This window comes from Drosophila navojoa, chromosome 4 (assembly GCF_054131105.1).
Source record: "Drosophila navojoa isolate 15081-1374.11 chromosome 4, UAZ_NAV_1.0, whole genome shotgun sequence".
In the NCBI taxonomy this organism is placed as follows: Eukaryota; Metazoa; Arthropoda; class Insecta; order Diptera; family Drosophilidae; genus Drosophila; species Drosophila navojoa.
Window position 1 is genome coordinate 20,170,114 of NC_142892.1, and position 61,944 is coordinate 20,232,057.

General features: G+C 37.6%; 6 protein-coding genes, 1 long non-coding RNA gene and 1 pseudogene across 7 annotated transcripts; 5 read left to right on the plus strand and 3 right to left on the minus strand.

The window, feature by feature from the left end:
* Window positions 1–2,344: 2,344 nt before the first annotated feature.
* LOC108657651 (peptidyl-prolyl cis-trans isomerase) lies at window positions 2,345–2,945 on the plus strand. Its single transcript, XM_018110306.3, has one exon. The coding sequence runs from the start codon at window positions 2,397–2,399 to the stop codon at window positions 2,895–2,897; it is 501 nt and encodes a 166-aa protein (XP_017965795.1). The 5' UTR covers window positions 2,345–2,396; the 3' UTR covers window positions 2,898–2,945.
* LOC115562088 (ketohexokinase) lies at window positions 2,841–4,404 on the minus strand. The gene has a single exon (XM_030382840.2). It carries the CDS (start codon window positions 4,237–4,239, stop codon window positions 2,965–2,967), a length of 1,275 nt encoding a protein of 424 aa, XP_030238700.1. The 5' UTR covers window positions 4,240–4,404; the 3' UTR covers window positions 2,841–2,964.
* Window positions 4,405–5,564: 1,160 nt separating this feature from the next.
* Window positions 5,565–6,941, minus strand: LOC108650288 (ketohexokinase). The gene has a single exon (XM_030382858.2). It carries the CDS (start codon window positions 6,805–6,807, stop codon window positions 5,650–5,652), a length of 1,158 nt encoding a protein of 385 aa, XP_030238718.1. The 5' UTR covers window positions 6,808–6,941; the 3' UTR covers window positions 5,565–5,649.
* A 616-nt stretch (window positions 6,942–7,557) lies between these two features.
* LOC108650529 (peptidyl-prolyl cis-trans isomerase) lies at window positions 7,558–8,468 on the plus strand. The gene is made up of 2 exons (XM_018099704.3): window positions 7,558–7,671; window positions 7,805–8,468. The coding sequence occupies exon 2, from the start codon at window positions 7,843–7,845 to the stop codon at window positions 8,338–8,340; it is 498 nt and encodes a 165-aa protein (XP_017955193.1). The 5' UTR covers window positions 7,558–7,671; window positions 7,805–7,842; the 3' UTR covers window positions 8,341–8,468.
* Window positions 8,469–9,253: 785 nt separating this feature from the next.
* Window positions 9,254–10,371, plus strand: LOC108650597 (ketohexokinase). The gene has a single exon (XM_018099785.3). It carries the CDS (start codon window positions 9,376–9,378, stop codon window positions 10,342–10,344), a length of 969 nt encoding a protein of 322 aa, XP_017955274.1. The 5' UTR covers window positions 9,254–9,375; the 3' UTR covers window positions 10,345–10,371.
* Window positions 10,372–16,777: 6,406 nt separating this feature from the next.
* Window positions 16,778–17,125, plus strand: LOC108650289 (large ribosomal subunit protein eL36 pseudogene; annotated as a pseudogene).
* A 15,868-nt stretch (window positions 17,126–32,993) lies between these two features.
* On the minus strand, window positions 32,994–34,545 carry LOC108650290 (uncharacterized). Its single transcript, XM_018099408.3, has one exon. The coding sequence runs from the start codon at window positions 34,285–34,287 to the stop codon at window positions 33,199–33,201; it is 1,089 nt and encodes a 362-aa protein (XP_017954897.1). The 5' UTR covers window positions 34,288–34,545; the 3' UTR covers window positions 32,994–33,198.
* Window positions 34,546–45,766: 11,221 nt separating this feature from the next.
* Window positions 45,767–46,776, plus strand: LOC149091486 (uncharacterized). Its single transcript, XR_016196725.1, has 2 exons — window positions 45,767–45,836; window positions 46,673–46,776. It is a non-coding gene; the product is annotated as an uncharacterized LOC149091486 (long non-coding RNA).
* The last annotated feature ends 15,168 nt before the right edge of the window (window positions 46,777–61,944 follow it).

A 61,944-nucleotide genomic window follows, 5' to 3' on the forward strand; every position in this document is an offset into this window, starting at 1 on the left:
AGTGTAGGAAGAAATGCTGAAAAACTTTTTGTATTGTTTCTTATAAGAATTTATGGGCATAAATCATATGATCGAAGAGAAGAGAAAAGAAGAGAAGATTTATATAGACGTAAAGCTGGAATATTCTTCGTAAATTTGTAGAAAAGCACAGCATAAGGAAGGCTTCAATACTTATTATAATATTCTAATTGTTTAATTTTAATAACTTTAATTAATTTTAATAATATTCTATTGATTCTATTTCCATGTCCATGTCTATGGCGAAGTTGCCTCGTTAAAAAACGGAAAGAAATCATGATTTCATACATATATCAATACAACATATATCGAAAATCCCTCACTCATACTCATCCAACATTCATAACAGGTAGTCAAATCAGACAGCCTACTTTTAAGCAGGGTATGGCATAGTCGATCATGCTGTAGGCTCAACTTGGGATTTATCTTTAGCTCTTGCTTGGAGGTGTGTTTATTGTGGCACACTTGTCTTCAGCAGCGTGACGGGAACCACCCTCTGAACCACCCCCTGGACTTGCCACTAAAATGAACTGCGTTGGAAATAAAAATTAATTGCGGACACTTGAGGGTGAGGTGAGGTTGAGGTGGTTGGAGGCTGGCAACTAGGGGATTGGGGCTGTAGGTTGGCTGCCGCTGGAGTAGGGGTGGGGGCATGTGGCACTTACATAAATCAAAATTCTGCACATTTAGGGCGTTTAGGCATTTGAAATTTTTTTCACATCCAGCCAAATGCAAATAAGATGATAAGGAATGTTCTTCATTTGGGGTCTGCATTGTCCACTCTGTTCAACTCACCCCATCACCCCCATTCCCTTGCCCTCATCATATAGAAAATTATGTGAGCCATTCACGGAGAATGCAAATAAATGAAGCGGGCCTCTTAATCTCTACGCCAAATATTTAATTTTATTTATGCGTGAGTATATGTAATTCGGAGAGTAAGAGTATTATAATGAATATATATGTATATAGAAATATTTATATTGTAGGAAATCTTTAGTTCACTTTTTTTTTTTTTTTTTTTTTTTAAATCAACCTAAACTTTCTTTTAGCATCTACTTAGCTCTGCCGATATTTCTCTTCTTCCCTCATTACTCATTGTGACACGCCTAGTATCCACCTCCTCGATATGGTTAATTATCAATTGATGTATGTCTATCTTGTACTGACCTGCTACAATATAAAAATATATATATTTTTTCATTATTATTGATTTATTTATTTGTTTCATTATTATCTATTATTATCTACTTATGAATATAATTACTTTTGAGGCAAGTTCAAAGTTGTATTTTCGATATGTATGTGTAAATTTACATATGTATGTATATATGAATGAAATTTATGCCTAAAGATATATACTCTTGCATATATAAATATAAATCTCTTGACTATTTACTTTCGTTAAGCGTTCTGTTGATACTATATAAATTGTGTGACTGCAGGAATATTAAGTCCTTAATCTGTTCGAGCTTCATCAGCTGGCCTGCAGCGATTGGGTGTCCGTAATCTCTACGCTGATATTGCAATTTATTTAAATAATCTAGCCATAATTCAAATAGCCCAAAAGCCCATGAAAAAGGCATTCCAAAAAGAAATGCTCCAAATGTTAACCCTTTTCAACACGAATATAAAACGGTGATGCAGCCATCTGCAATCAATTGAATTTGTATGTATATATGTATATCTCTCTCTCTATATATATATATATATATATATAGCTGATAATTTATTACCTTGACAGCAGTTGGGGCTGGACGGCAAGGTAATTATTATCGCTGACCAACGTGGCGCATACGTAATGAATGGCCGGTTTAAACGGTTTAAGGTTATGTGACATTTTTTTTTATTTCGCTCAGCATCGCTAGCCGAGACAACAATTTTCCATTTTCCGTTTTCCATTTTCATTTGCCATTTTTGCGACTTTTTACACCAATTTATGGCTTTGACCTTTGGGCGTCGTTGCAAGGGACAACATTTTTATTACGTATTATTTATTATTTTTCTTAAGCTCTTTAAAATACTGCCGAAGAAAATTAATTTGGAATTCAATTAGTAATTTATTAGCTGATTTCAAAAGGGTTGAAAAAAGGTATGGAATTAATAACCGGAAGATACGTTTTTTTCTGCATAAGGGTTCGGGTATGACCTAGTCAGACACACCGTTTGGAGCAATATAACTGATATATTCTAGTATTGAATTGCAGAATATAATCACATTTATCTCTTCTATAAATGTACACACATATCTATCTCTTAAAGGATTTGAAATCTGATTTTGCTCAGTATGGATTTTCTTAAGCTGGTAGGCGTTTGTTTTATATTTCTTTCATTATAGTTTAGGCTTTAAAAAGTTTTTTTTTTTCAGCTTGCCAAGCATGTCCTTTCCTCATGTTTTCTTTGACGTTACCGCGGATGGAGAGAAGCTGGGTCGCATTTCAATGGAACTGCGTACGGACGTAGTTCCAAAGACCGCCGAGAACTTTCGAGCTTTGTGCACCGGAGAGAAGGGCTACGGCTACAAGGGTTGTCCGTTCCATCGGGTTATACCAAATTTCATGTGTCAAGGCGGCGACTTTACCAATCAGAATGGCACTGGAGGACGCTCCATCTATGGCCACAAGTTCCCGGATGAAAACTTTGAGCTGAAGCACTCGGGTGCCGGCACCTTGTCGATGGCCAATGCCGGTCCCAATACAAATGGCTCGCAGTTCTTTATATGCATGGGCAAGACCTCGTGGCTGGACAATAAGCACGTTGTGTTTGGCAAGGTAATTGATGGTATGGAAGTAATACGAAAGATAGAATCGATGGGCTCGAACTCTGGCAAGACATCCAAGAGAATTATTATTGAGGACTGTGGCGACTTGGAAAGCTAAATTTTAGATCCATATTCAAATACAGACTGAATTATTTTTATTTCCCAATTATAGTTTTTTTCATAGTTTATTTTGATTGACTAACACTCCTCTTAGTTAGGGACACCCTTAATGCAACACTTTTTCTACGCCCGTGTGAAGTTCGACGTTTCGACAAACGCCGTGTAGTTTGCTGGCCCATCATCGACGCAGTTAGATCCTCAGGTTGGATTTCTAGTTCACTGTTCGCGTTCGAAACATTCTCCTCAGGCTCAATCACTTCGAATCTGTTCATTAATTTCGTAGATAGTATGCCATCGCTCGTCTCGAATTGGCGATTCCTGTACTTTCTGCAAATGTATTGCTCCGACTCATCCTCTGAATAACGTTCCGACTTCTTATCGTCATTATCTATGGTCACCGGATAGATCTGGAACTTGGCTATGTGATTGTAGCCCATTCGAGTTGTCTTAAACACCGCCACACGATTGCCATAGGCCACAGCCGCAGGCAGAGGCATCTTCCTCAAGTACAGCGCATAGATGACGCCAGCTGTGAAGCACTCGCCGACTCCGTAAGTATCGATCGGCTTCCTGCCAGCAGGGAGTGGCAGGTCGTAGTACTGGCCGTTAGTGTCCAGGCAGCCAGCACCGTACGGTCCCCAGGAGCAAAGGATATTTGGCCTGCGTACCTGAATGGAGTGTGGCAAGGGCAGAGTCTTATCCAATCCCAAGCAGGTCTCCTTCACTGTGCGCCAGCCCAGATCCAGGGCCAGCTGCCTCGAGAATATCAAGTAGTGACACATGTCGAAGAGATCCTTGTTCTCGTTGTAGCAGCCATCCACCTTGAGTGATATTTTGATGCGCTCTGTGCGTCCGCTGTTGTAGTTATGTATGGCCCGCATCATCGGAATGATGTCCAGCTTGTTGCGCGCCTCGAAGTGCACCCAGCCGTAGCGATCGAGGTCCAGCTTTTTGAACTCCTCGATGCCGATGTATGGAAACTTTCTGCTGCATTGCAGAATGGAGCGACAGCCAGTCTGGCGATCTATCACCACCGTGGTGAAAGCCGGGCTTTTGTCTGTTCTCGGGCAGTGGCTCAGGTCGATGTTGATGTGCTCCATCTCCGCCAGAATTTCTCGCAGCAGGCTGGACCGACTCAGCACGCCAAGGAACTCTACTTGGGCGCCCAGCAAGCGGAGCACGTAGCTCACATTGCTCGCATGGCCTCCTCGCAGCCAATGCGCCTCGACGGATAAATGATCCGACTTTCCCGCGGGCATTGAGTTGCATTGCTCCACGATGTCAACGCCCATGCCGCCCACACATAGCATGGGTTTGGTTATGCTTAGAGCGCAGTTCATAGTTGAGAAAAGTAAAAAATTTAAAAACTTAAATTTAAATTAAAATTTGAAATAATTTGTACAAAATGTGGGCCGTGAATGGGCTGTCAAGTATTAAATTATTCAGCACCTATTTAAATACAAAATAAGAAAATTTAAAATGCCCTTGTTGAGGGTGTTCCACTAAAAGTTAACCTACTCCGATTTCCGTGCACAGCTTTTATTTAAGCATTAATCCAGATCTACCAGATCTATTTGAAACAAGGGACAGTAATCTCTGTAGTCGACTGTGTTCAACTAAAAGATGACTTCAATACGGTGCAGAGCTGCCATTTGTTTGAGGCCATCTTCATTCTACTGTCCGTCCATCCATCCGTTCGACTGTCCGACAGTCCATTTCAATGCTATTGAAGCTAGACACTTGTCTTTGGAATATATGTATGTAAGCTCGGATATACTCTTTTCCTTTTATACCATAACTACAGCAGGATTAAAGGAAATATTAGCTCTGGTACCTCAGAAACCGTGTTAAGGAATTAAATGTTTGTATATAGACCAACAAAATTCGTATATTGTGGATATATTTGCGACTACAGGGGGCGTGATTAATCTCTAAAATATATCATCCGATACTTTCAGAGATAGACATTTGTAAATTCGATAATTATATTACAGCTGACCTTCGTTATCGATGAACCCGAAATTCAAGCCTTTTTGGGGGTGTGCAGAACTTCAACAGGTTTATACGTATAGTCTTACAGTGACGTTACTACAAACTTTTTGCTTAGGGATAGCCCAAAATTATTTCTTAGCCTACTTTGACCATGCTTCAGAGCAAATGCGATACTACTCATCTTTGTCTGATCTCTGTTGATTAAAAATTAAAGATATTTGCGTGTTGTAGGCGTGGTAAGAGAAAAATATACTAAATCCAATGCTAGTTCTTCCAAACGGAATCGTATAAACCCTTTTTTCCCTTTGCCTAGAAATATTACGGAAAAGTTTTATTTGTATATGCATTTTTGTAATTTATCTGAATTTCGTAATTCCAGAACAAGTAAGATATGTATATTGCGACTCGACTCTGTACATAATTATATAATATGATAATATATACACATTATATATATTAAAATATCTAGCGGGCTTGGCAGGGGGAAAAAGAGAGATCTTTTCCCCACTCCTTTGTCAAAAATTAGCTAGAATTGGTCTTATGACAGTGCTAGCTTTCAGATATTAAATCAAATTAGAGAATAAATGGCAAAGTTTCATCTATGTATTTTTGTATTTTATCTGAATATCGTAGTACCATAACTTATATAACTTAACCTTTAATATACATATGTAGTTCTTCCCATGGATTGCAATGATCGAATCAATCAATTTTACAGCTGCTAATGTCTCAGCTACTTGGGTTAAAGATTAGTTAGCTTAACCTTTACCGGAAATAGCGGAAATATTGACAGCCGTAAAATCAACTAATTGGAAGTTCTGCCATTGAATGTGTTCATTATTTTTGTTAAATAAATTAGCATCGCTCGACTTAGATCGGAAATTCGTGTAATTTGTGCAACTTAGTTGATTGGAGTCATCGTCCTCCGAATGATGTTCCCACATCTTATCGTCATTATCTATGGTCACCGGATAGATCTGGAACTTGGATATGTGATTGTAGCCCATTCGAGTTGTCTTAAACACCGCCACACGATTGCCATAGGCCACAGCCGCAGGCAGAGGCATCTTCCTCAAGTACAGCGCATAGATGACGCCAGCTGTGAAGCACTCGCCGACTCCGTAAGTATCGATCGGCTTCCTGCCAGCAGGGAGTGGCAGGTCGTAGTACTGGCCGTTAGTGTCCAGGCAGCCAGCACCGTACGGTCCCCAGGAGCAAAGGATATTTGGCCTGCGTACCTGAATCGAGTGTGGCAAGGGCAGAGTCTTATCCAATCCCAAGCAGGTCTCCTTCACTGTGCGCCAGCCCAGATCCAGGGCCAGCTGCCTTGAGAATATCAAGTAGTGACACATGTCGAAGAGATCCTTGTTTTCGTTGTAGCAGCCATCCACCTTGAGTGATATTTTGATGCGTTCTGTGCGTCCGCTGTTGTAGTTATGTATGGCCCGCATCATCGGAATGATGTCTAGCTTGTTGCGCGCCTCGAAGTGCACCCAGCCGTAGCGATCGAGGTCCAGCTTTTTGAACTCCTCGATGCCGATGTATGGAAACTTTCTGCTGCATTGCAGAATGGAGCGACAGCCAGTCTGGCGATCTATCACCACCGTGGTGAAAGCCGGGCTTTTGTCTGTTCTCGGGCAGTGGCTCAGGTCGATGTTGATGTGCTCCATCTCCGCCAGAATCTCTCGCAGCAGGCTGGACCGACTGAGCACGCCAAGGAACTCTACCTGGGCGCCCAGCAATCGGAGCACGTAGCTCACATTGCTCGCATGGCCACCTCGCAGCCAATGCGCCTCGACGGATAAATGATCCGACTTTCCCGCGGGCATTGAGTTGCATTGCTCCACGATGTCAACGCCTATGCATCCTACGCATAGCATGGGTTTGGTTATGCTGAGAGCGCAATTCGATTTCATTCCCAACAAATTTCCAATAACTAGGAAAGTAGCTCAAACTTTAAAATATATTTGAAAGAATTTTGGCAAAATATCCAACGAAATTGGGTTCCCAATCATTGATTGTGGATAAGTGCGTTCATCAATAAGTAAATGAAATCATTTTATTTTAATAATTATTGTATGTATGCTAGTAGTTAAATTTATTTAGCTCATTAAAGATTTATCTAAACTTATCAGAGAAAAATATTCGAAACATATAATTTTTAATATAACTTTATATACATCACATTTAATACAATAAAAAAAAATTTTACATCATATAAAAAAATCTAATATACACCATTATAATATAATTTACAAATATATACACATTATGTAAATATTTACTTCAAGTAACTGTATAAATACTATAATACAAGGAAATAGTCATATGAATAAGCAGTGGGGTATATTAATATACAAAAAAAAAAATAAATAAATAAATAAAAAACAGTGTTGGTAAATTATATTTTTGTGTAAATGCCTATTAATTTTTGGGGTACTTCAAAATATAAAATTTAATTAAATAAATAAGAATGATTGTATAATTTTAAAAATAAATTAAATATTCCTTAATTATAATGTATTATGCAAACGGTTTAAAAATTCTTAATTTATATAAATAAGATTTTGTTTCCATGATTTAAAATATCTGTTTGACCTCGATTATTGGTTTCACTTCACAAACATATTTCGCATGAAACTACAATTCTGTAACCTCTAGTAGGCTTCGACTTTTGCCTGCTGATATTTTAGATTATATATTCGATTCAGCATTCCTGCTCTGGTCACAGAACAGAACGGATCTGAAATTATTTCACATTTATTAGTTTTAATTTTCAAGTCGGTGAGAAATATATACATATATATTTTTTTTTTTTTGAGAATATTTTCTGGTTATAATTATTTTTATTATAATTTTTCATTTATTTATTTAGTTTTTTATTTTTTTATTTATTTATTTTTTTTTTCTTAGAGCTGGCTTTGTTGCGCACGTTTTGCAAGCAGGCCAAAATGTCGTCGTTGCCTCGTGTTTTCTTCGACATTAATGCAGGCGGGGAGAAGCTGGGTCGTATCGTAATGGAGTTGCGCTCGGACGTCGTTCCAAAGACCGCCGAGAACTTTCGCGCTTTGTGCACCGGAGAGAAGGGCTACGGCTACAAGGGCTCTCCTTTCCATCGGGTTATACCAAATTTCATGTGTCAAGGCGGAGACTTTACCAATCAGAATGGCACTGGAGGACGCTCCATCTATGGCCACAAATTCCCGGATGAAAACTTTCAGCTGAAGCACTCGGGCCCCGGCACCTTGTCGATGGCCAATGCCGGCCCCAATACAAATGGCTCGCAGTTCTTTATTTGCACTGAGAAAACCACCTGGTTGGATAACAAACACGTTGTCTTTGGCAAAGTGGTTGAGGGCATGGATGTCATTCGTAAGGTTGAATCGCTGGGCTCGAACTCTGGCGCCACAACCAAGAAAGTGTTAATTGAAGACTGTGGCAGCTTGTAAAGTCAAAAACTCAAGTGGTTCAATGTTATTTTTTCCAGTACGTAGATTATTAGAGGCAGCTGTAGTTCGATTTCATTGATTTTTAAGGCTATAAATAAACAATATTACTCATGGGTGTTACAAGAAAATTATAAGCGTAATTTTCATTACCACTTGATATTATGTTTCTATCGATGACTATCGCTTTTTTGTATAATTTAAATAATATTTATATACAGATTTGGGGGCACTTTATAGAATTTCGATTTTTGTCAGAATCGCTTTGACTTTCTTCAAGCATTCCCTCCAAGAATTTCTTTCAAGTATTTCCTAGTGTTCCTTGTAAATATTTACTGCTCTCCATGATTGACCTCCAACCAGGTCTGGGCGACTGAATAAATGCTGCAGCTGATGCCTTTATATAGGTGGACATTCTCTCAGGCACTAAATCGTGCTCAAATGCAGAGCCGGATCGTTGTAGTTGAGCTTCAAGTGATCAATCGAAACACTATGCTGCCGTAAGCATTCTAGCTTCCCATTCAACTACCCATTCAACTCAGACAAGTAGAGCAAACTTTTTCTACGCAGAAAAAAAAGAGCATACGCTTCGTAAGGGCTCGGGTTAGTAGTTTTATTTATAATTTCCAAGTTAATTTGTCGATCTCCGAGCCAAAGAGACATTATAATTTGCCTGTATATCTCAATATAATCTAGAAATTTACATTTAGTTTTTTTCAAATCATCGATATCTCTGGCCATTTTATTATATTCGCATATCGAACCTAAGGTATTGAATCATGCATCTTTGTTTTAAGATTTTTCGAATTTTGTATTTAGTTGATGCTTCATTTTCATATTATATATATATTTATTATATACACCACATACCGTCGAATATGGCAATATTGAACATTTTAATTTAAGCCACTTAGAAAATGTTGTAGAATAGCATTTAAAAGTCACTTCATTTTATTTATATATACATTTATTTTTTTCAAAATTATGAGTCTAAAAAAATCAATTCACAGAATTTAGTTTCCAGTTTGGCATTGTAGAATGGACGAAATGAATAGAGTTCTTAGCTTGGCCGCGGCCAAGAAGAGAGTGATGTGTGTGGGTAATGCGACCATGGATTGCATATCGATTGTCAAGCGATTTCCCAAACTCAGCAAGACGGAAAAGAGCGGCGTGGGCTATTGTCAGCGGGGCGGGAATGCAAGCAACATTTGTACAATCCTTCGAAACCTTGGTGTTGATGTGGAGTTCTTTGGAGTGCTGTGCTCGTCGCCCATGTGTGCGAGTATAAAGCGCGACATGACGGCGCGTGGCATCAAGTCGCATCATTGTCCGCAGTGCATGGAGGATCCGCCTTTCTCGTCAGTGGTTGTCAATCAGCGGACGCGCACCACCCATGTTGTCGCCTGCAATAAATCCTTTCCGTATCCCACTATGGAGGATTTCGAGAAGCTTGATCTGAGCACATACGGTTGGATACACTTCCGCGGCTGCCGTCCAGAGATTACCATTCAAATGATGAGAGCCGTCGATGCCTACAATCAAACCCAAAGCGATAAGATCATCATCTCGATGGACTTCGACATGGACTTGACTGCAAACTGGCCCCTGGTTGACTACTGCGACTACGTGTTCTTCTATAAGGCGCTGGCCGAGGAAACGGGCTGGAAGTCGGCGAGAGAAGGTTGCGTCGACATCGATCAGATGTTGCGCTTGCGATTCGGGATCAACATGAAACGTCCCTTTGTGGTATTCATATGGAGTATACAAAAGATCGGACTGATGGATCTCGATGGCAACTACATTCGTACGACCTCTTACAAGCCGACACGATTCGTCGACAATCTGGGCGCAATGGAGGTCGTCGTTTCTGGCTTCATCTATGGACTGTATGTGAGAGGTCGTAGTCCCCGCGTCGCAGCTGATTTCGCCAGCCTCATTGCTAACTACAAATGTACAAAATACGGCTTTGATCATATTCCGAATATACTAGAAGTACCAGACCTATGAATATTCAAAATATACATATATGTATATCTCTATGTACATACTCGTATATTTTATACAAATACATTGATTGGTTAAGTTTTAATAAAATTGATATTTAGATCTTAAATATATTATTATTTATGTAATTATTTTGACTCTGTCATTTTTAGAAGATCTTAAAGTGAACTTTAAAATGCAGCTGAAAGCTGAAGAAGAAACTGAAGCTGAAGCTGAAACTGAAGGCTGATGGCTGAAGCAGAAGCTGCAATAGCTCGTAAATTGCTCACAACTTGTGCAAGGGACTATGTGCTCGGCATAATTGTGGCATGATTAATTCCAGAGTCGGGCAGAAGTTGTTCAGACGCAAAATAAATGCACAAAGTTACAAGCTTGTAGAAAAATTGTACGTATTTATGTATATTTTGTGGATTAAGCGATGCGAGTTGAGAGAGACAAGCAGGCAGTCAGCCAGTCAAGCAGGCAGTCAAGCAGGCTGGCTGGCAGGCAGTTAGTGTAAATGTTATGCATGGCATCAAGCGACAGACACAAAACGAGAATGTTTGCTGGTCATTTATCATGGGCCCAACAACAGTGCCAGGGCCATGGACGAGAATAAGGAGAAGTGAAATTGCGAAAGCAGAAGGAAGCGACAGCAACAATTTCGTCAGGAATTTAAGTGACAATTTTCATACAATTTCCATGGCAAAGGACACGGCACAACGCGGCGTATGAGCGATGATGACGATAATTTCGGCCGGCCAAGAGAAATCGATAAATGTCCAGGCATTTGACATGCGACAAAGACAACCAAAACGGGAAATACTTCCGGTCATGGAACTGCCTGTCTTTTGTAGACGCTTTTTTATTGTTAATATTTCTTCTGTTCATTATTTTTGGGGGGGAGATACCCTGCAAAAAAGTGTGAAAATGGGAGGTAGAGTGAAAGAGAGAGATGATCAGACAACTTTGTTGTGTATAAGAAGCATATTTGATCAGTATATAATATGATGAGTATATAATATTCGTAATAGATATAATAGTGAATGAGAGATCAGAAAAATGAGAAGAAAATCAAGATTGCATATATTAAGCATGCCTTGACTTGTTTATATTACTATTTTATTGGTATTTTTTGGGTATTTTATAGTCATGATGTTAAAAAGAAACGAGAAATACAATAAAAAGACGATTCGGTCAAAGCTGACAAGCATGATCATTTGTCTTAGACATATTCTAGTAACTAATAGGCTTACAGTTTGTATTTATATTTGAATATGCTCACTAATGAGTATCAGTTATTCGTGATATATATAAAATATCAAAGCCATGATAAAAACTCCAAGAGATCTAAGAGATCTACATACTTAAGCATATGTACATACATATATCAGTATCGCTGTCCTCGCTAATGGGTATCTGCTAGTCGTGATAGCTCTATCTGTACTTTTTCGCTGACTATTGCAACGTCGAACAATGCAAAACCCAAAAATTATGCGTCGCAAATGCGACAAAGCCGAGGAAATGTGGAAAGGGAGGCGCCACTCCAGGCCAAGACGCAGACAGTCAGCAACGCTTCAAAGCGGCTTCCGGCTGGCTTGCACGAGCACACACCAACACACACACACATACACATACATGTATATATATACATATATATATATGTAGAGCAGGCCGCCATTTATGTAAATTAAAAATTATTTCGACTGTAAAAATTCAGTGGGAATTGTTTTTGGCAAGCGTCGTCGCTGCTGTCTCTGCAGCCCATTTGCAACAAAAACACCAACACACACACACACACACACACACAGCTGGCACATACACACACACACACACACACACACACACACACACACACACACACACACACAGCGCAACAAAAGCAACAAGGAACTTTGGCAATTGAGAAAAACATTTGGTTTTTAACTACATTGGCTGTTAAGCAGATCTAAAAAATAGTTATTGTTATTATTGGCGGTTGTTTTAAGCCACAGCCACACAACCACGCACCACATGCAATGCGCCAACCAAAAAAAAAAAAGTACAACAAAAGCAAAAAAAGAGAAAAAAATAGCAAGAAAAAAACTTTGGCTAAGACGATTCACATTTGAATTTGAATTCGGGATATGGCATTCAGGAAAGGATAAGTACGAACTTATGATTATGTGCTCAAGCATAAAGTTGCGGCTATATGGCTGGCCATAAATGTCAACAGTTTTCGAGTATAAATGCATATATTTCAAATAGTTTTCATTTTTGGAACGGCAGCCAGACTGAGAGATGGAAAGAGATGAGAAGAGATACAGGAAATGCTCTGCGAAATACGCCAAATATGTTTCATATTCGAGAGAGAAAGAGTGACAGGGGAGAGATAGAGAGAGAGAGAGAGAGAGAGAGAGAGAGAGAGAGAGAGAGAGAGAGAGAGAGAGAGAGAGAGAGGATGGAAACTATATAATACGGAACATATAGTTAAGAAAGCTGGAGAGAAGGTGGGAGTGAGAAAGAGAGGGGTCGATATGCAAATATATTTTGAGGAGGGATGATCATTAGAGAAACAATAGAAGATAATCGGAATCTTTTCATATCTTATTCTTCTTGGTACAAAGAAATCAAGAGCAAGAGAATGTGAGAATAATAAACAGAGAGTAATGAAGATAGAGAGAGAGAATGATTGAGGACGCGAGAGAAAGAGAGATAGAGATAGAGAAATAAATTGAGAGGTTACAAGTTCGATCTAAAAAGTAGAGATATGTTGAGAGAGAGTTTGAAAAAGCAAGGAAACGAGAGGAAATGTGAGAGTGTGAAGGAAAGAGTGAGAGAGTGAGCGAGAAAGAGAGGAAGCCGTGATTAATTTGATCTAAAATGATATAAAGTCAAGTTATATATCCAAATAAATAAATTATCTTATATTGATTAGCTTAATTAGAAAAACTACATTTTGTTAGCCTACGACATAATCTTTTATTTATCTCATTTAATATACTAAAATGTCCAAATCATTAAGAAGAAGTCAAAAATCTCAGAAACACATTTTCATAGGAAACCCAAGTCCATTGAGGCAAGTGCAATAAAAGGTGAATGCATTTTGTCCATTTGTTATTTATGAACCTTTAGAGTGAATAAATAAGAAATAAAAATATATTGCAATTTTCATGGAATCTATTCAATTGCATTGTCTCTTGGGTATTCGCATTTCCATTTGAAATACAAAATTTGTAGATATTTGCAAAATTCTTCTTCTTCTATGTGCTGTTACAGCTGTTGTCCCGGACATGCTTTACTAGCCAAGCTAATTTCTGTCGTCCTGCATATTCCAGGCTAGAAATTGTTCCCATTTTCAATTTCATGCAACGCCACTTTGCATTTAAGCCAAACGAACTTTAATATATTCCATTGGCGTTTCAAATGTATGTTGGTATGTGTGTTTGTGTGTGTGCGGGTGGCTGACTGTGTGTAGCCGTTTCTGCATGTGAAGTGCATAGATTATGCAGTTGGCTTCAGTTTATGATTGGCAAATCCAATATACGTCGTGCACTTTGGCATGCAGCCGGGTCGCAGATTGGCAAGCCGGGCGAGCACTTGGACCGCAGCGACTGCAATTTCGACAGAGCTGCCACTTTATGGCAGTCGCACGCATATTTTCCATACCATACCATACCACACCGTACATAGAGGCTGGCGCGGGAACACACACAGTCACAATCAGTTACACTCATACACTGGCGCAGAAACAAGATGGCGGCGCGCCCGTTTCCGGTTGATGGGCAACGGCGTGATTATCGGCAGGCGGCTGGCACCGTCAGTCGACCAGAGCTGAACAGGGCAGGGCAGGGCAAACCGCAGCTGCCGAAAAAAAAAATATAAAAACGAGCACACACAGTGTTAAAGCAGGCACACTGACTAATAGACACTCTGTTAAAAAATAGAGCACTGAATACATGATAAACATTTGTAGAAAATCTTAAAGTGAAAAGCTGAATGTGAACTGCTATAAACGATCGTCGAAATAGCGTAGACAATATACTTCTCCAGACGACTTTTATATGTGGAACCCAAATCTAATTTCATATCATCTAAGAGTCTCTAATCAATAACTAAAGCCAATTCTACTTTTCAGCTAAATTTTAAGTCTGTATGCTATGATTTTTTTCACATTAAGAAATCTTTTCTTTCGATTGGTTTCAACATATATTGGTCATTCAGTAATAATGGCCTACCGAAAAAGAAATATAAGTTAGATTTTTAAAAAACCCTTTACTCTTATTGCTGGTTAACAAAATAGATATATAGACAAAGAGAAAAACAGTGAAAGGGAGATCCGTTAGAGACAGATGGAAAGAAAGATATTAGAGAGTCATGGAGAGAGACAGAGATTGCAAAGTGGGACAGAGGAAAATAGAGACTTTATAATTTTTAAATACATTTTCTATTTACCAACAAAGGAATTTCTTAAAAAATGTATAAAACTTTTAAAATATGATTTATATTTTATATATTTATATTTCAAATGATGAAGTGATAAAAACAATTAAATAATTATGGAAAGTGAATATTTAATAAATAAGTAATATATGAATAAATAATAAATTTATATATGAATATATGTGTATTTATATTTTAAATAAAATTAATTTATTTTTGAAGGTAATTGTTTCTATTTTCATACAAATCACAGACTAAACTATATATAAGATTAATATAATTATATTCCTATTTTTTGTTTTTGTTTAATTTATTTTTTACTTTTCGGATATTTATATACTGTTCAATTTTTGTATAATTACTTTTTATTTTTCGCTACAAAGAAAAATGCATGTAGGGCAAGCTTTATGTATTCACGAATCTGAAACTGACAGGTGAGCCAAGATCTTAGCCCACAATGCTTAAAAAATAAGAAATGTGCGATGTTTAGTTTATAGAAGCAAATTTAAATATGTATTTTTCTAAATATGTATGTTGCTTAAAGAATCATCTATAAAGAGTTGCTAAAGCAATCGTACAGGGTATCAACAGACACACACGCGCATAGCAGTAGCCCACAAAATTGCTGCCGCAGCAGTAAGCTGCAAAATAAGCCAAAAATATGCGTTATCAAGCCGAGCCAATATAAAAAGAAAAAAACTCTATGGCAGGGACGAACACTCCCAGTCAAACACACACTCTCAGGCACACACACTCACACACACATGTGTGTGTATAATAGCAAGCAGCACAGCTGGAAAGACAACAACGTCAAAGGACATGGGCATGGCTAGGTGAAGGCGGGTCGGGTCGGCTGGGGGAGGGCAGCATTATAGGAAGGGGCTCCTGGCCGGGATAATGGGGTATACCAATTGCAGTTGCCGTTGCCATTTTGCATTACTTTGCATAACCAGCGTGGAATATCCCGCTGTGTGTCCTGGCCAGGAGCAGGCACATATGTAGATGGAAGCCAGCAGGCAGCAGGCAGTTGCCAACACATCGTGTCGCCTGTTCCTGTAGCTGCGAGCCTCCAATGCGAAATCCTGCAAGTCTGCTCTTTAACCATAAACTGCTCGTCCAGGGTCATTATAAGAGGCTACTCCAGCTCTCTCTCTCTTTCTTCCCCTCTTACCTCTCTCCATTCCCATTCTTTCTTTCGTTATTCCTTCTTTGCAGTTTCCACACATTACTCTTATTTATCGGTACTCAGCAGCCCACCCGGGTCCACAAGTGGCCAGAACGAATCGTTAGTTACGTTTAGGCCATAAACTGTTGCACATTATAAACAATTTTTTTATGATGGCCTGAAGTTTGTTGCCTATGTATATCTGCTTGTACCTATATGTATATATGATATATATAAAATTTAACTTTGCCAATTTTCTAGCACTCGATAAAACATCGACTTAGACCTTGGCTGCAGATTGCAGACTGAAAAAACGAGAAGAAATAAATAAATATTTATGCTGCTAGCTGAAACTGTCGAAGCTCTTGAACCTAAGGAAAGTTAGGAAGGATTCGTAGAGCAGTTATAGCAGAGAATTTAATAGCTTTTTAATGTAAAGCGTGGGATATGAAGAGCGAGAGAGATATGCAAAGCGTGAAGTAATAGAGGACGTATGAAGGAGATATATATAGAGAGAGATATATATGTATGTATATGTAGAGATATATATGTATGTATAAGTAGAAGGGCGAAGTCGAAATAACGCAAAGAATATAGTAAAAGAGAACATAGAAAGCTGTAGAAAGCACGTAAGTGAGAGATTGAGAGAGAAAAGGATAAGGACAAAGACAGATAATGAAGGAAATAATTATCTGAGAGCAGAGAGCCTTCAGTTTTCTCTGAACAGATCAACTAGGCAACTAGATTTATTATATTTATATTTTCATTTATAGAAATGCAGAGAAAAAGAGGAAGAGTTATTAGAAAGCAAGATAAAGATTAGGGACAGTGGGAACTTTAATCAAAATACAGCAATTAAAGTAAGTGCGCTATGAGATGCACGTTTGACTTAATCGGGTTTACAATACCACCTTGTTGAAAAATGTGAGCGGAAGGACAAGAGGGAGAGGAATCTTTAAACTAGCAGCACAAAGCCCACGCGCGAGATGGTGGGCCAAGCGTCCTATGAGCAGCGAGCCATGGAATTGCTAAAGGTCTCGATTTGCGACTCTCGAAGGACAAGCGCGTTCTCAAGTTCCTGAAGCGCCTTCTGGGCACCCACATCCGAAGAAGAAGCAGAAGCGTGTCGAACTCCCCGACATTCTCACGCAGCAGCGGAAGGCGCAGTCCCATGACAAGCGAAGGAGGAAAACGCTTCCGACCAACCAACCAACTTGATGTTTTATGTATATTTACAGAAAAAGGTCAAATAAATTGAACTTTTTCTACATATTTATACATATTTTATATAATTGTGGCCCTTTTGCTTTTCACTTTACTGTGCGTAGGATTGCTGTGGAAATCTTTTAAATAAATCCAAAGTTACTAAAGCCAACGTGTTGCTAAATTGACAATTGTATTTGGCGTTGTCCGTGAATTTTCTTTGGAATTCTGAATCGTGATTTTAATAGATTTTTGCAGTTTTTTTTGTATATACAAATATGGGTTTGTACATTTGTTTACCTTTTTGCTCGTTTTACATGAATATTGTAATTCGCATTAGAGAATTTTGTAATTTTTAATTAGGAAATTGTTTATACAAAAACAAAAAAATGCAGGAAATGAATCGAATAACTCCTGCAATCGGCCCTTAAATCTGACGGGAATAAATCGGATATGATATCAAACATCAATATGTACATAAGTAATAGAGCTGCGATATTATCGATGGTATTTTCCAATCAATATTAACATCGTTTGAGTGTTGAGAGATAATGGTATATTATGTATTCCGCGTGGATTGATAATGCAATTCCATGTAATATTCAGCAGAAGACATGGAAGACATACTCTTGATTAAGATGAATAGCTAAATTGATAAAGGTCTGTCCATCGTTAACCTATATCAACGTTTTGGATATATTTTCGATAATATATCTCAATATTTTCATTTTTAAAATGAAGTATTTTTGAGACTATTAAAGTTGAAGATCATAGAAAATTATAAACTTGATATTTTACTTGGAGCTGTCTGTGTTGCATATGGAAACTAAAAGTTTATTTTGTTTTGGGTACTTGCCCTTGTCCTTGGCTCTGCTTTGTCATTTCGCATAGTAGAGCCTAAGAACCCAGAATTCTTATTTGTTTTAAGTAGAAGATTTTTATATTTACGATGCGTAGCATATTATGCGGTCGTCGTGTGCCATGAGCTAGAATCTCATATTGTTGTTTGCGAGTAGCATATTTTTAGATTTGCATAAAATTGTATATATTATTAGCTGCCAACCATATTTACATATATGTGTACACATGTACATATGTATGTGTATATGTATTTCGACGTATGAATGTAATATACAGATGTAAGCTAAGCTATTTCTAGTCGGATGGTTACCTGAGAAGAGTTCCCATAATCACTCTACCGGCTCACGAAAGTCAAATGAGTATATTAGTTTTGGGTATTGTCTGTCGTCTGTGCCATTTTCCATATTATTGTTAACTTGGAATTCGGAACAAATTCTCGTGTTTCGAATTTACTCGATTCGCCTACCAAGGGTATAATTGTTGAATGGGTCTGACAGTGCCTGGGCCGTAGGAATGGGTATTCTGCAGTCGACAATGCCCGTTGCCTTTGCAAACTCTGCAATATATTATATAATTTATAAGAAACAAAAGAAATCTGACTTTGATGCAAAAAGCGAATCCTTTTTATATAGGTAAACAGCTGCAGGTATTTCTTAATTACCTATGTATACACACACACACACACACACACACACACACAGATATAAATATTTAAGTGTAATCTGCTTAAGGTATGCTCCATGACATTCTTCTCCATCAAGTATTTATGCTATGCATTTAAAGATTTTCAGCTCAAGGCTGCTCCGTTGCTCTGGCTATAAGCCGCTTTGCAATTTCAGATGAGTTTTCATTTACATATATAAAATAAATAAATAAATAATATAGACTCTCGCCTGCAGGCTCTTCAATATGACGACGTCTTTAAAATTTCCATTGAAGCTAAGAAAAAATCCTTGTAAATTCCTGTACAGCTTGTCAGTTGGTAATTTATGAAGTCAGCTTTTTGGACATTTCAATCAACTGCAATCCAATCTGCTCTTGACAACAACAACAACAACAGCAACATCAACAGAAGCAGGACTAGCAGCAGGAGCTGAAGCCGGAGCAGCAGCAGCAGGAGTAGCGGCGGCAGCTAAATCAGAAACGTTTCGCATGTTTTTCTGATTATTACGCTCATTACATCATCAAAAAGAGGGAAAAGCCAAAGGAAAACATTGCTCATTCTTTGCTTTCAATATATACGATATGCGCTGGGCTTGGCTCGATTTCCCTTCCACTCTCCCTCTCCCTCTCCCTATCTCTCGCTCACTCGTCTCTCTGTCTGTGAGGGTTTTGTTATTATTTTTGTGCTTCGCTGCGTTTTCACAGCTCGTCGGCACAAAAAAAAAAAAAAAAATTGAAAAGAAAAGAAAATGAGGGAGTTGGCAGAAAGTCGAGCCACGTGGTTGTGGAAAAACAGTCATTGTTTACCCTTTTACGCAGCATTTTCGACTTTCGTAAGTGTGTGTGTGTCTGTAGAAAGCAGGCGCAAACATTCGATTTTGTCGCCAAAATCTCAACCTCGCCTCACTTAGCCACGTCCTGGACTCCTGCCCCTCCCCCTTTCAGATGCGATGTGTTAAAATCTTTTCAAGTCTTTCCCTGACAGGGGCAGGGGATCATGGGGGCATAGGGCAGGGGGCATGGCAGCCACTGGCAATCGCGCGAAATTCATTTGTTAACCCGGAAGGGGCGCCGTCTAATCCACTGGCACTGCAATCGCGACCCGCCAAACCGGAGTCGAAGAGGATGCAGACCCAAAGTCCCCAGCGCGTGACACAAGTAATGATTGATGAAGGTATTGGCGAAAAAAAGTTGTGCCAAAAATAAGCAGAAGAAAAATGAAAGAAAAACGACTTAAAAAAAAAGAGAAAACGAAACGAAACTGAGACAAAGACCAAACTCAGATATGGGACGAACCATTTGAATGCATTAAAGCAAAAATATTTCAAGCCTTAAATTGAGCCAACAATGCGCAAGGAGGAGAGACAGAAGAAAGAGAGATTCCTGATTTAACAAAGCGTAATGTGGAATGTGGAATGCAAAATTAAATTGAACATTGAACTGGAATTAGAACAAGTAAGAAAGCTCTAGTCGAGACTGCTCGACTACGAGATCCCCTGAACCCTACAAGCAACTGATATTTCAATAATAATTAGCACCCACACACGCACTCATGCAAACAAATACACGCACACACACACACTCACATATACAGGCGATTGCGCTTGGGTTGCGCTGCAATGTTGGCAATATTAGGAGAACTTATTTGTTGAATAATTTAATTTCTAGACGTACGATCGTAATGAAACTTTCAGAACGTATTCATATTGTTTAAATGTATGTGTATACCGAAGCACAAGTCTCTAGTATTTGATATACGACTTTTACAAAGATTAGGGTGAGGGGTTGGATTTGGGGGTGGGGGGTAAATTTTAACAAAAACCGAAATTGTATGACATGCGTCTTAATATACATTTTAAATTTGGAGACTCTAGCTTGAAAGATGTAGGAGATACAATTTTTTTAGTGATCTTCGATAAGGTTTTTTATCGATAAAAAAGTATCGGAATGAGTTATCGTTTTTTAGTGATAAACTCGATATCCGCGTGATATATACGGACATTTAAAAAAAAAGTTGAAGTCTCTAGCTCTTGTATCTTCTGAAATCGACGCGTTCAAACATACGGACAGACGGACGGACGGACGGACGGACGGACGGACGGACAGACAGACGGACAGGGCTAAATCGACTCAGCTCGTCGCCCTGATCAAGAATATATATACTTTGTGGGGTCTGCCACGCCTCCTTCTGCCTGTTACATACATTTTAACAAAACCATTATACCCTGATTTCCCATTTTCAATGGGTTCAGGGTATAAAAAGTCAGTCGACGGGGCAGGGACAGAGAGACTGCAATAGAGAGAGAGAGAGAACGTGACAGGGAAAGAGAAGTAAAGCGACTCTGGTGTAAGTAAGTATGTGTAGATAGACAGATTGGTAAATATAGACAGATAAATGATGGATAAGGATGGTTATGGATGGATAAGGATATGAATATTTGCAGATCGATTAAAATATATACATATTTATAGATAGATAGAAAGACAGAGAAATAGAAAGAGTTAAAAAGAGAGAAAACAGATTAATAGCTAGATATGAATAATAAACTGATGACTGACTAGGAATATGAATATAGCTATGTTAACACATGTGCAGAATAGATAAACAAAAGAACATAGAGAAATATGCAAAAATATTTATGATACATAGATATTACTATAATATATTGCCAAAAAAATAAATAATATATATGTATACAGTGAGGGAAAATGTACGGTGAGAGAGGGATATATAGAAAGCAAGCGACAATGAGAAAGACGATAGAAGAGAAGGAAAATAGGATAGGAGATAGGGAGAGAAACAATGAGAAAAGATCTGAGAATGACAATGAGAATGAGAAAGAATATGAATGGAAAGGAAAAATAGAAACAGAACTAGAATATGAATGGGGAGGAAAATGATGAAAAGACAAGTATGACAAATGTAAAATAACAAGATAATGAGAATGAGAACAGAAAGAGATATTAATATGAACCAAAAGAATGATTTTATTAAATATATGAGAATTGCCTAGAAGAGCTCTTTCAACCTATACGCACATATGGGAATACATACCTGCATGCAAATACACACACACCCACCCATAAGAATGTATTACTGTCTTCAGTAAATCATCCACAACAAATTGCCTTAAATATTGCTCAAAGCTTTCAAAAATTTATATGAAACTAAGCAACACTGAAGGTCCAACAGCTGGCGCTACCAGCAGCGTCCATATACAGTCAAGCATCGAGTGGGCGTTTGGCTGGCAAGTGGGCATGGATAGATCGGCGCACATAAGTGTGCTACACTTAATTTGCTTTGAAAGTTTTATGTGCTAGTCGCTTTTAATGTGCACATAAAGTCATCCGTTGGCTCATTTATTGGCCCGCCTTTGTTGTTGACCACACTCCATGGCCATTTCCATCAAAAGTTGATGGCACATTGCTCTCGCCCTCTCACTCTGTTCATCTGCCACCCTCACGCTCTCCATGTCTCTCTCTCCCACTCCCACTCCCACTCCCTCTCGACCATTGGCCATTTTGCCGTGTGCAGCAAACAGTTCGCCTTTATAGTTAAACATTTAGTGCTTTTATGGCTGGTTACTCTTCTGTTTTGATGGCATTAACATAATTTATGTATGTGCACGAAGCAACTAAGCACAGGTTCAAAGCATCTCACACGCTGTCTCTCTCACTCACACACACTATGTGCCTCTCCCTCGCTCAGTCTCTAGCAGCTGTGTGTTCACTCGCTAATCAAGCAATCGAAGGCTCGTAATTGCGCTCGTTTGAGAATGCACTCAATTATTATATTAAAGCCCGAATCTATGTATATTAAATGTAAGTATATAAATATATATACACAAATATAAAGTATATATGTGATGAACATATATTCACCAACTTTCAATATATGTTATTGTATGCACATGCCAAACATTAATGTGATTTACCATGCAGAGTAAAATATATTTATAGCCCAGAATCAAACAAACAAAAACCTAATGAAACACAACAAGAACAAAAATCAAAATAAAAAAAAAATTATAATTAAATAAAAAAAAAAAAGGAACGTAAACATTTTTCGTTCATTTAATTTTATGATATGCAAAATAATCATAAAAAGCGCAACAGCAATAATGCTCGCAAATATTGTAATAATAAAAACACGAGCACCTAACAAACAGCAACAACAACAACAACAACAATGGGTAGCAACTTCCGCTTCCGCTCTGCGAGCAGCGCCGTCGCGCACAATTACAAAATTCGCACAATGGGCGCCATAAATTTGGAAACTTGTGGAAAAAGTAAAATCTGTGGGGACTCTAAAGGTTCATAGGATCACATTGAATCTGAAAATGGCTAAAAGGATTTCAAGTCCATTGAAAGCGCGCTTAACTGAAGCTAGTTATAAAATAGTTTATTATTTATTTGTATATATTTTCTTGGATATTTTTAAAAATATTTTGGTTAATGCATTTGAGGTAGAAATTGTTGTGAAAATCAAAGTATACAATTTATACTATAATATACCATATATATACAACATATCATAATAGAGGACGTTCAAAAGAATCCCAGGACTTCACAGAAGAGGTTTCTGGACACATTAGTCGCACATAGAAGGGCTTCAGATTTAAGGTTAATGTTCTGGTGTAAGGTGGGGGGTAGTTCAAGTGGAAAGAGGATTTTAGTCAATAAGCGTCGTGAACTGTCTGATATATAAACCTGACTGACCGTACAGAAAATATCTCTACATAAGTCAAGCATAGGAAAATCATATTACTTATTATCTTTACCATTAGCATTATTTTTGTCATAATGAACGCCTTACTGCACGACTTGTTTAAATAAATAAATATTCACATATAATTAAATGGATTACCCTAACCCTTGGTCAGCACGACTAAAGCTTTTTATATTACCCGGACTTTTTATTGCTGCAAGTTCTATATTTTCCCTGATTCAGACATCCATCCACTTCAGTCTATATCTATTTATAATTAAATTTTATCACACCATTCGTAAGTTCGCAAAGAAATTCTTAATAACCAAGTCGAAAGGGGAAAAAAAGGTTTTAGATTGAACTTTATTTTTTGACCACTGTACGCTGTCCACTTGGGTGGAGTGATGTCCATGCTGACATTTTATATACCCGTTCAAATTGGGCGCATGCATGTACCACATGACGTGCCACGCCCACCACGCACACACATCTTCATGCATATGTACATACATACATATAGAGAGACATACACATAACCATAAACATAAACAAGGAACGACAACGACGAGCGCGACATTTTATAGCTGGAGAGGCGGGTCCGGTGTTTGGGTTTTTGGATGCCGGGTCGAAGGGTTTCCGTGTTGACTTGGGCGCGAGGTGGTGGCTGGTGTGGGGGGTGCTCGACAGGGGTCGGCGGGATCGACGGTTTTCGTGCAACGCGCCTGGCGGCCAACTCTTGGGCACTTGGCATAAATTAAAGCGCCGTTAAGCATAAGCTCGTCCAATTACCAAAGTATCCTTTGCTGTTATATTTACGGATTTATTATAGTGTTGACTGTCGCTGGCGTCTTCGGCCTCCGCCATGTCCGTGTCCGTATCCGGACTCTCGTCCTCGACTTTGTCTAACTGCATCGGCTGTGGCCCTCATCTCTCCCTCTCCCCTCTCTGTCTCTCTCTCTCTCCCACTCGGCCACTCTCGCTGACCCGGCACATGCATGCATGTACTTTTATCGGCCCTTTGTCATTTGTCATGTTAATTTAATGATTTTTCCTTGGTTTTTTTATTTATTTCGGTTTATTTTTTGTTGGTCTACCTTTTCGCCTCGTTTGGATTTTATGCCTTAATGGCGACCCAGCTGAACATGTGTGTGGGTGTGCTTGTAATGTAACGGTAAATTTGTTTAGCTGAGTCGCGAGGTTGTCAACAAACGCCAAATTTGGCCCCAGCTCAAAACTGAATGAACAAACGCCCCAGCCATTTGGAGTTATGCGTGAGGCGACCAATTTGTAAAGAAACCTCCATAGACGGACGGAACTGCCCAATAGATCTAGACGAAATGATTGCATTATCAGTCACACAAGCGGGCGAAGTACAATATTCGGAGGCCAGGTTAGATATAATGAAAGACTGTGGAATATGATTAACGAGCTGAAGCTAAGATCTATTTGAATTTGATTTCGATTCGGAAAAATGGTATGGTAAACTCTATTTACTTTGAACAAAACTCGTTAAAATATATTTGATTTGGGCGAGGAGATAATTTGAGGGAAATTGATGAAAGGTATGAGGTATAATTATTAATATGTAGAAACTTTGGTTTATTTTATATTATTATTTTTTAATTTGCTAATATTAATCTAAGAATTTTATTATTCATTTTTCATTTCATGTAATTATATGTTATTTCAATCCAATGTGCCAATTTACAGAACAAAAAAAAAAAAAAAAAAAAAAAAAAAACATTGACAGAAATATTTAATTGCAAATATATATAAAATATAATTATTTTCATATGAAAACAGAATTTTTATTATGATTGATCTCATATATTGGCTATTTAAAACTGATTCATTTATTGCCATACAAATTCAAAAAGAAGCTATGTTTACAAAGAAAGCCGCACATTCAGACACCCTTGCATATTTAGGTATGCATGTATGCGATTGCAACGGCAACTTGAAGATCAAAAAGGAGTATATTTTACTATTCCTTGCACTCGTTCATTAATATACATATTTCGTTAGAAAAAATAACTTTTCGAACAAAATATGTGCATAAGAAGAGAGCAGCAGAATATGTTGTTATGCTTGTCTCTTTCAGGTATGCCTAATTGTAGGAAGGAATTTTTACGTGGAGCAGGGAATTTTTGCATTTTTTTCTTGTTCTGATCCGCAGAAATTCGAAATTGGAATTGAAGTTCGCCTTAGCCAAAGTTGCAAATCAGTTGAGATTTGCTTCCTTTTATAAAACGTCGCTGAAGGAGCCGCAAATCGTTTGATAGCTTCTTTTTTTTACATATTTGCTCAAAAAGAATGTAAATTCTAGTGAAGAATATTATAATTAGGAAAGTGAGTTGAGTAATTAATAAAAAAAATGTGAAAAATTCAATCAAATACAACACAAGGGATCGCGACGCGCCGGTTAAAGGCTAAAATTTGTAGATGCCGTTATTTGAAGCAGTTCTTTCCTTTAATTGTTGAATTTTGTATGTGAATTAGAGGGAAGAAATTTCAATATTGGAGTATTGCGGCATTGCCTTCAGTTATTTACATCTATTTATATGTGGGTTCCAGTATTATTAAAAAAATGCTTTTGGTGTAGTTTACAAAAGCTTTAATTATGAGGTTAATTTAAAGAAATCGTTATTAAATTTAAATCATTTCAACTGTAGTACGTGACGTCGCGACACGTCGGCTTAAGCATATCAACTTATTCCGTTTCGTTTGCTTGCCGTATGTGAGAGTGAGTGTATAAGTGTGTGGGCGTGCAGCTGAAGGAAAGTGCCAGAACGTTTGTCTGCTTCTGCTCTACAAATAATTGTTGCCTATTTATGCATATCCTCATTTTCGTCGATTCTTCGCTGTGAATCGTGAGAGCAATGGAAAAGAGAGCGGCCAGACGGAGAGCGGATAATGGAGCAAAGCTGGAATGCAAGCAATATTCCAGTGAAATTTTTGCTTTGCATATGTGTACATTATATTTGTGCGTGAGTGTGTTTAACGAAATATTGCAATGGAAGCGCGTTCGAAGTTGGAGTGAAGTGTGTGTAGGTAAGTACAGAGGGAGAGAGGGGGACAGAACTTATTTATGTTAATCGGATGAATATCAGAAAGAGAGGAATAGAATTCGAAGAGGAAATTTCTTTTCGGGACTAATGTTCAATATGGCGTATGAGAGGTACAGAACTTATTTAGATCAATTGGTAATTATTATTATCCGAAAAAGAAATTTCCTTTTAGAATATTTTCGAAATGGTGTCATATTAAAATATAAAATGATTACTGTACCAAATTCAATCATTAATATAATAATAATAATAATAATATGTAACTAAACATTACATATATGAACATACCAAAAATAATATTTTATGATATTATGCAATGCCGTCGCATATAAATGTAATTAATTTTCGCATCATTGTCAGACATCGAGTTAAGAAATTCAATATTTCATAACAAGATATATTTGTTATATGTTGAACTGCTTTGGAAACAAGCAACTAATTTCGATTGGACAAACGTCTTTTAATTAATGCGAGATCTAATTGAAAAACCGATACGCACGCCACTGTCTGCTGCAATAAATTCAACTGAGCGAGCGAGCGAGCCCAAGTATCTGCGGTGTTAATTGAAATTTAATCTAGGCAACACGAACGCATCGAATGCGAATGCCAATGGAAAATGTAAGTGAGTGTGTGTGTGTGTGTGTGTGTGTGTGTGTGGGAATGGGCACGGATTGTCCGTCTGTGTGTGTGTGTGTGTTATCGTCCAGTGGCAGTTGGCGGCACAGATTAGAAACATTTGTGCGTCTAAATAGCTAGATGGGACGCTAGTATCTCATGGATACGGATGCGAAAAGCTGGCAATCCAGCTTTCTTTCATACTCTTTTGCCAATCATTTTCCCAGCCATTGCCATCTCATTCTCTGTCTCTCTGTCTTCGTCAGCAGAACGGTTTGCTGTATATACGAGTAATGCGTAGCTATTGCTGATGTTGTTGTTGTTATTGTTGTTGTTTACTGACTATCTGCACTTGAATATCTATCTTGAGGCTTTGCTGAAACGTTGAATTCTGTTTGTCGCTGCTTTAAATCAATTGCCCAGTCGTGCCATTAATTTTTCAAAGTATCTGTTGCCTTTGCTTACAGCATTTTGCTGCCGTCGTTTGTTGCCGCTTTAATTTATTTTGTGTCCTCATGCGAGCTTCACCAAGAGCCGAAAGCCAAACCAAAAGCCAACTCAAAGCCAAACTCAAAGTGGGCTGCTTGCATTTCTTTTAATTTATTTGAGTTGCGATTGATTCGTCGTTGCCAGCGACTTCTGCACTTTCGTGGCTACAAAATGTCTCTTTGTCTGTGTTACATTTCTTCTCCTTTCCCTTCTTCATCTTCTTCTTTTGCTGCTGTTGCCTTGTTTGGCTGCTCATTAATGCCACAACTGTTGTGCAGCAGTTGCACAATTACCAACCTTAGCCGCATCACATAAATATTCCTGTCGAACGTTCTTTGACTTTGACAAACAGAATTTTTCGAGTACTTTAAATTAATTTCATAGAAAAATATCATTCTATGTGCTAAATTTATATGTAGGACTTGCGTACTACATATTGTATACTATATATTTTATACATATATTTTAGTTAGTATAGTCTCAATTTTCTACTCGATTTGAAGTAGTTTAAATTAATTTTGATACACAATATATATATAAAACTTGAATTATGTATTTCATTCATAATATAAAATAATTGTACTGTGAATAAATGGAATGGCTTTCTGTCATTTAGTTTTTTATAGTGTTATACAAGAATAATATGCTTTGTAAGCAAATGAAGGCTAATGGAGTAGAGTTTGTTCAGGACTAGAGATAATCTACTAATTGAATAGCTTTTTATCTCTTTATGTGCATTTTCACCTAGTATTCCCCAGCTGCACTTGCAGCACATTTACGTGTGTATGTGTGTGTGTGTGTGTGTGAAGTCAGCCCTGTGACTTTGTGGCCCTAAGCGAGATATAGTTATGTATGTGACATTTACTGTTTGCCGGGTCGTCGTAGCTGCGTTGCTGCATAGCAACCAATTTATTTCATTCATTTCAAATCATTCGACAAACTATGGCCCGGCCCGGGCAGCTTCCTTTCATTATTTATGGGATTTTGTGGACGCACTCAGCGTGTGATTGTTTATGCTGGCCATCCCCTCCAGTTCCATATGGAGTCTGCAGTTGCAGCAGCATCAGCAACATCAGCAGCAGCAGCAGCAGCAGTTGCAGTACCAGCAATCATAATAATATTTTTGCAAGTGCTTCGAATGGTCGCAATGGCTGGTCGCAATGGCTGTCGAGTAAACTGGAGACTGGCTGACTGGCTGACTGTGGATGGCTCTGTGTTGTCATCGCATTATTATTCCGCTTCGACGTTTTCTGCTCTTTTCCTTTGCTACTTTACTATTATGTGTTTCTTTGATTTCATTTCTTTTCTGCTTCTTTCTATTTTTTTTCTTTCTTTTTTTACTTGCCATAAATGGTTCATAAAATTTTATACGCTCGTCCATAAAGGAAACCGTTTGCTCCACTTTCCACTCGCAGCTAGCGAATGCAGCTTGCATTGAAAATAAGTTCCAAAGATCTGCAGCGACAACTAAGTAGATATTGAAAGGTCTCTGGAGACAAATAAATGGCAAAATCAACAATTGATGAATGCAAAACTTGTGCAACTTTGAGTTACATTTAATAAATTCTCTATTGTTCAATATGGAAAGGAAATGAAGGAACTTTTTATTAAATATTATATATGTATCAATATCAACCTCTACCGGCCATTGCCACTAAATTTATTATTGGTCTCAACCTCCATTAAATTTAATTTAATTATCGATATTATTTAAACGCTTTCATATATTATTTTTATTTTATTTATGTATAATAATATTATTACAAATACATATATTATTTTAAGCTTATTAGGCTTTTTCGTGTAATACTAATTTAGTTTCCCTGTGATAGTTTGGATAATATATTTGCCTCTATACAATTTCTGTGAGTTTCGCTTTAATATTCATATTTCGCCTCTTGAGGTTTATTCACTTGTCTATATTAGTTTCAGTTAATTGACAGCTGATTTGATCTAGGCATCAGTTTCCGCATGCAGCTCGGATTTTCATTTCCCTTTCGATTTTCATTTCCATTTGATGCTCAGAAGTGATCAAACGAGATGCAAGTAGCGATTGCAATTGTTTGACTTCAAAATGGGTTTCGGGCGAAATCGCTTAGATGCTTGGCTTCAGCCACATACGAGCATATCCATCCCTGTGGCTTGGTATCTTCCGCGTTGCCAAAATCAAATTCGTGGGGCTTATGCAACCCGGGGCCAGCAAACGGCGACAGCCCAAAAACAAAGCTGGCCAAATCGCTATTGGAATCGGTGCGGTGCTTACGTGACCAGCCGAACGACTCAATTTCAGCAGGCAGCAAACAAAAACCATACAAAACTAAAAAACTGAAAAACTAAAACAGAAAACACAGAGAAAAGTTACCGGTGCATGGTGCAAGCCGTTGCCATGCCTACAGTCCCCCAGCCGCAGCCGCAGCCCCAGCCCCAGCCACACAGTCCAAGCCCCAGACCCAACCTTAGCCCGCGCCTCTGTCGCTCGCCCACAGCTACAGATATTCGTTTTCGTATTCGTTTTTGTCTACTTTTTGAGTTGTTTTTTTCTCATACATTGTATGTGTATCTTATTATCAAGTCGCGCTGAGTTCGCTGGCCGTTCATGAACTACAAACGCCGCTGGCTGCGTTTTACGCTTTGCATTGCATCGCATTGCAATCCGCAATCGGCAATTGCCAATTGCCAATTGGCAACTGGCAGCCGCGCGGCCACGCGGCCTGTCCTCGATGCGGTTGTTGGCTCTTTACGCTTTGCCGTATCACAGGCGAACGCACTGTCCGCGAATAGCTCAGAGATAATCGACTTTAAGATACTCTCAGCTGTGATGCCTATGAAATGTATCGTAAGATGAAGGCAATAACGACTTTATGATGCTCTCAGCTCTTGATGATTTTACTTAATGTGTTGCAGCAATGTTTGCTTGGGGTTGGGCATATACGAAGCTGGAGCTGCTCTGCTTATTTATTAATAATAATATATATATTTGTGATGTGTGCGACATTGAATTTGAGATTTAAATGTGTTTCGAGTGTGTACTAAAAATAAGTTTAAAAAATTTACTTCAGAGACCGAAATGTTTGTCCTATTTTTTTTGGGGGGGTTTCAATACTGGGGCACCTCTTTTAAAATAAAATAAAATAAAATACATGTAAATAATAAATAGTGTAGGGTATATAACTGAAATGAAGAAGGAATTTAATCGTTAAATAAATACATTTGTGTTGGCCTTCCACTTGCTCTTATATCATAAATATTATGAGCAACTTTATGATCTATATGTAGATCCCTTTATATAGCGATAAATTGTATATAAATATTTGCATAATATATTAAAGAAAATTAAACACCTATTATCATACAATAAATATTTCAATATCTCAAAATTTTGTAGTGGTCAATGCCATTAATAAGAGATAAAATAAACACGTAAATTGCATAGCACTATGGCAAGTATGGTAAAGTTATCTTTATTCACAAAAAAGATTTATAGATATATTTAAATACATAAATATCATAACATTAACTATGATAAAAAAAAATGTTATAAAGTGTTTGTCATTAAAAAGGCGTATACATACATATATTCGTTGATACTCGAATAAATAATTTTATATACTTACATTATTTAGAATAATATAGTTAATTATTATTGTTTAATATTTGGTTTAGATAGAACCTTCAAACAAGCCACATCTGCTTTGATACCCTCACCTGCAATTCGTTTGTCTGAATGAATAGGATCGCTGCTGTCTCTGTCTCTGTCTCTGTCTCTGTCGCTTTCGTTGCTGCTAGCTGCCGCAGCTAGCATATATAAATTTGTATTTAAATTGATTCAATCTCCATCTCATGTTGTATTAATTGCATTAAAATTTAATTTGCTTGCCATTGCGAAAAAAATGCTTAAAATAATTTCAATTTCCTTTGCAAAACTAATTGCAAATCAATTTAATTTAGATTCTGTTGAAAGTTTACTCCTAATATCATATGCAACCTGTTTAGTTGGATTCGATTCAAGTCTCTAAATTAATGAAATGTAAATTTTATTTTCAATGCAGTTCAGTTCAATTTTAAATTAATTTATATACTATATTATGTAAATTCATTTATTTTGTAGTATATTTGAATACAATGCTAATGTATAAAAACAATAATATTAAATAATAATATTAATATTAAATAAAATCTTTTTTGTTTTAGATTGAACCAGCTATATATTGATATATATTAATTATTTGAATTCAATAATAAATAATTATAATTATATATAGAGAAATATATTACAGAAATATTTTAAACTTTTTCCCTTAATTAACTTTTTAATAAGATGCATATAAATAAATGTGTTTAATTAAAATCATGAAAGGGAATTTTGAAGTACTTAAATGCTTAATTCTGTGGGCTTAGCCTACAATTCAAATTAGCTTAATTGCAAACTTTTTCTCTCTCAATTGTCGCACTTAGCGGAAGCTTGTTGCCAAGTTCCTGACAGTGAAAGCCTGTTATAGGTGTTATATACACATAATCTCGTGCGTAGCAGCAGGAGAGGAGTCTCCACGCACACATCTTGTTTATCATGATGTCTTACGATGTCTCACTTTTGGCTGTAGCGCTTCAGAAAATATTCCATTGTAGCGAAACGTTGGCGAAGCCAGAAACAAAATCAAGGCACTTTTCTATACTTGAAGTTATGATGTGCTGACAACGACGACGACGACGACGATAATGATGATGATGATGATGATGAAGCAACCTCCGAATTTCGAGTGATAGACAAATATTTCTAAGCACTCAGTACTTAACGCAGTGCGTAATGTAAGCGCGAGCGCGCTTCTCTCTCTCTCTCTCTCTCTCTCTCTGTCCCCCTCTCACTTACTTTGTCTCTCGCTTTGCAAGCCCTCGTCTCAGAATCTACTCTTGTCGTTTGCATGGGCCGCACTTCAATGCTGGCCACTTGAGTCACCTCTTCGTCGCACTTCACTCAAGATATGCCATGAACGATACCAGAGGCCAGACTGGAATAATAAGAAGCAAGTACAAACTTCATTAGGGCAGAGCATGCATCGTTCACTTTTCTCTAAAGATCTACCACACACAAAACATCTTTCAAGTCTAGTTCATACATTTAATTTTTCTGTGTGAGTTCTTGATTTTAGCATGAGTTAGTTAACTGAATACCAAATCATGTAGAGCTCAGCTGATGTTATATAATTTTTTCTTATGGCATTTTCTGAAAATTATAATACAAGCATGTGAATTTACCTTTTTAGCATTCAATTAAAAATAATATAATTATAATTAAATTTCTATATCGTTTACATACTCTACGCAAAGTTCTGCAAATGGCTTTGCAGCTCTAATGATAATCATATTCAAGAAAACCCTTCAAATTTCTAAACGTTTGCCAGATTTTAAGCTCACTCAAATATGATATTTACAACACGAACAACATATGAAGAATTGTTTTCTTAATAAATTGACCTCGCTAATAGCAATTACGACATTCACTTTTTAGATTTTATTGTATTTTGACTCAAGTGGAAACCAAAGATCTGTCCTCTCGATTCCAAGCTATATATGTTAGATAAATATAAACATCATAGACCCTTAGAGCTAGACAGTTTCTTTATATTTTATTGGCCTCCGGTGAAGTACACTGGGATGATTAATACGGTAAAATTTGAAGAAGTTGACTACGTAAAAATTTTAGACAAATGATGTGGACGAAAACGTGGATCCGAGAGACCGTGCTGTATCAGGAGTGGACGTATGCGCTTGCAGCCCGCGTCGTCGACATCGAGCATCGCCTCCTCAACGATGTGGGAGATTGTTTTCGAGTCCAGCGTACGCTGCTCCAAGCGCAACTCGTTCTCCAGACAGTCCAACACTTCGGCTCGTCCGAACGGCCGATAGTTGATGATGGTCGTGTCCATGGGCAGCTGCTGCAGCAGCTCGTACTGCTGCCAATAGTATTGCATTTCCAGATTGAATATGTAAATCACCAGCACACTTTGATTAGCCGCCTTGCAGGCGTCACCCTCTCGTTCCAGCAGCAGCTTGTTGTAGAGGGGCACAAAGCTGTAGTCGCAGGGCGACAGATTGTCGATTATCAGCAGATTTTGGCCACAGCTGGACAGCTGCTCCACAAAGTTGCGTATCACATTGAACTTGTGGGCGTCGTCCGGGACATAGGTGCTCCACGAGTAGCTGTGCACGTTCTCCGGCCAGGGAAACTGTTGCCGCAACACCATTGCGGTCAGTGTTTTGCCCACGCCCGGTGGACCGAGCAGAGCCACCGATCGCAATGGTCTGTTGCTCTTGGCGGCGCGTTCCAGGCGCGCTAGTGCCTGCTCCTGGTTGATCACCTGTTTGCTGATCTGACGGAATATGCGCATCGTGTCCAGTTTCTGCCTGCAGTGAAAGGCATGTGGCGAATCTGGATCCGGGTACTGGATGCTAGCACTTTTCGCCACGGTGTCCAGACCTAGGATGCCCGATACGCCCAGCCAGAGGGCACTCAGTGAGCTGGATATGCACGAATGCAGGCTAAGTTGGTCGTCCGACGTGCTTTCCATGCTGTGCAGCCAGAGCACCAACACCAATGTGGCCATGGCCGTCAGTATCATCAGGCCCTGCAGCATGTTGGCATGCTGGCTGCTCTGCAGCTGCTGCCGATAGGAGTAGCAGCTTGTATTTCTTAAGATTCCACGTTTACGTGGGTCTTCAAAGTCGCCGGAAAGTCTCGACTCCCCGGACCGTGAGTAAGAACCGTGTGAATGCATTCTATTTAAGGTTATATTTGCTAACCAATTTCCTATACGAATTAAAAAAAGCAGAAAACACTATGGAATAATTTAGAAATATTTTTTTTTTTTTTTTTGAACGGAGTTTCCAGAGGATTAAACTAAATTTAAATTATGAAGATTTGTTAAAAACGAAAATAAAAACACAGTTCTGACAGTTGTTTCTGCTGAAAGGGGTAAAACGATCTAAGAAATGAAATTCAGACAGTGTTTTATAAACATAACTTAAACCAGAAAAAAGTTTTGTTAACAGTTAAAACCTATTTTAACTTTTGAAAGAAAATGCAAACACTCAAGTACTTTTTAATGTGTATTATTTATAGGTTTTTGGATAAAAATAAATGCAAGGAGTTCGGCAAAAAATGTTATAAATTATTATCGAAATATGAAGTGTTGTTAAAAATACATGTTACATTTTTTGTTTCCAATGTATAACCGTCCAACAACTTCAATAAGGTAATTAGCTATTTGATGTGAGTCAGTATTGATGATGATAGCAAGCATCATTAGCATTGATGAGCCTATTAATTAGTCTTGAGAGCAAGTTAGATCAGTTGTATGAGCGGGCTTGATCAGTTTTTAAAAGAAACTTCGATCAGCCATGTGTGCAGCATTGATCAGTCTTGATCAAAATTGATAGTGTTAATAGCAATCTTAAACAGGCTTGATTAGACTTGACAGGAAGTTTAATCAGCTCAGAGAGCAAGTTTGATCAGTATCGGCTATCATTCAGAGCTAGTTTGATCAGCCTAGGGAGTATGAACAGTCTCGGAAGCAAGCTAGATCAGTCTTGGGAATAAGTTTGATCAAGTGTGATCAGTCTTCATATATCGTTTGAGCAGTCACAGAAGCCAGCTTGAAGAGTCTCGATATCAAGTTTGATCAGTCTTTGGAATAAGTTAGATCAGTCTCGACATCAGTCAAGGAAATTTGATCAGTCATAGCAAGTTTGTTCAAAACAAGATTGATCATTCTTCAGAGAACGTTCTCTGAAGCAAGTCTTCATTGAAAACAAATTCAATTAGTTTTGATTAATCTTGGAATCTTGTTTGAAAATTAATTAATAAATTATGTTTAGGAGAAAATAATTCGTATAATTATATGTATAACAGAATATCTAAACAAATGAAGCAAATTACAAATAAGTTAAATTATAGGTAGATATTTTTATTATTGTTTATAATTAATAGTCCGAGATTCATTTCAGTTATATATGTATATGTATGTGCTATGTGTGTATACGTTTATGTGCACAGCTGCTTTTTATTTAAATATAGTTGAACTTGATGGCCGTTCTGCTTACAAATATAATTATACGCTTTGTTAGTGAAACGCCACATGAATCCATGCGGAGTACGGATGCGGTGTTCTAAGCATTTCTTTTTGCATCCAGCCATTAAAAGCGCTTACTCATCATTATCAGGCAACAGTCATCAAGGCAGGCAAACAGCCGCAGCGGCAGATCAGCTGATTCGTGGCTGCGGCAGAGAGACAGACATTACCATTAGGCTGACAATTAAGTTTAGACTCGCGCGGAAAGCCGGCAGCCAGCAACTGGGCCACGACTCTTTGAAAGCTGAGATCTAACGATCGTGATTGCCAAACAACAGAAAACAGGCAGCCAGCCAAAGAGACGACTGGTCTGGCCAGACGTAAAAGCCCAGTTCAGTTTAGTTCAGTTCAGTTCAGGCCAGGTCAGCAGGCCAGGCGAGACGGACACGCGGACGTAGACGTAGACGTAGACGTACACGTAAACGGAGAAGAAGACAGCCACAAACAGAAACAGAAACAGAAACGGAAAACTGAGCCATTTGGGTGCTTGGCAACAAACAACAACAGCTCAGAGACAACAAAACACTTCAATTCGTAATAGACCAAAATTGAGAAAACCTTCAACTAGCTATGCATGAAGCCGCACAGCAAACACTCTGCCTAAATCAAAGTCTTGCCTAGTAAATGGAATACAAATCCGTCGCTTGATCTTTCTACATTTTTAAAAGGTTCATAAATTTAATCCCATGTCCATGACTAAATAACGAAATGGAAAATAGACTAAACAAAAGTGTTTGTTGTCTACAAATTTAAATTTTTTATTAAACTTAATTATGTTCCAGAAATCACATTTGAGGTACCAAAGCATAAATTTTAAAGAAAACTTTCTGATTCGCTTCTTCTATTTGAATTGATAAGAACTAATTTTAATCTACCTTGCTGTCTGTTTGAAATAAAGGGTATTCAGACAAAAGATTCGGTGAATGTGCTGACAAATAGATGGATGGATAGATAGAAAGATTGATAGACACACACACATAAAAATAAAAACATATATTTATATATGTACAGAGACAGAGACAAAGACAGAGACTGTCAGACAGAGAGGTAGATGGTGATGTAGATGGAGAGACAGATTGAGAGACAGACACTTGTTGGAGCACAGAGCCGTAACGGTTTCTCAAAAAAGTAAAAAACTAAAAAATCAAGTTGGGCGACTTGCAAAAGTGTCTTTCATAAATCAGTCAACAGCTCTGGCTAACAGCTACCAGCTACCAGCTAGCAGCTCCGTCAGCTGTCAGACGAGAGATCATTTTTGGTCGCTTGGGTTCGGTTCAGCGCGGTAATTATGTCTCTACTCGCTGGAGTACTCATATGTGTGTCATTATGATCCAAGAGCAGGCAACAACAATAACAATGATTATGATGGCGATGATGATAATGATGATAATGATGATGATGATGACGATGATGACAATAATAACAGCTACAGAGACTTGGCAGACTTGGCGGCTCTGGGGTAAAAGTTTGTTGGCCCTCAAGTGCCGCCTGGCTGAGACATTTGGCTGACTTTCCGTTTTTGGCCATATTTGATTTGCTGCTGTTGCCAACCGTTTTGGAACGGGCCAACTGCGACGGCAGCCGTTGCTGCTGCCGCTGCCGCTGCTGAGTCAGCGCTTTTAATTGTTGCCAAAAGCGGAAAAGTTTTGCAAGTGAAAAGTAGGCAATGAAAAAGTCATTTGGAAAATTGACAATCAGCAAACGAAATTTACAAATTCGTTGCTAGCGGAACGCGTAGCCCAGTAAACATTAGTAATGAGCCTACAGAGTGAAAACTAAAATAATAATAAATAGTAATAAAACACAAATAATAGAAAATAATAAAACAAGAATAGAAACATAAATTGCGGTATATAAAACTCCAAAAATAATATTCAGTTACTTAAAATAAATAATATTTAATTATTAAAATGGAAAAACGATATAAAAGGAGTATTTTCAACATCATAAATTAAATCTTAGCCTTACACTAAATCCAATATTCAGTATTCTTAATATAAGTGCGTCCATGAATACAAAGTCAAACTTTCGTTTGCATTTAACAAATAACAAAAATATTTGCAGCATTCTATCAGAAAATAAACCGCTTTAGCTTTACATTTATTTTCCGGTCGATTTTCTTAAAGTCTTATGCCTGCGAGTAACATAAGCTAATCGATGGGGGAAAAATGAAAAAAGAAAGAGAACGTAGCTAAAGAGTTTGGCGAATTGCAATTTATAGACGCTGCCAGAGCATCGAGAACACGAACGTGTTTACGCCACCAACTTGGCGAGTGAGTACGTGTGTCTGTAAGCTGTAAGCCACAGACACATGCAGCTACGAACTGAGTACGTGTATTTGCAAGACACAGACACATGCAAGCATTCTGCTCATTAGCTCGTTGCGGCTGACGTTGCTGTGGCTGCGGCTGCTGCTGCTGCTGCTGTTGCCGCTGTCAGTTGCAACTTCAATTGAAACGCATTTAATTAGTTTGTGCCTAATTTATGCTGCCATCGACATCGCCATCAACATCAACATCAGCGCTCAACGTAGAAGCTGTCAGCGAGGCGCCTGCCCCAAAGGGGCTTACGCGAATTCTCAACTAAAATGTGCGCAATGTAAACTGAATCAAACGTTCTTATATCCTAAAATCATTGTAAATCTGAATTGAGAGTGAATTTAATCTTTGTAATATATGCCATAGGCAGAAACAATTGCTATCGACCCTATCAAGTATATATAACCCTGAACGCGATGTATTGTATAGCATAGTCAATCTCATCTTCTACATCTGTCAGTCATCCGTCTACACGTCTCGATATTATAGTTTATGAAATACTTTCTACATCACACCTACAAGAAAGAATCGATTAATTAAATCCAATAAATTTTTAAACATCTAAAAATAAAAATAGGCATATAGTTTAATCTCTATTATAAATTTTTATCAATTCGAAAAAATTTGAAAAATATTTTATTAAAACTTTACATATATAGATAAACATATAAAAAATCCTTGTTTATCACACGAATTTTTATTTTTTTTTTAGAATGACAATTTCTTTAAAAATTATCCCATATATAAAGTTTATAGCATATAGTTAAATATATATACATATTATATATCAAATCAAAGGTATTAATGCGTAGATTACATATATATAAAAATTTATGATCTAGCTCCTTTAGTTCAAAAGATATTTCAATTCAATTTTTATTTTCAATTTTTATAATAAAAATCAAATCATAACTCTTATTTTTGACTTTTATAATAAAAATCAAAAATAAGAGTTATGATTTGATTTTTATATAAAAACTGTTCTGTAATTATTATTTTTGATTTTTATCATAAAAATCGTTTATAATTAAATATAATTTTTTTTTATTTATCAAAAAATAATTATTATTTTTTAATTTTTTGCTATAAAAATTATAATCGTTACGGTCCCTGATATAAACATATTTTATAAAATTTTTTTATTTCTATTAATTTACAGAAAATGTACAAAACTACATTTGAAGAAACTATTATATCTATTATAATTCAATTCAATCGAGTAAAAGATATATATAGAAATATATATATATATAGAAATACCCTTCTCCGTAATAACAAAGATATTTTCTTTATCGTACCGTTTATTCTATACAATTATACATATACTTAATCCAATATACTCACTCTCAACGCACAAATGTAGTGTATTTAATTGTCAGCTATTCGTTAGACAGACATGTTCTTCTATTATGTTTTTTATGGCAGACATTAGAGCAAATCAACGAATGACGGTGACAGTTACTGGTCTGTCATTTAGGTATAGGGGTACGAAATGCTGAAAGACGTGGAAGTGCATTGGCATGCGGCATGTGAGAGCGCGGAGAGAGGGGCCCGGCTTGTAGGTCAGTTCTCTACATATGCCGGCATTTGCCTTATGGCCGGGTCGGCCTGGGTTGGGTCTGGTCGGGCCGGGTCTGGCCTGGTCATAAGTAGCATAAGGGGCGACATCAACATCGGCAAAAGACGCCACAATTAATTTAATTAACGAACGTGCCTCGAACGCCTTCCAATTGACGTTAGTGGCATTTGTTAAATTGTTTAAAGAACACAATGAAACGTAAAGAAGGGAGGCGAAGCAGAGGCAGAGGAAGAGGCAGAGGCAGAGGCATAGGCAAAAGGCAGAGAGGCGAAAAAGATGTGGGCGTCATGATGTCTTTTGCTTTACTTATTTTGATGGCATTGCGGGGCTTCGCAGTAAAATCTACTGAATGCGTTTCTATGATTAACTTTCATTTGATGAAATATTTTCATTTCGGCTTTCGCTTATTTCCCTGCCCCATTGAATTCTATCATATAGGGCTTCGCAGTTGCGTTCGCCCCGTCTTCAGCATTATTGTTGCTAACCGAACTGAGGTCATGGGGCTTGACAATTTTCCAGTTTCTGTCGCCCAACAATATATGTGTATGTATATAAGTATATATATCTTGCTATAGGCAACGTTGATACTTGTGATTAGTCACAATCGCAGTTGAGCTCACAACTTAAATTTATTGTGCCATTTTATTTATTGTAATGTGGCTGAATTATTTTTATTGATATTTCGTATTACATGTTACACTGTTCGACATAAAATATATAATATGTGAATTAAGTTTGTTGTGCATTGATGGCCAATATTTTTAAATTATATTTGATAAATTGTATTAAACTTTTAATTTTTCTTTTAATATTAAGATATCTTGTGAATATTATATTAAATAATTGGCGAAATTAAAAGACAAAAAGTTGTTTTTTATTATTTGCTATTTTATATAGGGTATTCAGTGTATCTCTAGTCCAGTCTATTCGTCTAGAGTACTCGTGCTTGTGTTTTGTCTGCATATCGTGAATATAATCTAGTAATTTTTAGCTTCACTAATCCAAGTATAACTATGATTTATGTAAAGTAAAGCTATTAATTAGTATTACACTAGTCATTATTTCCTGCTTACGACTTTTCTTATAGATTGTTGAAAAGTATATATATATTTTTTTATACCTATCGATTTATACATATATATATTTATACTATTAGTTTGTATCTTTAGGCTAATGGATTATGGATTGACTCTTTATGCTAGGCTACCAGGTGGAAGCTGTGTGATGATGTTGTTGTTGTTGTGGCTGTTGCGCTGCAACTTTGTTGTCGTCGTTGTTGTCGTCGTTGTTGTTGTTGATGATGACTCTTGGGTGAGGGCACTGCGCCCGTGGAATACACGTATTTTGTGCGACGATATCGCCACATGTTGATCTTTAAGCTCTCTTTTATTACTATTATTATTATTATTATTATGAAAATGCAAAAAACAACAACAACAAAAAAAGAAGCAGAAAGTAAATAAAAAAATAACAAGACAGCCGGCAATCGGGCGACCGGACAATGGCAACGGGGCAGCAGCCAACTGGCTGAACTGGTTCTCCTGCTCGCCTTGCTTGGGGCTCATTTGCGGCTGGGCCAGGCCAAGCCAGGCCACTACCGGAGTTACACCTACTCCCGCTGGCGAGTTGTGGACTTGGATTCAGCTTTCAGATACAGATACACAGCAACAGCTTCAGCTTCAGCTTCAGCTATAGCTATAGCTACAGCTACAGCTTTGGCTTTGGCTTTAGATTCAGATACAGTTGTTTGGCTCGACGGGGTGTGTGTTGTGTTGTTTACGTTTAGCGCTCATTCCTTCATTCCACGCTCGTTTGTTTTGATTTTAAAAAAGGTTGGGCTAGAAAAAAACACAAACTCAAAAAAAAAAAAAAAAATTAAATCCGAAGAAAAAACTGGATGCCCTTGTTTGTACACAGTTTGGTCTTTAAATGTTTGGTCTTTGTTTTCATCGCGCTTGCTCTCTTTCTCTCTCTCGCTCTCTCATTCTCTCGCTTTGGCTATGCTTTGCATTATTATTTCAAGTTGTCATTGTTGTTGTTCTCAAAACAATCTCTTTCTTCTTCTTCTGGTACCATCATTCTTATTTCATTTTTTGTTTTTTTTTGTTCCTCGTATGTTATATGGGATAGGGTTTGAGCATGGGTTTTTGGTCTTGGGCATGGAATCGGAGCTCTAGGTTTTGCGTAATGAGTCTGTGTGTTGCTTGTCCATCAAACAATTCACCACGTCAGGCAGCAACAGTCCCTCTTCACTTAATTTTTTTCTTCTTTCTTTTGCTAATTAAGATTCATGACGAGTTAATCTGCGGCAGAGTTAACTTGCAAGGAAAAGGCTCTATATGCTACTTATATATGTATATACATTTATTTGTATGTGTGTTCGTTCCCACTTGAAGTTTTCATCTGTGTGCTGGTTCCATTTGGGGTATTTTCACATTTCTAGAGTGTCAACAATGGAGCTGAAATTTGTTATTATCTAATTGTCTGTTGTTCCTACTACTACTTAAGCTCCCGCCGCCAATGGCCTCCTGGGAGTATAGAGCATAGCTGCTGCTGCTGCTGCGGCTGTTATCCCCCCATTCCATCGTTCATTTCGGCTCCATGACTAACCGACAGCGCGGGAGCTGCAAACAGAAATAATAAACACCAACAAGTGTCGTAAAAACAAATTAACGGCGCACAAGTAAACACTTGTCCCTGTTCTACTATGGCAATGCGTTGCCCCTAGCCACCCTCTCTCCGCCTAGCGTACCTACTAGCACCGGCAGAGCAGCTCTCTAAAGCGACAGCCTGCCCCTAAGTTTTAAATGAGCAAACATTATTTTAATTTATTGCATTGCCCGGCGAAACCCCGCTACACTAATCCGCACAATAATAACAACAGCTACACCATTTGCTTGTTCCCGTTCGACCCTCTGCTGCTGTTCCCCTCCCTGCTCCCATGTCCCGTCTCCCATCATCCAGCTCCCAGTTGCATTGTTTCGCTCCCCTCGTCCACTTGATCCAGCATGTGGGAAAACAAGGGAAGCACAGCATACTGGTCGCTACTTAACAACAAATTCCTCGGGGCTCAGCCAACGAGCACTTCTCATATTTTCGATTTATATATGTTATGTATTATGTGCCGAGCAGGAAGTGGGGAAAGCGAACCGGGAAGCACGAATTACTCGCTGAAAGTAAAGCAATCTAAGAAACCTCCAACTCCACATACAAATAAAAAACAAGTAAGAAGACTCTAGTCGAGACTGCTCGACTAGGAGATACCCTGAACCCTCCAAGCTGATATTCTTATCATTCTGCACTTCTTTTATGCACGCACACATACATACACATGCATCCACCCTCACGCGCCCGCGCTCTGCTAACTGCGCAGTAAGCAGCGACTGCGCTTGGGCTGCGCTGCAGTGTGGGCAATAGTATGAGAATTTACTTGGTGAATAACTTCGTTTGTAAACATACGATCTTAATGAAATTTTCAGGGCGTAATTATATGGTCAAAATGTGTGTACATTCCAAAGCACAAGTCTCTAGTACTTGAAATACGTTTTTTACAAATTTGGGCGAAGGGGGCGTGGTATCCAAAATCTGTTGATTACAAAATGTTTGTATTCATCATATATATATACACAGTAAATCTGAAGTCTCTATGTCTAATAGTACTCCGATGAGGCTCGAAAAACAAAATCAATTTTTCGATTATTCTCGATAAAAAAGTTATCGGATGAGTTATCGAAAAAATAAAGCAAACTCGTACTGCGTATGGTATTCACGAGTATGCACAAAAAATTTCAGCTCTCTAGCTCTTATATCTTCTGAGATCTCGGCGTTCATACGGACGGACGGACGGACAGACGGACAGGGCTATATCGACTCAGCTCGTCGTGCTGATCAAGAATATATATACTTTATGGGGTCTGCGATGATTCCTTCTGCCTGTTACATACTTTTACACAAAAACATTATACCCTGATTTCCCATTTTCAATGGGTTCAGGGTATAAAACAATCAAGTGCAAATATTAGCTAGCTAAGTATATGCTAATGCGGTACGAGCAGATTGCAGATTTTATGCAGTGGCAGAAAATAATCGAAAAATAATAATAATACAAGGTTTACCACTCCAAGTGCAGCTTATTGAAAAGACCATTAAATCGAATTGATAATAATGTATTTTGTATGTTTTTAAAAGTAAAAATTCATTACCAATAAATATTATCTCAATGTGACCACAGGTTGCTTTGAATATGACGCTGAGACTTGGGAACTTGTTGGAACATCAGCGTTTAAGGATGAATAGCCCATAGGCCCATATAATCGAAGCCGAGATTAGTTGAGAGAGCGCGGAGATAGTATAGAAAAATAGTATAATAATCATAATAAACAAGTGAGCCTTTCGTAATCCAGTAGAGCTAACCGCTCCATAATACACTTGCGCAATGAATGAAGAACAACAAATATAAAGCTTTTAACAATCAAATTCTTTATCAAAGTTTCTACGAAACTATATATTTATATTTGTTAAATCATCACTTTGTAGCATTTTCATTTGTGTTTTAAAACAAGCAAAATTAGTAAAAAGAAAAACAATATTCATGTCTGTTCAAGGATTCAAATTATAATTGAAATAGAGTTGATCGATATGTTTGTGAAACAAATATAATTGGAAAATAAATGAATATGCATGCATATAATCGCATGTGTGTTCAGCTGATGTTTCTATAATTGTCTAAAATGAATTTTGTTTTCTTTTTTATGTTCAATTCAAATTTGAATGACGTGCACATTGCCATTCGAATATCAAATTAATTTGTCAAAAATATAATTAACACGTCGCAATGGACATTCGTTTTGTTGTGTGCTTCTTCTTCATTTTTTTTGGGAGAGGTTGAGTATTCAAATAGTATTTGAAGTGGGCATATGCGGACATAAGTAGTGGCCATATCAGCCCGTTCCCATGACCACGCCTCGAACGTGCCTCGCATAAGCAGCATTAGTACAATTAAATAAATAACAATGGTCGAGCTAAGCAATGAATCACCTAGAGATACCCTGTAAATGGTATATGGCATACGAAATGAAGTCTTAAACATAAATTAGAATTACCAAATATATATTTGTGTTAGAGCTTTGTCCAGCCCTGAGCACAGGGCGTACTAGAAAAAAATATTCAATTCATTCATTGGATGTAATTTAATTTCATTTGCTGTCGTCTGTTAGTGGCTTTTACAAAGTCTATTTGACTTTAATTATAGATTTCGTTTGCAGCCGTCATTTCTGGTCACTTAATTGTGGCCACTTCACACACGAACCTAATTATTCTCGCAAAATGTATAAATTTCCACGGCATTTAATTTGCATATAAAGAGCGGCGCTCTAATGGCTCGCATTTGCATAATTTGGTGGGGTCTGTCGCGTATATATATATTTATACATATATATATATATACATATATATAATTCCGCTAAATATCAACATGCGCAAGTTTTAGTTGCATAGAGATACAGTAGCGTTAATATCTGGCTTTAATGGCCTATTTGGCTTCCTTAGCCATCCACACCCACACACGCCCACTCTCACACACACACACACACCCACAGCTAGAGCACTGCTAATGCTCCACATTATGACCTAACGAAGCTATTCTAAACACAAATTATATATTTCTACCAACTTTCATGAATAAATTTCCAAAATTTGTTTGTGGCCATTGTGCGTAAAAAAAAATTGGATATGTTTCTAGGAGAAAGGATGGGCATTATGTATACATTTTGGAGTTTTTAAATTTATGGGATAAGCGAATTTATTCTAAATACTTTGCTTGAGATATGTATACACATACATATCATCAAATGTTTCTTATGGGAAAACAATATTATATTATACAAATTTTATATTTCATATTGAAGAGAATAAATAAATAAATAAAAAAAATAGCAAATTCCAGTTTTTAAATGCACTTCTTCAATAAAAAACAAATAAATTATCTCGTCAAAGAGCTAGTGTATTCTATTAATTTACTAATACACTTTTTTTGTATTTTCAGTTATATATATGTACGTATGAATACGTTATGTATAGATATTTTATAAGAGTATATATTGCTACACACGAATTTTAAGGTAAGTGACAATTTATAAATGTATGTATTTATTTAGTGTTAATTTAACTTTCACAATTGCATTACAATAAAAGAAAATTATTTTATTTTTAATGTTGTTTTTTATTATTATTTTATTATTATTATTATACCCTGAACCCATTGAAAATGGGAAATCAGGGTATAATGGTTTTGTTGAAATGTATGTAACAGGCAGAAGGAGGCGTGGCAGACCCCACAAAGTATATATATTCTTGATCAGGGGGACGAGCTGAGTCGATTTAGCCCTGTCCGTCTGTCTGTCCGTCCGTCCGTCCGTCTGTCCGTATGTATGAACGCGTCGATCTCAGAAGATATAAGAGCTAGAGACCTCAACTTTTTTTAAAAATGTCCGTATATATCGCGCGAATATCGAGTTTATCACTAAAAAACGATAACTCTGTCCGATACTTTTTTATCGATAAAAAACCTTATCGAAGATCACCTAAAAAATTATATCTCCTACATCTTTCAAGCTAGAGTCTCCAAATTTGAAATGTATATAAAGATGTATTTTATACAATTTCGGTTTTTGTTAAAATTTACCCCCCACTCCTAAATCCATCCCCTCACCCTCATCTTTGTAGAACTCGTATATCAAATACTAGAGACTTGAGCTTCGGTATACACATACATTTATACATCATGATTACGTTCTGAAAGTTTCATTACGATCGTACGTCTAGAAATTAAATTATTCTACAAATAAGTTCTCATAATATCGCCAACACTGCAGCGCAACCCAAGCTCAATGTATATACGTGTGTGTGTGTGTGTGCGTGTGTTTGTTTGTATGCGTGTGTGTGTGTGTGTGTGCGTGTGTATGTGCGAATTATTATTGAAATATCAGTTGCTCGAAGGGTTCAGGGGATCTCGTAGTCGAGCAGTCTCGACTAGAGCTTTCTTACTTGTTTTTTTTTTTTTTTTTTTTGTAACACATTTTTATACCCTGAACCCATTGAAAATGGGAAATCAGGGTATAATGTTTTTGTGTAAAAGTATGTAACAGGCAGAAGGAATCATCGCAGACCCCATAAAGTATATATATTCTTGATCAGGACGACGAGCTGAGTCGATATAGCCCTGTCCGTCTGTCCGTCCGTCCGTCCGTCCGTCCGTCCGTCCGTCCGTCCGTCCGTCCGTCCGTCCGTCCGTCCGTCCGTATGAACGCCGAGATCTCAGAAGATATAAAAGCTAGAGAGCTGAAATTTTTTGTGCATACTCGTGTATACCATACGCAGTACGAGTTTGCTTTATTTTTTCGATAACTCATCCGATAACTTTTTTATCGAGAATAATCGAAAAATTGATTTTGTTTTTTGAGCCTCATCGGAGTACTATTAGACATAGAGACTTCAGATTTACTGTGTATATATATATGATGAATACAAACATTTTGTAATCAACAGATTTTGGATACCACGCCCCCTTCGCCCCCAATTTGTAAAAAACGTATTTCAAGTACTAGAGACTTGTGCTTTGGAATGTACACACATTTTGACCATATGATTACGCTCTGAAAATTTCATTAAGATTGCATGTCTACAAAAAAAGTTATTCATCAAATAAATTCTCATACTATTGCCCACACTGCAGCGCAGCCCAAGCGCAGTCGCTGCTTACTGCGCAGTTAGCAGAGCACAGGCGCGTGAGGGTGGATGCATGTGTATGTATGTGTGCGTGCATAAAAGAAGTGCAGAATGATAAGAATATCAGCTTGGAGGGTTCAGGGTATCTCCTAGTCGAGCAGTCTCGACTAGAGTCTTCTTACTTGTTTTTTTATTATTTTTTTGTAACATATTATTTTTCATATTATTTGTTGTTTTTTTTTTTTTGTCATTTTTTATTATCATTACTTTTTTTTAGGAGAAAATTCAATTTTTTTTATTATTAATATAAGATATTTTTTTCAGAAATGCAAATAGTTTTATTAATTTATGCATTTTAAATATGTAAGCATTTTTAATATATTTTTTTTATTATTCAGTTACTATTGTTGCTCATTTACTTTTCACCCTTGGCTTGTAAGCCAGAAATCACAACTTTAATCTACAGGTATTTCTGTCTTGTTCGATCCTATTTGACAATAGAATCCACAAGATTCAGCTGCAATTTAGAGCATCTCCTCTCCACAGCCTTCGTCTATTTGCTTTTGGCAGCTGGATTAGATGTGATTTGCTGCGCTGTCAGCCCTGGGCCTCGTGTATTTCTAGAGCTGTGTTTTATTATCTGAAAAACGATAATAGTATATTTATACTCCCCTTTAGAAATAGCTACAAAGGATTTTAAAGAGTTTTCAAAAAAAAAAATATGCCTGATTTACGATTTAGTGTTTGCCATAAAACATGAACTGAAAACAGATTCGCATGTAAATTGAATAACCTGTGCACTCCATTAAGGCGGCATGTGCATGTGAGAGACCCCATACTCATCGTCCTCCTCATCGTCCTCCCCTCCATCGCCAGTCCCTTGCCCTGCAAGTCTGGCGATGATGCGTGCTGCACCATCTGGCGGCCTTATGAGTCACGCGAGTGCTTCATATGTTTCATGTGCCACAGCCACAGATCTGCGCTCCACATGTTTTCACTTAGAGCCTAATCATTGCCTATGCTCCAGCTGGGGTAGCAGGGGTTGTCGGGGTTGCTGATTGCTGGCGATGCTCCAACTTGCAGCTGCAGCACTGACTGCAGCGTCTGTTGCATTTAACGATGCATTTCAGCTGAAATTTAGTGGCAAAACATTGTTGAGCGCATTAAGTAATTACGATTATGTTGCATTTGTGTTCACTTGTTCACTTCACCGTCAGATAAATATGAAATGTAAATGAATTCGATTCATTGGCTGCACTGCAACTCAATGCTAGAGGCCCGACCCTCTCTCTCTATATTCGATGCTGTTGCAGTAGAGGGTCCTCGTTCGTTGGGGTCACTTTATAAGGCATATTGTTCCCACCAAATCGTTTTACTGGTTCACATGATATAATAGTATTTTTTTAAATTTATCTACTTAAATGTTTTGTTTCACATGCAACTAAAAGCTGATGCAATCCACTTTGCTTATCGCCCTGGCAACAACGAAATGGAAATTATATAAAGATTATTCAATATTCTTTCACATATTCATGTACTTTAAACTTTTGGCTATATTTCGAGTGTAGATGCCAGAGGACAGCCATTCATTATGGTCGCCATTTATCAAGTGCATAGTATCACGGAACTGCCCTCACTCCTCTCTTTGCTTTTTTCTGGTCAAACAGGGAACTGCGCCAGCGATGGTGGTCAGCGACAGCAGTTGACCCAACCAACGCGTTGCCGGGGTCATCCATCAACTTCATGTGAAGCAAAACGGGCAAGTGTGCGTGTAATTTTTGTTGGGCCCGCCGCACACTTATCGAATAACGGTCTTGCTCTAGGGCTCGGGGTATATGGCATGCAGCACCTATATTTGTTTGGCCCAATAAGCTCTTGGTTCTTGAGAGTAGAGCCTTTACTACCATCCATCCATCCCTCCATCCATCCATCCATCCATCCATCAGCCACATCACTCACTCATTCACTCACTCATACATTCGTTTACTTCTTTCACTCGCTCCTCTACTTCCTGTTTTTGCTTGGCACTTCATCAACATCACAGTCAAAATCACAAAACAGTTCTGCGTCCATCCACCCGCAAGCGAAAAGAAAATCTCACTCACTAAGTAGCTCCCCAGTTAGTGGCAAGGGGTTAGACGGAGTTTACAAATCTCTAAGCTGATTCTCCGACATGAATGTTTTGTAGGTACTCTTAATGCTGGCCATTTACTTAACTGTCCAGCTGAAACATGTTATCAAATTTTAATGGATTGCTGAAAACTTGTTCAAAAACTTTTAGATAGACTTAACTGCCATGTTTTATTATGATTGTCACGTTCCCAATTGATTCCTGCTTAAGCAATCTATAATTCTTTTATTAAGAAATATTTGCTGTCCATATGAAAGATGGAAAATGTTTCAAGTCTGCATATTCATATTGAGCATATACTCGAGAAAAGGGCTACCCGTTCGATAACTATTCAGATGCCCGTTCGAAATCCTGTTGGCTTTCCCATTTCGATGTCAGCTTAGGACCATGCACCGCATTTGATTTTCAAAATATATATGCCATGCAGCTCTGAGCCCGGGCAGTGCCTCGCATCCTTCTTCTCAATATAAACTACCCACATCTAGCTTTACCCCGCCTCCGTGTCCACCTCCCACTCCGGCAAACGTTCTATTTCGCAGAATTTCGTATTTGGAATTTGTATCTGCTATTTGAGAGTCTGCACGTTAATATTTGGATTGCGTGTATTTGTGTTTGTTTTCTGGTCTGTGTTTCCTGCGCTGGGATTGTGGAGGATTGGCTCTGAATGGGCGAGGGCTGTGTTACCGTGTTGCCAAAAATAAATCCGCTATAAGCCCTCTGCGCAAAAATGCTTCTTTTTTCTTCCTGTTTTGCATAAAAACGTTGCGCTTATCCCTTTCGTATTCGCATATTTAAATTTCATTCCTCTCTCTGATATTTGAAATTCGATTTTTGTACATTTTTCTATTTTCTTTTTTATTTTATTTCATTTTTTTTATATTTTATTTCCTGTACTATTCCTGGGCCCTTCGCCCTTTTTCGACTCCTAATTCGAGCAGGTTTTTTAGTTACATACTTATCATTCAATAGGTTTTCGTCCATTTGTGTTGCGTGTATTTTTCACGTGTGCCACGTGTCTGTTTATTTAACCTTCAAATTCCCTCTCTCACACACACACACACACATGCTCACACGCATACCCACACACATCCTGCCTGGTTTGTTTGCTTGCGTGTGAAAATTCACAAGTGCGAGTGGATTTTGGGGTCAGGCTGCGTTTCAGGTTTACAACTAGCCGAGCAGAATTTTAAATTTTTTACAACGATTTCAATCGGCAGTTAAATAAGCAATTCGAGACATTACGCAATATATGTACATACACATACAGCTTTCCCATTTAAACTTTTCCATCTGACAGCCAGTGCGAATTATAAACGAAATCTGTACAACTTGTTACAGACGTATACAAAATATCACATTTTACGGCTAATTAATATGTCAGACATTTTCGAAATATCCAATTATGATTATATTGATTGAAGTGTAAGCCAGCTGAATTTCATCTCGTTGTACTTAAATTAAGATGCGTTCTTAAATTTAAAATAATAAATAAATATGAATATACATTAATTAGCATTCGAAAAAACTGCTCGAGTTTTAATTTATTTTGTTCAACATATTTAGCGATATATTTAACTTCATTCCACTACATTCCGATTATTACATTACGATTATAAGAAATCTGTGCAAATATTTAATACAACTTCAATTTGTCTATATTATTTCCTGACATTCAATTTCTATTCACATCAGACTTTTAATGTATACATATCATATATTTTAATTTGAGTATACATACAGCTTTAAGTGATGTCACTTTAGTTCATTCTATTGAGACATAAAATATACCATACTCCCATTCCATTTCATTTTATTTGCAAATAAGAAACAATGTTCCATTACAATGTTTTATATGATTCCACTTTGTTCCATTTGTATTTAAGGTCTCTATCAGTTAAGTCTTTGCAATTCCGCTTTGCTTCATTACTAATAAAAAACTTTCTCTGTGTCGTCGAAATATTCAAGTTTCCTTACATCCAGTAGTGACGATACTCTTTTTAATAATTTATACAATAAAGGGAATGAAATACTGGTGATAATCAGTTAAAATAGTGTCTAATAAGTTCAAGACTTTCGACTTCTGGCAACAAATCACATGGTATTTCGGAGTCATGACAATGCATGCTAAAACGAATGCAATTGTTGTCAAGGACCCGACGGGATGCGAGCTGCAGCTAACGTAAAGGTCAGCCCAAGGACAAGGCGAGACGCCAGTGAAATGCATAAAGAAAAATTGTGCTCTTATTAAAATCGATATTTAGTGGAAGAGATAGAGGAGAAGGAGAGGGAGAGAGCGAGAGACTAGACTAGGTGAGGGGCCAGGCAGGTCGGGCATTGTGCTGGGGTATTTGCATTAAATTATGCGACGAGCAGCGGAAATGTTTGCCATCAACTGTGAAGTGGAATGGCGAAGGGGCGTGGGGCAGGCAGTGGAGGTAGGCGGGGCCGGGCAGGGGCACATGAGGCAAGCAGTAGGGTAACAGCAGCCAGACGTGGAAGATGAAGCAGAGCGCAGCATCGTTAAGTGCGCCGGAAACAATTTCACTCTTCAGCACAAGGAAAGCCATAAAAGGAAATAAAAGGAAAGCAAGCAACAAACATCGACTGCGACGCCGACTGCGGCAGTGGCAGCGACTGCGACAGCATCAAGGTATTTGTTAAAGCGAAGCGCCGCAAAACAAATTGTAACAGAAATCCTTCAAACATCTGTGAATAACTCTCGCCTGCAATTCAGTCAAAGTCCCAGTTCCAGACCCCCCCATTCACACACACACTCGCACACACACATACACGTTGCACACATTTTAGTGTGCGCGTATGTGCGTGCGTGTGTGCACTTGTATTTGTAATTGTTTCCTTTTTGCTTTATGAGTTTTTCATGTATCGCACAAAGTGTCACCCTATTCCAGCCCAGCTGCTGCTTTGCCTCCCTCCCTATAGCAGGCCCAACCGCCAACCGCCAACCGCTCCCCACTTTTCCCCTATTAGCGACCGGCGTGCACCTGCGTGGCTGTTCACCAACCCACCACATCCCACACGCCACCTCAGGCGCGCCCCTTCCCAACCTTTTGGCTCTGCCCAGCGCTCTACTTATGAGGCGCAACTTTTGTGGAGCGCATTTTAATCGTCGTCATTAAGGCGGCAGCGCGTGCAAAATGTCCTTTCATTTCAGTTTTGTTTCTCTTCACTTCTTCTCCATCATCCCACTAGCAGGATATACTTTATGTTTCTCTTTTTTTTCGTGTTTTATTCTTGAGTGTTTAGCCATTGCAATCTGTCCAAAAACGACATCAAAGTGCTTCAACACAATGACAGCAAGGCGGCAGAGGGGACCATGTGTGAAGCGCATCAACCACACTCGGCTGAGCCGGCAGAACTTATCCCGAATATTAAAAACAAAATTTTATTGTATACAGATTTTGCGATTTATTTCTGTTGCGCTTATTGATAATTAATAAAATAACTATTAAAGGAGAATTCAGAATGATAAGGCGGAATCTCACAAGAACTTTCGTCTGTTGGCAGAATGTCTTAAAATAAAGCATTGAATTAAGTAACAATTAATAGAGTAGTTTATAACAAGTAGAGAATATACTATTATTTACTTTATTTAAGTATAAATCCCTATTATTTATTATTATTCTGAATTATGAATTATGATTTACTTCACTCTACTTTTACTCAATCTTAATATTAAGTATTGATATTTTTATGCGAATAAAAAATGAGTATTAAAGAATATTATATTATTATTATATATGTACATATATTAATATTATATATGTTATTATATATGAGAGACTGGCCCTCAGACATTGGGCCAAAAGAAACTAAAAACTCTAAAGGGATATTGGCCGTTGAGCTTCAAGTAAAATAATTACTAAATGCTTGAGCTATATTAAACACGTTTTTATTCAGGAGGTCGATCATTTAGATGTTCAAAAAACGTGAGTTATAAGATCTGTAATCAAAACTTGCCATTTCTGAGTAAAAAATGTTAATTTATTTTAAATTGTGTAAATTTTCCATTAAGTTTAATGTTAATGCATATGTGATAAAATATTTATTTCCTTTTTTTTTTTAATTTTGATTATCTACTTTATATGTATATATGTATATTTATTTTTTTACTTTTTATATAATTATTTTTTTACTTTTTATTTATTTATACATTTATACGTATGTATTTCTACTTTATATTTATTTAAGGCTATTTATAGCTTTAAGTTGAAAATTGTAAATTGTATGGAATACCACTGCTTATTATTTTCGCATTTACAATTTGAAGCTCGTTTTGAATTCCACTTGATTTACTTCAGTTAGAGAATGTTTCTATTATTTAAATTTTTTTGGAAAGTTACTTAAAGAAACGCACATTAACTTGGAGGGAATAACTCGGTTTATCATGCTCGCAATATGGCATTCGAAATCGTTTAAAATTGTGAATAGGTTGTCTCAGTTGAAGCGTATTTATTTTGCTCTGGAATACCCCTGTTTATCGTGCTTGCTTTTTAGCATTTATAATGCGCTCCCCCCACTAAATGCTGACACCTTCAGCCGAGCGGAAAAAATGGTGAAGAAAAATCATTAGACACAGCTGGACGCCAACTGGGCTCGACTAATAACTTTCAATTGCGGTTATGATGGACCCAAGGCACAGAGCCAGAGCCAGAGCCAGAGCCAGAATCAGGCACAGGCCCATTCCCAGGCCCAAGCACGAGTCCAGGCAGGAGTCCAGGCCTTGTCCTTGGCCACCTATTAAATATTTACAAAATGTGTTGTAAGTAGGAAATTGTGTTCGTTCACTTTTCAATGGACCACAAAGTCATTCAACCCAGCAGCACGAAATGTCCCTAAGTTGTCCATCTATTCGTCCCTCTCTCTCGCTCTCTCGCTCTCTGTCTCTGTCTTTTATTTATTTATTTATTTTATATGCTTGTGCGTCGCTTGCCTCGTTTTGTGCCTCGTTGTGGGCCATTTTCAAAAAGCACAAAACTTATTTTAATTTTAATAGAAATTAATGAGGTAATCTTCTTTCGGCATTCGGCTTCTTCCTCGCCTCCTTATTCCACCCTCCTCCCCATCTGCCTACCCTGTTGTCCATTGCCCTTTCGTTTGCTCCCTTTCAGCAAATGGTTTTCAATTTGAAGCAAAATGGTGAAAACTTTTTGAAAAACCAAAAATGCGGCCGTGCCGCCGTCTTTGTACAGATTTATAATTGTTTGCCGTCAGCGGGGAGGCTGGCTCGTGGACGTGGCAACATTTTCCCTAAATACGTATTTAACTGAGCAGCAGCCCAGTTGAGAGTTTGTTGCTAGGCACGACTCGGCTTTGATTTGAGACTAAAGCACTTTGAAAGGAGCCTCAGCGAAACAAAGATAAGAATCTTAAAATTAGTTTCCTTATCACGGTTCAAATACGGCTTACTTTACAGTCGCTGCCAATAGGACCACACTGTACACTTAAATCATAACTTTAAGTTGAATTAAACTGCTTTTATCAGGCCTTGGCTGTGACATAAGTGCAAATAAAACTTTGACAATTAGGCCGCGGCACGACTTAGCGGAAACTTTGAGCTAATTATTTAACTCATCCATAGCCGAGGCAAAGGGATGGCGCTTAATTTACCTTCCTTTGCCCAGATCTCCTAGGCAAACATATGAGCAGCCAGCATGGATAATAAGATGTATAGAACAGAGATCCCCCATCATTAAATACGTCTGCATACGGGCTATTTACAACTTTTTATATATCCATATATATAGCATGTAATATAGGTTCAGTTGAAAAGGAAATATATGTATGTATATGTTTTTTATCATTTTATGTAATCTGAAGGCATTTGAAAACAACGTTTTTTAGATGGAACTTGCACTTATACTAACTACTGCTTTATAGAATTTATTTTTATTAAATTATAGATTCGAGTATGGACTACAATACTATGGTATCTCCTGTCGGGCACTCTCGAAGACAAAAAAAAATTGATAGTTAACTCTTAAAAAATATGTAAATGCTTAAATAACTTATATATTAACAAGTTACAATTAATATAAAATTAACTCTTACTAAATACTAAGCACTGGCAGCAGGGGCATTCGTCTTGCTTTAATAATGTATTATTATATAAATGTATAAAAAATTTTATTTTAAATAATTATTATTTGTAGATTATTACATATTTTTAATAATATATTTTTTTTATTGATTTATATTTTTTTCTATTTTTAAATTAGTTACCAATCATCATATTTTGATTTTTAATTATACTCATTCACGAAGTGAATTAGTATATTGGTTTTGTGCAATGTCCGTCTTGCTGTCCGTCCGTCCGTCCGTCTGTCCGTCTGTCCGTCTGTCCGTCTGTCCGTCTGTCCGTATGAACGCAGTTCATTTCGCCGCTATTGAAGCTAGAGACTTGAAATTTGGAACACATACTCGTGTATAGCTCCGATTTATAAAGTGTTAAAATTTTCCCGATCCGCCCACTAGGGGCGTGGCAAATCGGAAAATGCATTTTCCGATATACCAGAAATCATGTTAGTTGAAGAGCTAGAAAGTTGAAATTTGGTATGTAGATCCGCGTTGACCCCCCAAGTCCAAAAAGCTATGGTGGATATATCTACGCCCATTGGGGGCGTGGCAAATCAGATAAAACTGTATCTCCTAAAGTTCTAAAGCTAGAACGTTGAAATTTCGCACGTGAGCTAATGCTATAATTCTATAATGATTGGTGAAAAAATTTTATGTCTACGCCTAATAGGGGCGTGGCAAATCGGACCTGAAGATATAGTGATTTTTCAAATTTGGCTATATTTTAGGCACTATTGATGCTAGAGACTTGAAATTTGGTATATATAGGCGAGTTGATCTCCCAAGTCCAACAAGCTGTGGTGGATATATGTCCGCCCAAAGGGGGCGTGGCAAACCGCAAAACTTTATATCTCCTACAGTTTAAGAGCTAGAAGCTTCAAATTTGGATAGTTGAGTTACTGGTAACCTCCTCTATCGATGCCCCAAAAATAATTGTCACGCCTTTTTAGGGGCGTGGCATATCGAAAAATACCCTGTAATTTTCACATTTTTTGAGCGTAAGCATTCAAATTTTGCATTTACGTTACCGTTAGCTCTTTCTAAGAACTGGCCAAAAATGAGGTGTCTACGGCCACTAGGGGCGTGGCAATCGGCATTTATAGTATCAAATTGCGACATTTATATGATTGAGCTATCTATGTATGTACATGAATATACAAATAGGCTTACTAGGCATTGATAACACGGAAGGAAACATTTTTATAAAATCTAAAAATAAAATTTAAATATTTAAAAAATATAAAAGAAGCTAAAATAACAAAATTTGCAATTTACAAAAAAGAGTTTTCCGCGGGATTTGAACTCGCACCCAAGCCATGTTTGTCAAAATAACAAAAACAAATTTAACCGGTGCCTTTGCCGACAGCGCTACCGCCTACTGTCAACAATAGTAATTAAAATGAAATCCAAAAATAAGATTCTTGTTATGAGAGTAGCGGATGGTAAATTCAAAAACAAAGCAAAAACAAATCAGTCTCATTTCAACGCTAGAGTATCCTTTTATGTGTACATACATACACACATACAAATGAGCGCGTGCATAAGAAAGGTTGGAATGCTTGATGCTACATATGCGTGCAGACTTATGTGCATACATATACATGCATATATGCGTACATACATATATGAGGGCTATTTAAGAAGAAGCAAATTAAAACTTATAAAATTGTTCAATTAGAAAAAAGAATAAAATAAATATCTATTTTATAAAAACGAAATATGTATGAAAAAAATACGCAACATTGAAGGGGCTTTGAACCTCCGCCACTGTAACATAACTTACGACGCCTCTATCACCCACGCTATCGTTTTGCTTGACAATCTGTTAGCTAAAATACAATAAGCTAATAACAGAGCGTCATCTGACAAAACTACAACAACAGCTAGAAAATCCAGAAATCAATCGCAATTCTTAGAATGCTAAAAAGCGCACTGTTGTAATGTAAGCAAACGCTAAAGAATCTGCAATAGGTGTGACCGAAAGCTATTAACGAAAATTACCATACATTTGTACTCAAAAAGTGCACGATCAATATAATAATTATCGATTACTCGATAAAAATTACCAAAAGCTACAATTTCTTTAAGGCCAAATTAAATTTGAAATAAGAATAAATGCCCCCTTGTAAACATAGCATCATGTATACGGACTGTGAATGAGTATTCCGCAGTCGGTAGCGCCCGACTGCAACGTTCTTACTTGTTTTTTTTTAACTTTTTTTAATTATTTTTATTATTTTTAATTTATATTGGTGTTTTATTCTAGTTTATTACAAGAATGTGTAGCACGTATTTTATTTATTTAATTATATTATTATTATTATTTACTTATTTTTTATTTTTTGCAAGTTTAGTTTTACATGATATTGTTATTATTTATAAAATATATATAAAAAAAAAACTCAAAAAACAATTATAATAATTTTACCAACGCTTTCCGTTTGTCTTAATTTTCAGGAACTACTTTTCTGCCTAATGTCAGTCACGATTATTTATAATAAATGAAAACAATTAGGGATTTGATAAGTATTCCAGAAACGTTTTCATATTCCTTATTTCTGTAAATTAAAATGGACTGTCGGAGAAATCATCTCTCCTCGTTTCGTTTTATGTAAGATTTTCCGTTGACCTCTACTCCGATCTATACGAGCCAGTCCGCTGTGCGCCCTCCCTCCCTATGCGAGCTGCCTCTGGTCGAGTATTGACCGAACACGTAATTTATGCAAATATTCCAATTTGCTGAGCTGAAGCACTTGGAAGGCGAGAAGCGCTGCCGAAATAATTGCGTCGATTTATATGACGAGAGGCGACAGCAAATGGCGCCTGCTGCTGCTGCTGCAGCTGCTCATTACCCCTTCAGTGCGAAGTGTGTCCTGCATCCTGTGAGCCATGTCCCTGGCTTCTTCCATCAACTGGGTATTTTTCGTACACGAATAAACTTTATGGCGCCATTGTAGCAAAGTGTCGCCTTCGCCGTCGCCGTCGCCGTCGCCGTCGCCGTCGCCGTCGCCGTTGGTCCTGCTCCGGGATGACATAATAAACTTGGAGGATATTTGAAATTCGAGTGAATTTGCAGAGCTGTGGCAACACGAAGGAACTACGAAAGCTGCGAGGCTTCATTACTTCAATATAGCGACACCCAGCCCAGCTCTGCCCAGCCCCAGCCTGCCTTGTCCGCTTATTAACATAATGAAACAATGAAATAGGGAGGAGAGCAAATCAGCTCCAGCAGCTGGATGCTTGCTTGGTCATAAGGGACCAACATCATCATCGTTGCACGCGGCCACTTGCTCGAGAAGCTGTCAAATGAACGCCATATCTTTGAGCATTATGCTAATAAATTTACAAAAATGAGAAACTTTCGGCTCTAATGAAAAACGCCCAAAAAAGAACAAAAAACAAGGCAAAGTTGCGCCCAGATTGAGAAATCAAAAGTAAATACACCTGACTACAAAGCTCAAGTCAAGCCGAGGCAAATTTGATAGGTTATCAGGGCATGACCAACGGACTTAAGCGAAATAGTTTTTTTTTATGCAAGAAAACAAAAATTGATTGAACTTTATATACTCTGTAATGTGGAAAGTAAATAGGGTTGGAGCTAATAACTAATGAAATAATAGTTGCATAATTATTTTCATTGGTTCAATTAATGAAAAAGTATATTAAACATTCAGAAGTTTATTTATATACTTGCTTATATATTATATTTTTTAAGAAAACAAATAAGAACATTGCAGTACAGACTTCATTCATTTGGCTTTAAGGTCAGTCGTATGACTTCTATTTGCAGGGTATATTCAAGGCCTGCTTGGCATTTACTAAACTTCTACATACTCCAGGGACGGCGGCCGGGCAGTGGCAATGGCAATTGGTGTTATGCCTGATGGCCAGCTGCTATTTTTGTGTGGAATTACGTAGCACGTGCGAGCTTCCAATCATCGAGCCGTGTGGACGACGATGCCTGGGGAGCTCGTCAACTGGATTTGATTTGCGCCGCCTTTTCGGTTGCCTTGGTTTACGCCAAACGTCCTGTCTTCCTGATTATAAGGCACAAATTGCCAACGTCGAGGCTTAGGCTCGGCCATTCGTCTCTGCCGCTGCCACAGCCGCTGCGTCGCGCTGCTTGTTGGCTGCGCAAAATATTTATTTTATTTATGACAGTTCAGTTTTAGAGGCATTCGGAGAGCCGCACAAATTGCCAAATTCACTTTGAGCCATAACCGTGGCAAACTTTGACTTCCTTCTATTTTGACGCAATCAGTTTAATGCGCAAAATATAATGCGAGCGCCCATCGAACTGGAAATCAATTCTGATTGCCAACTATATATAGTATAGACTCTAGTCGACCCAGCGCCTGTACCAATGCTTCCGGTATTGCGCAACTCGAACTCGAATATCATTTTTTGATTACTCGACTTTCAAGTCCTGTTAAGGCGAGTCGCTGGCAATGAAACTACTTTTGCCGCTTGTCTGGCCTCAACTCAGTTTTGCTAACTGCAAATTGCGAGCACGTTTAAAGGTATTTACAGATACATTGAAGGTTGTTTAGGAAGGAGCAAAGTGTGACAACGATCGATATTTATCGGTATGCATATTGTAAATAGGCCAAGAGATGATTTCCTAAGCAATCTACCCAATTTTATATAATTATTTATTGATTTACTTCCATGGATTTATCAAATAAACATAAATATTGTCTTTACTTGAAATATCTAAATTGTTTCTGAATAGTTTAAAACATCGTCTAGTTAGAATATATTCGAATTTATTATACTCATTTTGATACACAAGCAATAATGAATAATAGAACCTGAATTTATTTTTAATATTCCCTATAAATTAATGTAACCTGACGTAATACTGTATATGTAGAGTGCTTTATTATATAAATTATATTGTATATTATATTATTTAAATTAATTTTTGATATTTCATATATTTGTATTTTTAACTATTTTTAGCTAATGAAGAATGAATTTATTTATTAATTTGAAATACTTGATAATCTTTAATATTGGGGAAACGTCAGCAAAGATTTTAGTCATATCTATGTGATATATATTGTTATTAACCAGTTTATCGAAATTAATATTCCAATTGGACATGAATCGAATTGGAGAATATATAAAATGAATAATTTTATATTTTATTGAGATATATTTGCACTAACCTAAGATTAAAGAGATTAGATATGATTAAATTAGTGTCCTTTGATAAAGGATTTGGTGCAGCGTGTAACTATCTTTTGATATTTCACTTATCCCACTGGTAGCCATGGCAAGGGATCTCTTTAACTTCGTTGTGACTTTCTTATGGAGTCATCTGACGCTCAGCTTCCTTCCCCCTTTTATGCGCTTTGGAGTTTTTGTTAATGCTACCACGCCCCCTTGCCCACCCAAATGCAAACTGTTGACGGGGCGGAGCAGTGAGACGTTGTGACGGCTTGGGCGCGCTTTAGCCGCCAAATGCTTTTCGCTTAATGAGTTTTCTACTTGCGGTTTCGAGGAAAATTTGCGCAAAAATGCGCCACTTTACCTACAACATGAAGTGGAGGAGGCTTTTACCTTGACTCCCCCAGCAGCAGGAGGCGGGCATGGCGCGGCCGACGGCAGCGGTAGCGGCAGCGGTAGCGGCTGTGTTGCTGCTGTGTTCGTTGTAAATGTTTTAGTGGTTACTGCGTTTAAGTCATTAGAGAAAATTCTTAGCTAAAGTGCGGCTCAATGGGTTGCGACGAGAAACGACGCGAGAGGCGGAGGATGGGAGACAGGTGAGAGGCGGGTGAGGGGCGGGTACGGCTAAGTCTTAGAATTTGGCATCTTTTGTAGCTGTTCAAGGAGTATACACAAACACACACACACACACACATGGATGTACATATATATATATATAGAATAGACGTATGTGTGTGTGGAAGAGGGGACTGCAACCGCAAAGGTGGCAAATGCGGCTGCCTCGACTGTAAAATTGCTGGAAGCGTAGCGAATTTTACAGCCTTTCGTGTTGATTATTTTCATCGTAAGAGCCCATTTAAGCTTTTGTATATATACATACATACACACATATATATATGGCAAATTTTAATTTATTTTAGCTCAAGCAATTAAATGCAAAGAACTTATTAAGTATAAATAATTATGTTTAAACACGTGTGCGTGTGTGTGCGTGTGTGGCAGCCACATACACACCCATATATAAGTATAAAATCCATTTGTAAAATAATTTATGGCAGTGAATTTTATAATTCAACATTAATATTTGAACGTGTTGAAGTGAAGCTAATTGAAATTTGATTAACTAGCTAATTTTGAAAAGAAGAAGAAGCCACAGAGCAGATAGCATAATTAAGGCTTAAAGCAATTAAAGGCGGACCAAGACTAAAGTAAGATGAAGTGAATATAAATAATCATATAGATGTAATTGTTTCACATATTCTGTTTTTGATTTATTTATTTATTTA

Excerpts from the sequence above, each read along its gene's own strand:
- LOC108657651 (XM_018110306.3), top strand. The coding sequence starts at position 2,397 with ATGTCCTTTCCTCATGTTTTCTTTGACGTTACCGCGGATGGAGAGAAG.
- LOC115562088 (XM_030382840.2), bottom strand. The coding sequence starts at position 4,239 with ATGAACTGCGCTCTAAGCATAACCAAACCCATGCTATGTGTGGGCGGC.
- LOC108650288 (XM_030382858.2), bottom strand. The coding sequence starts at position 6,807 with ATGAAATCGAATTGCGCTCTCAGCATAACCAAACCCATGCTATGCGTA.
- LOC108650529 (XM_018099704.3), top strand. The coding sequence starts at position 7,843 with ATGTCGTCGTTGCCTCGTGTTTTCTTCGACATTAATGCAGGCGGGGAG.
- LOC108650597 (XM_018099785.3), top strand. The coding sequence starts at position 9,376 with ATGGACGAAATGAATAGAGTTCTTAGCTTGGCCGCGGCCAAGAAGAGA.
- LOC108650290 (XM_018099408.3), bottom strand. The coding sequence starts at position 34,287 with ATGCATTCACACGGTTCTTACTCACGGTCCGGGGAGTCGAGACTTTCC.